The sequence below is a fragment of the Phyllobates terribilis genome, unplaced genomic scaffold (assembly GCF_046119375.1).
Source record: "Phyllobates terribilis strain yellow unplaced genomic scaffold, ASM4611937v1 Scaffold_3__8_contigs__length_932513732, whole genome shotgun sequence".
Classification (NCBI taxonomy): Eukaryota; Metazoa; Chordata; class Amphibia; order Anura; family Dendrobatidae; genus Phyllobates; species Phyllobates terribilis.
In genome coordinates, this window is record NW_027362763.1 from 447,167,017 (window position 1) to 447,239,105 (window position 72,089).

Genomic DNA, 72,089 nt, shown 5'->3' on the forward strand with positions numbered 1-72,089 from the left:
CCAGCCCGCCTATCGGCCGTTCCTGTCTACCCACATCACCTGCCTGTCTACCAGCCATGCTCATCTGCTGTGCCTGTCGGCCTCGGCCATCAGTCTCGAGGGAGTCACCTGCTCTCACACAAGGTCGGTCCCAGAGTGGCACCTGGTTCACCTTCCCGGTCCCGCCTTGGTTCACGGAGTCGAATAAGTCGCCATGTGGCCAGAGTCGGTCCGGGTGGGCACGTAGTTACGCCCATCTGGTCCCTCCTTGTATCACAGCACAGAGGTTCCACCACACGGATCGATAACAATAAGTAACTATATAAGCCAATTAAATTAGACATAATGGAATTACAAGTTGTAAAGTTCAAATTGTATGGTGCACAAACCCAGGAGGAGCAGGGAGATGTAGTAACAGTACTAGATGAAAAGTGCAAAAAAAGAAGTTGTGTAATTACCTTGTCTACTAGGACATCAAAGCTCCAAGTATAGTAGAAGGTATGGGTTGTAGAATTCTTCTGGAAAACATAGAAATATCTTGTTTGCAATTTAATTTTAAGATGTCTTGTTCAGCCAGTTTATTGGCATCAAACAGCAGGAGCAGTTGTGGACACTAAATGTTAAATTTCCATGTGCGGACTTGTGTCCGCAACCACCACTCTGATGAGGCTCCGCCAGTAGAGATGAGCAGTGTTCGACTCGAACTGTTCGCCAATCTCAAATTCGAGCTGCTTTGGGCGGTGTTCGAGCCGTTCGGCAAACACGAACGATTTGAAAAAAATTTGGCTGTTCGAGGTTATGTTCGATAACTGTTCGTGCACCAAAATCATAACTGGATTTTTTCTCAGTAATGCTGAAAATTAATGTTAATACGCAGTTTGAGTGTACAGTGGGGCGGGGGGAGGGATCTCTGCATAAATAATGAAGATCTCCATTTTTTTTTCTCTTTCCCTCATTTACAGTAGGGAGGTGCAATCTGTCAGCCTATCATCAGCACACACACGGAGCGAAGTGCTTTTTTTCACACAAGCAAGGGCATGTGTCATTGGCAGTGTATGTCACATGTCCTTGCCCTATAAGACCCAGCCATTTTCCACATAGCCACCATTTTCTCACTGCTGCAGCTGCGTGCTAGATGGCAGCGCTGTTGCTGTGTGCGCTATACTTTGAGTGTTAATTTCAAGCCAATTTTCGCACAAATCTACAGATAGCTTGGGAGTAGGGAATAGTTGTGATTGCAGTCCTTTTGAGGACTAGGTTACATCATTTCCTACGACTTTTATCAGGCAGGTCTGTGCTCTTGAATAGATAGGTTTGGAGTAGGGACTAATTGTAATTGCAGTCCTTTTGAGGGCTAGGTTACATCAGTTCCTATCAGTTTTTGCTAGGCAGGACTGTGCCAGTGCTGTGCAAGTTTTTTTTCACAGCATTTGGCCAAATCTAGCTAAGCAAATCCTTTTTGGCCTCTTGCAGTGTGTGTTAGTCAGTGGAGTAGCCTATCTGTGTTGCAAGCTACACCACCTGTGTAAAGAATACAAATTTTTTTAACTGCACCTAGCCAAGTAAAACCTTTTGGGCATAGCATTATTCTATTAGTCCATCTATACTATACAAATTCAAAATAATTTTTATTTGCATCTAGCTCTTAAAAAATATTTGGGCTTGTAGCAGTGTGTGGGACTTGTTCTATTAGTTCATCTATACTAACCTCCAACAGGTTGCAAATTAAAAATAATTTTTATCTGCATCTAGCTCTGAAAAAATATTTGGGCTTGTAGCAGTGTGTGGGACTGGTTCTATCAGTCCATCTATACTGACCTCCATCAGGTTGCAAATTAAAAATTATTTTTATCTGCATCTAGCTCTGAAAAAATATTTGGGCTTGTAGCAGTGTGTGGGACTTGTTCTATTAGTCCATCTATACCGACCTCCATCAGGTTGCAAATTGAATATAATTTTTTTCTGCATCTAGCTCTGAAAAAATACTTGGGCTTGTAGCAGTGTGTTTGACTTGTTCTATTAGTCCATCTATACTAACCTCCACCAGGTTGCAAATTGAATATAATTTTTTTCTGCATCTAACCCAGCCAATAGTTTTGGCCTAATACCTCCGTTTGGCCACTCAGCTCTGCTCGGTTACTATCCATTGTTTTTTGTGCAAACAACTCCAGAGTTGTGAATTAGTTAACCACCAAAATGAGTGGAAAAAGGCCTGTTGCTGGTGGAAAGGGGAATAGGCGTCATGGGAATGGGGAAAAGGTTGTGTCCGTGGGGTAGGTGTTAAAGCAACAGTAACATCTGCAGAAGAAAGACCATCTTCCAGCCAAACTAAAATGTCTACTTCTTTTAGCGGACAATGTGATAAGATCCCTTTCTTACGGCCACGCCAATCGCTACAAATTCCAGATGAGGCACAAAAACAGCAGGTGCTTCAATGGATATCAAGTGCTCCTTTAAGTGGGCTCTCCTCCACATCAACTTCAACATCACAAATACTCCAGTCCTAAGAGGTGTCACCCCAATCGCACTTGCTTCCTCACAGCTCCAAAATCTCCAGCTGCCCATCTGAGTATGAGGTAGAACAGATGATTGAGTCTGCAGAGCTGTTAACTCATACTATAGCCTGGGAATCAGAGGTCGGCTCCAGCGCTTCTGTGAATCCAGACGAGGAAATGATCTGCACTGATGCCCAGAATCTTTATGAGTCGGATCCAGGACCAGACGCAGAAGGTTCAGACCATAATGTAGACCCTCATTCCCAAACTGTAACTCCTGTTGGTGGAGACAATGAGGAAGACGATGATGAGACTCAAATACCTGATTGGAGCGACAACTTTAGTTTTTTGTCAGGGCAGGAACAGGTTGGCTCTGAGGACGACGGGTGTGATAACACACAGGGTGATGATGATGAGGTTGGAGATCCCACTTACTGTCAACCCACAGTCAGCCAAGAGATGAGGTCAGCAGAGGAGGTGGAGGAGAATGGTAGTGACGACGAGGTCAGGTTGCGCCTTCCTGGACAGAGACGTAGTACTGGAAGCACGTCAACAACTGCATCCTCAAACACAACTCTGCCTCTCACCACAAGTCGTGGTAGCTCTTCAGGTCGCATGGGTGCTAAGCCTTGCATAGCCTGGGCATTTTTTCAGATCGATAAAGATGACCCAACTCATGTTATCTGTAGTGTTGAGCCACCCCCGTAGTGTTCGAGTTCGGTTCGGTTCGTCGAACACCCGTGTGTTCGCCGAACTGTTCGTCGAACTGTTCGTCGAACACCTTCGAACACCGTTAAAACCAATGGCAGGCAAACAAAAACACATAGAAACACATAGAAAACACCTTCAAAGGTGTCCAAAAGCTGACAAACTGCTCAGAAGACACAACTAACACATGGAAAAGTGACAAGTACATATAGTCATGCGAAAAGAAAAGAGGTGGAGGAGTAAAAGGAGGGGGAGACACAGATATAGGCATGTCATGCCCTTCTAAAATCCAAAAAGTGAGAAGCCGAGACGGCCAGTCCGCTCCTGCCCGTGCCACCTCCGTGTCGCCGGGTTTGTGCCAGAGCCGCGGTGAACCCTGACGGCCAGCCCCCCTCTCCCAATACTGGTGCCTGTCCGCTGGTGGGTCGAGAGAGCCCCCTGTGGTGGAGGCAGCTCTAAGCTTTTTAATTTAAATTGTCCCTCTAATTTGAATGAATACACTTTAAATCCATTTACAAGGATCTATTGGAGGGCAAGTCTCATGCCAGCAGCCGCGTAATTCCAGCTCCAGTAGCGTCCACTAAAGCTGCTGCAGTTAAAAAGCTTTTATAAGGATCGAGCTCGGCTGTCCACCGCAAGGCATCCTAGTGCCAGTCCCAGCCCCTATGCCTTGGGGTGCCTCCTGATGCTCTTCACTAAGTATCCCGTGGTCCCGAAGCATTTCCTTTGAAAAAATTAAGTGTCCAAACTACAGGTGGTGTAGCTTGCTTAACAGCCGGGATAATCCGCTGACTAGCAGACACTGCTACTAGGCACAAAGTATTTCCTGGGCTAGATGCAGTTAAAAATTTGTAAGTAGATACTCTCGTTGGATGCTGAGAAAGCATTCCATAGAGTCTCCTGGCACGCCATATATGATTCTCTTAAAAAGCTTGGGGTAGGGGTCTAGGGGACCCTTTTATAGCCAAAATCACGGCCCTGTATCACAATACGTCACCTAGGCTGAAGATAAGTGGAACTGTAGCACCGAGGGCTCGGTTGCTACAGACGTATTGCACCTCACCCAGAGGTGTGATATCTCACTCTCAGATAAGGATGGAGTGTGGATCAGGACCCGACACCTGCATGCATTACACCACATTGCCGTGGGGCAGGGCGACCAATATGCCCCTGAGATGGGCACGACAGTCCCTGTCCCTGGCTGGAGTGGGGGGAGGGAACACTGAGGAAGGGGAACCCTGCAGTGCAGGAGCAGGGAGGAAGCAGTTCCTGGGTGCATTGAGAAGGGAGTATAAAAGGTGGGCACCATCTTAGTTCAGTGCAGAGAAGTCTGAGCAGAAGTGGCAGGGAGCAGGGGCTCTGCATGAGCTCTGCTCCGGAGGCGGGCCTAGTAACAGAGGCCCAGGCCTGCAAGAGGGAGAAGGAAGGAAGAGGAGCGGAGAAGGCTCCAGGAACGAGGAATGAAGGGATCCCAGGGGTGCGGACGGGCGAGTCGCCACCGCACGCCCGAATCCACCTGCGTGGAGGGGTCAGGCCAAAGGGGGAGACCGGTCCCCGAACTAGTGGAGGCAGGAAACGACCCTCAGCTAGAAACCGGAGGCTCTGACATTTTATGTGGCGCAGCCCCTTGCTCCACCCGCTAGGAAGGCACCACATAGGGTCAGGGAAACTGGCGCCAAGTTTACCAAGAGGAGGCCCGAGGCAGCCGGACAGAAGTGTTGGTAAGAAAGGCCAGACAAAGGACACACAAAGGGGGTCCTGTGAAGCGCTCCAAAGTTATCTGGGAGTTGTCTGAGCCCCTCACCTGGTGAGCACAGTACGACGTGGGCAGCCGTTACCTGCAGACGTGGTCTGGATAATAAGAACTGTGAGTAAAGGCCCTGAACTGCATCACTGACTCCGTGTCGTTACTGCTGCTGCCCTGCACCATCACCCCCATCCTCCGCATACACTGCCCTGAGGCTATACTCCTCCCGTGGGGAGTTATGCTACGCTCTGCTGCACCCACAACACCAGCCTTAGCGGTCTGCCCTGTAGCGGCGGTTCACTCTGACCGCAATCCACGGGTGGCATAGTCGGACATTTAAACATCAAAACCACATAAATAGTTCCGCCACTGGTTTGACCGCCCTGAGCCACGGAACCGAATCGCCGCCACGAAGACTACAATCACCAGCATCCACCAAAAAGGGTCCGGCTCCGGGTGTCCCAAGGCCCAGGGGGTGCGTCAGAACATTTTCATCACCTTTCACAATCACCAATGGGACAAGGCAGGGATGTCCTCTGTCCCCTCTCTTATACATCCTAGTGACGGAGCACCTGCTCTCATCAATTCGCCATAACCCCAATATTAGGTGGATTGAGGTGGGAGGCACCGAGTACAAGTGCTCTCTATTTGCTGATGATGTCCTAGTATATATCACTCAATCACATATATCCATCCCTGCTGTTATGGCTGAAATAGATCACTTTGTTACATGGTAAAATTTTAAAATCAATGCAGCGAAGTCTGAGGCCCTCGATGTCTCCCTCCCTAAATCCATATAGGATTCCATCCAGTCCAACTTTCCCTTTGCCTGGCCCTCACAGGGTATCAAATACTTAGGAATTCCTATTCATAGAGACCTCTCCCATCTATGTTATCTTAATTTTGGGCCCTTTATTGAACAATTCCATACAGACCACGGTTGGCAAGTTGGAACTGTGAGATTCACTACGTGCACCACTGGTATTTTGTGGAAAAGCACATGTAAGATTCTGCAACAGTCTCTGCTGATACTCCTGCATGCGTGCATCCCTTTCTATGGCAGGAATAATTTCTGCAAATTTACTTTTGTACCGGGGATCTAACAGTGTGGCAACCCAGTAGTCAGGATTATTTCTAATTCTCACAATTCGAGGGTCATGTTGCAGGTAGTGCAGCAAGAAGGCACTCATGTGTGTTGCGCATCCAGGAGCACCAAGTCCCTGTTGTGTTGGTGGCGAGGTAACAATCATGCTTCCTTCCTCTGTCCTCTCCCCCCAACCTCGCACAACAGAAATGTGATCAAGGTCTCCCTCATCTGATGAGTCTTCCATCAGTTCGTCCTCCACTTCTTCCTGGGCTCCTGCACCTTCCTCACTAGTTTGGCTGCTACCATGCGCCCTGGTAAAATCATCTCCCCCACCCTCACATGCCTGCCGCCCTGGTGCTGCCGACCGTCTGGACCTTGCAGATGTTAGCCCTTCCGCATACAACTCCTCCTCCTCTACTTCCTCCACCTCCTCTTGTGCCACCACCTGACTCCGAATTCTGTTTAACATGTGCTCCAGCATGTAAATCACCGGAATAGTCATGCTGATAATGGCATCGTCAGCACTAAACATCTTCGTCGCCATTTCAAAACTGTGCAGAAGGGTGCATAGGTCCCTGATCTGAGACCACTCCTCCAGCGTGATTTGCCCCACCTCTGAATCTCGTTGGCCCAGGCTATACGTCAGAACGTATTGCACCAGGGCTTGTCGGTGCTGCCACAGTCGCTGCAACATGTGCAGAGTTGAATTCCACCGGGTAGGCACATCGCATTTTAGCCGGTGAAGTGGCAGGCCCAACGACTTCTGTAGAGATGTAAGTCGCTGAGCTGCGGGATGCGAACGGCGTAAGTGAGCACACAGCGACCATGCCCTCTGCAGAAGGCCATCTAGTCTGGGATAGTGGGCTAAAAATTGCTGGACAACCAGGTTCAACACGTGAGCCATACAAGGCACGTGTGTGACATTGCCCCGGCGAAGGGCCGCACCCAGGTTTGCAGCATTGTCGCACACGGCCTTCCCTGGTTTCAGGTCCAGTGGAGACAACCATTCATGAAATTGGTTCTCCAGAGCTGACCACAACTCCTCAGCTGTGTGACTCACAATTCCCAGACATTTCAATGTAAAAACCGCCTGATGACGTTGAGCCCTACTGCCAGCATAGTAAGGAGGTGTGCAGGATCCCTTCTGCGCAGTTAGAAAGCTTGTGGCATGACCAGACAGGCTTTGGGTGCAGGTGGAAGACCGAGAGGAGGTTGAGGAGGCAGAAGCAGTGGAGGAAAAATGACATAAAGAGGATTGACGCACAACTCGTGGGGACGGCAAGACTTGGACAGCAGCCCCTTGTCCTGCTGTCACCATAGTTACCCAGTGCCCAGTCAGCGACATGTAACGCCCCTGTCCATGCCTACTCGTCCAAGTGTCTGTGGTGAAATGCACCCTGTCACACACAGAGTTTCTCAAAGAAGCGGTGATGTTGTGTGCGACATGCTGGTGGAGCGCAGGCACACCTTTCTTTGAGAAGTAGTGCCGACTGGGCATCTGGTACTGGGGCACTGCGACGGACATAAGGTCTCGAAAATCCTCTGTGTCCACCAGGCGGAAAGGCAGCATTTCTGTAGCCAAGAGCTTGCAGATGGTGAAATTCAACCTCTTAGCTTTCTCATGGCTAGGAGGAAATGGTCTTTTACTTGTCCACATCTGAGGGACCGAGGGCTGGCTATTGTGCTTAGACGGGGTTGATAAGGGTGTCCCCGGCAAACTGCCGGTCTGTGAGGAAGATGCAGGCGGACATGTTAGGTTGCCTTGATCCAAAGGTGGTGCTATCGATGTCGGACAGCGCTCAAGACCAGCTGGTGTTACCACCTCCAAAGAAAATGATGACCTGCCAATCACGCTGGCTGTTGCGGGTAAAGAGGTGGCAGGTCTGCGCCCCAAAACAGGTGTGACTGCTGTCCCCCCAGTCACAGAGGATGAAGAGGCCGCGGATGCACAAGATATGGCAGACGGTGGTTGGCCCGGCCGGCTAGACCGCATTGTAGCACACTGAGCTTCCCACTGCAACTTATGCTTCATGTCCATGTGCCGGTTCATGCATGAAGTACTCAAACTATGTATTTTTTGGCCTCTACTTAGCTTTTGCTGACAAATGTTACAGATAACACGAGTTGGGTCATCTTTATCGATCTGAAAAAATGCCCAGGCTATGCAAGGCTTAGCACCCATGCGACCTGAAGAGCCACCACGACTTGTGGTGAGAGGCAGAGTTGTGTTTGAGGATGCAGTTGTTGACGTGCTTCCAGTACTACGTCTCTGTCCAGGAAGGCGCAACCTGACCTCGTCGTCACTAGCATCTTCCTCCACCTCCTCTGCTGACCTCATCTCTTGGCTGACTGTGGGTTGACAGTAAGTGGGATCTCCGACCTCATCATCATCACCCTGTGCGTTATCACACCCGTCGTCCTCAGAGCCAACCTGTTCCTGCCCTGACAAAAAACTAAAGTTGTCGCTCCAATCAGGTATTTGAGTCTTATCATCGTCTTCCTCATTGTCTCCACCAACAGGAGTTACAGTTTGGGAATGAGGGTCTACATTATGGTCAGAACCTTCTGCGTCTGGTCCTGGATCCGACTCATAAAGATTCTGGGCATCAGTGCAGATCATTTCCTCGTCTGGATTCACAGAAGCGCTGGAGTCGACCTCTGATTCCCAGGCTATAGTATGAGTAAACAGCTCTGCAGACTCAACCATCTGTTCTACCTCATACTCAGACGGGCAGCTGGAGATTTGGGAGCTGTGAGGAAGCAAGTGCGATTTGGGTGACACCTTTGAGGACTGGAGTATTTGTGATGTTGAAGTTGATGTGGAGGAGAGCCCACTTAAAGGAGCACTTGATATCCGTTGAAGCACCTGCTGTTTTTGTGCCTCATCTGGAATTTGTAGCGATTGGCGTGGCCGTAAGAAAGGGATCTTATCCCATTGTCCGCTAAAAGAAGTAGACATTTTAGTTTGGCTGGAAGATGGTCTTTCTTCTGCACCTACCCCACGGACACAACCTTTTTTCCCCTTCCCAACACGCCTATTCCCCTTTCCACCAGCAGCAGGCCTTTTTCCACTCATTTTGGTGGTTAACTAATTCACAACTCTGGAGTTGTTTGCACAAAAAAACAATGGATGGTAACCGAGCAGAGCTGAGTGGCCAAACTGTGGTATTAGGCCAAAACTATTGGCTGGGTTAGATGCAGAAAAAAATTATTTTTAATTTGCAACCTGATGGAGGTCAGTATAGATGGACTAATAGACCAAGTCCCACACACCGCTAGAAGCCCAAATATTTTTTCAGAGCTAGATGCAGAAAATTTTTTTATTCAATTTGCAACCTGATGGAGGTCAGTATAGATGGACTAATAGACCAAGTCCCACACACTGCTAGAAGCCCAAATATTTTTTCAGAGCTAGATGCAGAAAAAAATTATTTTTAATTTGCAACCTGATGGAGGTCAGTATAGATGGACTAATAGACCAAGTCCCACACACTGCTAGAAGCCCAAATATTTTTTCAGAGCTAGATGCAGAAAAAAATTATTTTTAATTTGCAACCTGATGGAGGTCAGTATAGATGGACTAATAGAACAAGTCCCACACGCTGCTAGAAGCCCAAATATTTTTTCAGAGATAAATGAAGAAAAAATTATTTTTAATTTGCAACCTGATGGAGGTCAGTATAGATGGACTAATAGACCAAGTCCCACACACTGCTAGAAGCCCAAATATTTTTTCAGAGCTAGATGCAGAAAAAAATTATTTTTAATTTGCAACCTGATGGAGGTCAGTATAGATGGACTAATAGACCAAGTCCCACACACCGCTAGAAGCCCAAATATTTTTTCAGAGCTAGATGCAGAAAAAAATTATATTCAATTTGCAACCTGCTGGAGGTCAGTATAGAAGGACTAATAGAACAAGTCCCACACACTGCTAGAAGCCCAAATATTTTTCAGAGCTAAATGAAGAAAAAAATTATTTTTAATTTGCAACCTGATGGAGGTCAGTATAGATGGACTAATAGACCAAGTCCCACACACTGCTAGAAGCCCAAATATTTTTTCAGAGCTAGATGCAGAAAAAAATTATATTCAGTTTGCAACCTGATGGAGGTCAGTATAGATGGACTAATAGAATGATGCTATGCCCAAAAGATTTTACTTCACTAGGTGCAGTAAAAAAATTGGTATTCTATACACAGGTGGTATATCTTGCAACACAGATAGGCTACTCCACTGACTAACACACTCTGCAATAGGCCAAAAAGGATTAGCTTTGCTAGATTCAGCCAAATGCTGTGAAAAAAACTTGCACAGCACTGGCACAGACCTGCCTGGCAAAAACTGATAGGAACTGATGTAACCTAGTCCTGAAAAGGACTCCAATTACAATTAGTCTTTACTCCCACAATCTATCTATTTAAGAGCACAGACCTGCCTGATAAAAGTCGTAGGAAATGCTGTAACCTAGTCCTTAAAAGGACTGCAATCACAACTATTCCCTACTCCCAAGCTATCTGTATATTTGTGCGAAAATTGGCTTGAAATTAACAAGGTATAGCGCACACAGCAACAGCGGTGCCGTCTAACACGCAGCTGCAGCAGTGAGAAAATGGTGGCGACGGGGAAAATGGCTTTGTCTTATAGGTCAAGGACATGTGACATACAATGCCAATCACACATGCCCTTGCTTGTGTGAAAAAAAGCACTTCGCTCCGTGTGTGCGCTGCTGATAGGCTGACAGATTGCACCTCCCCACTGCAAATGCGGGAAAGAGAAAAAAAAATGGAGATCTTCATTGTTCCTGCAGAGATCCATCCCCTGCCCCTCCCCCCGCCCCGCTGTACACTCAAACTGCGTATTAACATTAATTTTCATCATTACTGAGAAAAAATCCAGTTATGATTTTGGTGCACGAACAGTTATCGAACATAACCTCGAACAGCCGAATTTTTCTCAAATTGTTCGTGTTCGCCGACCGGCTCGAACACCGCCCAAAACAGCTCGAATTTGAGATTGGCGAACAGTTCGAGTAGAACAACGCTCATCTCTAGTTATCTGTAACATTTGTCAGCAAAATCTAAGTAGAGGCCAAAAAATACATAGTTTGAGTACTTCATGCATGAACCGGCACATGGACATGAAGCATACGTTGCAGTGGGAAGCTCACTATGCTACAATGCGGCCTAGCCGGCCGGACCAACCACCGTCTGCCATATCTTGTGCATCCGCGGCCTCTTCATCCTCTGTGACAGCAGTCACACCTGTTTTGGGACGCAGACCTGCTACCTCTTTACCCGCAACAGCCAGCGTGATTGGCAGGTCATCATTTTCTTTGGAGCTGGTGTTGAGCGCTGTCCGACATCGATAGCACCACCTTTGGATCAACGCAACCTAACATGTCCGCCTGCATCTTCCTCACAGACCGGCAGTTTGCCGGGGACACCCTTATCAACCCCGTCTAAGCACAACAGCCAGCCCTCGGTCCCTCAGATGTGGACAAGTAAAAGACCATTTCCTCCTAGCCATGAGAAAGCTAAGAGGTTGAATTTCACCATCTGCAAGCTCTTGGCTACAGAAATGCTGCCTTTCCGCCTGGTGAACACAGAGGATTTTCAAGACCTTATGTCCGTCGCAGTGCCCCAGTACCAGATGCCCAGTCGGCAATACTTCTCAAAGAAAGGTGTGCCTGCGCTCCACCAGCATGTCGCACACAACATCACTGCTTCTTTGAAAAACTCTGTGTGTGACAGGGTGCATTTCACCACACACACTTGGACGAGTAGGCATGGACAGGGGCGTTACATGTCGCTGACTGGGCACTGGGTAACTATGGTGACAGGAGGACAAGGGGCTGCTGTCCAAGTCTTGCCATCCCCACGAGTTGTCCGTCAATCCTCTTTATCTCGAAGTTGCTCAACTGCTTCTGCCTCCTCAACCTCCTCTCGGTCCTCCACCTGCACCCAAAGCCTATCTGGTCATGCTACAAGCTTTCTAACTGCGCAGAAGGGATCCTGCACACCTCCTTACTATGCTGGCAGCAGGGCTCAACGTCATCAGGTGGTTTTTACTTTGAAATGTCTGGAAAATGTGAGTCACACAGCTGAGGAGTTGTGGTCAACTCTGAAGAACCAGTTTCATGAATGGTTGTCTCCACTGGACGTGAAACCAGGGAAGGCCGTGTGCGGCAATGCTGCAAACCTCAGTGCGGCCCTTCACCGGGGCAATGTCACACACTTGCCTTGTATGGCTCACGTGTTGAACCTGGTTGTCCAGCAATTTTTAGCCCACTATCCCGGACTAGATGGCCTTCTGCAGAGGGCACGGTCGCTGTGTGCTCACTTCCGCCGTTCGCATCCCGCAGCTCAGTGACTTACATCTCTACAAAAGTCATTGGGCCTGCCACTTCACCGGCTAAAATGCGATGTGCCTACCCGGTGGAATTCAGCTCTGCACATGTTGCAGCGACTGTGGCAGCACCGACAAGCCCTGGTGCAATATGTTCTGACGTATAGCCTGGGCCAACGAGATCCAGAGGTGGGGCAAATCACACTGGAGGAGTGGTCTCAGATCAGGGACCTATGCACCCTTCTGCACAGTTTTGAAATGGCGAAGAAGATGTTTAGTGCTGACGATGCCATTATCAGCATGACTATTCCGGTGATTTACATGCTGGAGCACATGTTAAACAGAATTCGGAGTCAGGTGGTGGCACAAGAGGAGGTGGAGGAAGTAGAGGAGGAGGAGTTGTATGCGGAAGGGCTAACATCTGCAAGGTCCAGATGGTCGGCAGGACCAAGGCGGCAGGCATGTGAGGGTGGGGGAGATGGTTTTACCAGGGCACATGGTAGCAGCCAAACTAGTGAGGAAGGTGCAGGAGCCCAGGATGAAGTGGAGGACGAACTGATGGAAGACTCATCAGATGAGGGAGACCTTGATCACATTTCTGTTGTGCGAGGTTGGGGGGAGAGGACAGAGGAAGGAAGCATGATTGTTACTTGGTGCTCCTGGATGCGCAAGACACATGAGTGCCTTCTTGCTGCACTACCTGCAACATGACCCTCGAATTGTGAGAATTAGAAATAATCCTGACTACTGGGTTGCCACACTGTTAGATCCCCGGTACAAAAGTAAATTTGCAGAAATTATTCCTGCCATAGAAAGGGATGCACGCATGCAGGAGTATCAGCAGAGACTGTTGCAGAATCTTACATGTGCTTTTCCACAAAACACCAGTGGTGCACGTAGTGAATCTCACAGTTCCAACTTGCCAACTGTGGGACCGTCGAGTGCTCAGCACTCAAAACATAACAGAAACACAGTATCTGCTGGTAACATCAATTTTGCGGATTCATTTCACCACTTTTTTAGCCCATCCTTTGCAAGGCCACAGGAGACAAGAAGTATGACACATAGTCAACGCCTAGAGACGATGGTACAGGAGTATCTCCAAGTAAACATTGAAGCCATGACTGTGTCACTGGACCCTTGCTCTTTTTGGGCTTCCAATCTGGATAAATGGCCAGAGCTCGCCACTTACGCCTTGGAAATCTTGTTATGCCCCGCAGCCAGCGTTCTGTCTGAACGTGTGTTCAGCGCTGCTGGTGGTGTGCTGACAGATAGGCGCACGCGGCTCTCCACTGATAATGTAGACAGACTCACGTTCATAAACATGAACAAATCATGGATCCGAAAGGACTTTTCTACCCCTTTGTCATCCTGGGGAGAGTAAAAGCTGGATGATTTGTTAAAATCACCTCACCAACCATATTAAGCTTTCAAATTACTAATCATGTTTATCTGTATCTTGGCTGGAAAATAATTTGGGCCTTGTAGCAGTGTGCAGTACTGATTCTATTAGGCCATCTATACTAAACTCCACCAGATTTAAAATTACTAATCATGTTTATCTGTATCTTGGCTGGAAAATAATTTGGGCCTTGTAGCAGTTTGCAGTACTGATTCTATTAGGCCATCTATACTAAACTCCACCAGATTTAAAATTACTAATCATGTTTATCTGTATCTTGGCTGGAAAATAATTTGGGCCTTGTAGCAGTTTGCAGTAGTGATTCTATTAGGCCATCTATACTAAAATCCACCAGATTTAAAATGACTAATCATATTTATCTGTATCTTGGCTGGAAAATAATTTGGGCCTTGAAGCAGTTTGCAGTACTGATTCTATTAGGCCATCTATACTAAGCTCCACCAGCTTTCAAATTAATAATAATTTTTAGCTGCATCTAGCCCGGAAAATAATTTTGGGGCTCCTAGATGCGCAAGACACATGAGTGCCTTCTTGCTGCACTACCTGCAACATGACCCTCAGATTGTCAGAATTCGAAATAATCCTGACTACTGGGTTGCCACACTCTTAGATCCCCCATACTCTTCAATAAACCTTTTCATTTTAATAAAGAACAAAATAATGGTCATTTTTGAAATTATAAGCATTAGCAGGTTATTAGAAACTGAAATCAAACAGTTTTCAACTCAAAACTTTATTCTAGGTGATGTTACATTTGCACATAGGACCGCTTGTTTGAAAGGAGCTTCTGAACTCTCTCGTCCATTGAATTTGTCAGGTTTTGGATGGTTTCTGCTTCAATTGTTTTGCATGAGGACAGAATACCCTCCCAAAGCTGTTGCTTAGATGTGAACTGCCTCCCGCCATCATAGACACTCCTTTTGATGATGCTCCAGAGGTTCTCAATGGGGTTGAGGTCAGGGGAGCATGGGGGTCACACCATAAGTTTGTCCCCTTTTATGCCCATATCAGCCAAAGATGCAAATGTGTTATGTGCAGCATGAGACGGTGCATTATCATGCATGAAAATGATCTTGCTGCGGAATACACGGTTCTTCTTCTTGAACCATGGCAGGAAGTGCTGTTTGAGAAACTCCACATACATTATGGAGTTCATCTTTACCCCTTCAGGGATCCTAAAGGGGCCGACAATCTCTCTCCCCATGATTCCAGTCCAAAACATTACTCCACCTCGTCCTTGTTGGCGCCGTAGCCGTGTTTGCATGGGGTGTCCATCAACCAGCCATCCTCCACTCCATCCATCTGGACCATCGAGCGTTGCACAGCACTCATCGGTGAACAAAACAGTTTTGAAGTCAGTCTTCATGTATTGTTTGGCCCACTGGAGCCGTTTCTGCTTGTGTACAGTAGATAGAGGAGGTCGACAGGATGGCTTACGCACAGCTGCAAACCTCTGAAGGACCCTGCATCTTGTTGTTCGGGGGATGTTGGAGGCACCAGCAGCTTCAAAAACTTGTCTGCTGCTATGACAAGGCTTTTTTGACGCTACTCTTTTAACCTGACGTAATTGCCTGTAGGAAAGAGTGCTCAATTTTCCCTTATCAGCACGCACACGTGAGTACTGTGAATCAGCTACATACTTCTTGATTGTGCGATGATCAGGATGAAGCGTCTTGGCAATGTTGATTGTAGTCATGCCTTGACCTAAACACTCCACAATTTGTTGCTTCTCAGCAGCTGACACATCCTTTTTCTTTCCCATTTTGGCAGAAAATGTAGGCTGCTTAATAATGTGGGACAGCCTTCTTAAGTAGTCTTGCCTTTCATTGGACACACCTGCCAAACTAATTAGCACAGGTGTCTGCAATTGCTTACAGTGATATAAAGAGTCCTGACACACATCACCATTAATGAGTTTAACTGACAATCAAAAGAATTCTTACCTTATCACTCCTAAACACTTTTTGCATAATCATTTGGAGCACAGTGTACATGTGCTTTTCCACAAAACACCAGTGGTTCACGTAGTGAATCTTACAGTTCTAACTTACCATCCGTGGTCTGTATGGAGTTGTTCAATAAAGGGCCCAAAATTAAGATAACATAGACGGGAGAGGTCTCTATGAATACGAATTCCTAAGTATTTGATACCCTGTGAGGGCCAGGCAAAGGGAAAGCTGGACTGGATGGAATCCTGTATGGATTTGGGGAGGGAGACATCGAGGGCCTCAGACTTCGCTGCATTGATTTTAAAATTTGACCATGTAACAAAGTGATCTATTTCAGCCATAACAGCAGGGATGGATATATGTGATTGAGTGATATATACTAGGACATCATCAGCAAATGCAGAGCACTTGTACTCGGTGCCTCCCACCTCAATCCACCTAATATTGGGGTTATGGCGAATTGATGAGAACAGATGCTCCGTCACTAGGATGTATAAGAGAGGGGACAGAGGACATCCCTGCCTTTTCCCATTGGTGATTATGAAAGGTGATGAAAATGTTCCATTTATCTTCAGCCTAGGTGACGTATTGCGATACAGGGCCGTGATTTTGGCTATAAAAGGGTCCCCTAGACCACTGCCCCAAGCTTTTTAAGAGAATAATATATGGCGTTCCAGGAGACTCTATGGAATGCTTTCTCAGCATCCAACGAGAGTATCTAATTACAAATTTTTAACTGCATCTAGCCCAGGAAATACTTTGTACCTAGTAGCAGTGTCTGCTAGTCAGCGGATTATCCCAGCTGTTAAGCAAGCTACACCACCTGTAGTTTGGACACTTAATTTTTTCAAAGGAAATGCTTCGGGCCCCCGGGACACTCAGTGAAGAGCATCGGGAGGCACCCCAAGGCACAGGGGCTGGGACTGGCGGTAGGATGCCTTGCAGTGGACTGCCAAGCTCGATCCTTATAAAAGCTTTTTAACTGCAGCAGCTTTAGTGGACACTACTGGAGCTGGAATTCCCGCAGCTGCTAGCATCAGACTTGCCCTCCAATAGATCCTTGTAAAAGGATTTAAAGTGTACTCATTCAAATTAGAGAGACAATTTAAATTAAAAAGCTTAGACCTGCCTCCTCCGCAGGGGGGCTCGCTCGACCCACCAGCGGACAGGCACCAGTATTGGGAGAGGGGGGCTGGCCGTCAGGGTCCACCGCAGCTCTGGCACAAACCCAGCGACACGGAGGTTGCACGGGCAGGAACGGACTGGCCGTGTCAGCTTCGCACTTTTTTGGTTTTAGAAGGGCATGACATGCCTATATCTGTGTCTCCCGCTCCTTTTACTCCTCCACCTCTTTTCTTTTCATATGACTATATGTACTTGTCACTTTTCCATGTGGTAGTTGTGTCTTCTGAGCAGTTTGTCAGCTTTTGGACACCTTTGAAGTGTTTTCTGTGTTTTCTATGTGTTCCTATGTGTTTTTGTTTGCCTGCCATTAGTTTTAACGGTGTTCGAAGGTGTTCGACGAACAGTTCGACGAACAGTTCGGCGAACATACGGGTGTTCGACGAACCGAACTCGAACACTACGGGGGTGGCTCAACACTATCCGCCAGTCTAAACACATGGGCATTTAGATAGGCCACTGTGCAAGTGAAGCGGGTGCACATGTGGTATGTCACCCCTGATGAAGCATTTGTGAAACGCTCGTTGGGTATGGTAGGCAAGCCCATTTTATCTTGCTGTGCTTAAATGTATACTATTAATTCCTTACATTGATTGACTTTTTAATTCAATACATTTCCCCCTGGTATGCCACTCTTATTTCAATTGTGCATATGTCATTAAGAATTGATTACCTTTTATCTTTTCTACTTGGAGTATTACTTACAGGGGTTTTCCTTCCCTTTGGTTCACCCACCAAAATGTGTTATTTGTTGTCCTCTGTGTTGGGACAATTACAATTTTGAACTTTTTTTTATTATTAATGCTTTTTGCAATAAAAGTTATTTATTATTTTTATTGTTTTCCTTATCCTGCACTTTATTATTATTGACTTTGTTTTTTGCTCGTGCTATTTGGGACTCACCACCCCTCTCTGGGTTATAGTTTCATTTTATATATATTTTAGAACCTGACTAATTCAAATTTCAAGTTTCACTCATCTCCAGATACTGATACAAAACAGGTACAATAACTTTCAGTCCAACAGCTGCTTTGTAAAAACATTTAGAGGGAAATTGCCATAAGAATTTAAATCTAGAGGGTATTAGAGAACCCTAATACCCTTTTTAATGATGCATGTATTAGCCCTAAATTCTAAATAAAAATGTTTAAATATAAATTTCTATTGTCCGTTATATCCCTGTCTACAGTCACCGGACTAGTTCAAAACTGCTGTCAACCAATGCTACTGCGTACTCCACACAGCAGTATGCTGACATTTTGAAACATGTGTGGAGATCAGAGAGGAAGATCCTCCCTCTTCTCCTCTCTGCTCTGCCCGCACACACAAGGATTTCAGTCACATTGTTGTTAGCGTACACCCTACTGTGTAGTTACAGTGACCACTGTACTGGACTAGTCCGGTGACCACAGGTAGGGAGAGCAGGGACAATCAAACCTAGTTTTTAAACACTTAACTGTATTTGCCCTAAACAATAAATGTATTATTAACCCCTTCCTGCATAAGAACATTAATCAACATTCTTGAAAGGGGCCAACAGGTGTAGAGGGGACTTGGGAGCCGAGCTACCTCCATACGTAGCAAATACCAGCTTTATTACATAGCTGACATTTATCTCTAATAGCCGTGGCTGGAGCCGAGTTCTGGCTGGAGCTGTCAACGAGCTCGTGCACAAGCTCCCTTCAGCCCTCCACGATGTAATCTCTGGGGACCGATTGATTACTATGACAGTCGAGGTCTAAGACTTTTGTCACTTCACTTTGCTTTTTTGGCAAAACTCAGCCATATGCTGAGCTCCATTACAGACCAAGACTTTAACTACAGTTATATGAAAACATTTGGGCACCCCTATTAATCTTAAGCTTATTGTTTTATAAAAATTGGTGTTTTTGCAACAGCTATTTCAGTTTGATATATGTAATAACTGTTGGACATAGTAATGTTTCTGCCTTGAAATGAGGTTTATTGTATTAACAGAAAATGTGCAATCTGCATTCAAACAAAATTTGACAGGAGCATAAGTATGGGCACCTCACCAGAAAAGTGACATTAATATTTAGTAGATCCTCTCTTTGCAAAAATAACAGCCTCTAGTCGCTTCCTGTAGCTTTTAATGAGTTCCTGGATCCTGGATGAAGGTATTTTTGACCATTCCTCTTTACAAAACAATTCCAGTTCAGTTAAGTTCGATGGTCGCCGAGCATGGACAGCCCTCTTCAAATGATCCCACAGATGTTCAATGATATTCAGGTCTGGGGACTGGGATGGCCATTCCAGAACATTGTAATTGTTCCTCTGCATGAATGCCTGAGTAGATTTGGAGCGGTGTTTTGGATTATTGTCTTGCTGAAAGATCCATCCCCTGCGTAACTTCAACTTTATCACTGATTCTTGAACATTATTGTCAAGAATCTGCTGATACTGAGTGGAATCCATGCGTCCTTCAACTTTAACAAGATTCACGGTGCCGGCATTGGCCACACAGCCCCAAAGCATGATGGAACCTCCACCAAATTTTACTGTGGGTAGCAAGTGTTTTTCTTGGAATGCTGTGTTTTTTTGCCGCCATGCATAACGCCTTTTTGTATGACCAAACAACTCAATCTTGGTTTCATCAGTCCACAGGACTTTCTTCCAAAAAGAAATTGGCTTCTCCAAATGTGCTTTTGCATACCTCAGCCGACTCTGTTTGTGGCGTGCTTGCAGAAACGGCTTCTTTCGCATCACTCTCCCATACAGTTTCTCCTTGTGCAAAGTGCATTGTATAGTTGACCGATGCACAGTGACACCATCTGCAGCAAGTTGATGCTGCAGCTCTCTGGAGGTGGTCTGAGGATTGTCCTTGACTGATCTCACCATTCTTCTTCTCTGCCTTTCTGATGTTTTTCTTGGCCTGCCACTTCTGGCCTTAACAAGAACAGTCCCTGTGTTCTTCAATTTCCTTTCTATGTTCCTCACAGTGGAAACTGACAGGTTAAATCTCTGAGACAGCTTTTGTATCCTTCCCCTGAACAACTATGTTGAATAATCTTTGTTTTCAGATTATTTGACAGTTGTTTTGAGGCGCCCATGATGCCACTCTTCAGAGGAGATTCAAACAGGAGAACAACTTGCAAGTGGCCACTTTAAGTAGCTTTTCTCATGATTGCATACACCTGGCTATGAAGTTCAAAGCTCAATGAGGTTACAAAACCAAAAAAAGTGCTTTAGTAATTCAGTAAAAAGTAGGTAGGAGTATTTAAAACAAGAAAATGATAAGGGTGCCCATACTTATGCACCTGTCAAATTTTGTTTGAATGCAGATTGCACATTTTCTGTTAGTACAATAAACCTCATTTCAAGGCAGAAACATTACTGTGTACAACAGTTATTACATATATCAAACTGAAATAGCTGTTGCAAAAACACCAATTTTTATAAAACATTAAGCTTAAGATTAATAGGGGTGCCCAAACTTTTTCATATAACTGTATATACTGCAATAGTATGGTATTGCAGTATATAGTATAAGTGAGCAATAGATTACAGGTGCAAGTCTCCTATGAAGATTAAAAAATAAAAGTTTTTAAAACTGTTTTAAAAAGTATATAAATATATATATAATATGTAAATAAATATATATTCTAATCAACCCCATTTTCCACCATTAAAAATAAAAAAATAATTAACATGTTTGGTATTGCCGCATTCGTAAAAGTCTGATCTATGAAACTATGGAAATAATTAACATGTTTAGTAAATGCCAAATGAGAAATAAAATGAAAACACTAGAATTGTGTTCTCTAGGTCATCTCATTTGCTTAAAAAAATGTAATAAAAATATCTTATGTACACAAAATTGGCATCAAGAAAAATGTCAGCTCACCTCCCAAGATACCTCTTATTCAGTCCCATCAATGGAAAAATAAACATTTTATGGGTCTCTTTTCATTTCTCTTCATCACTGAAACATAAAAAATTGATGCATGTTTGGTATTGCTTTAATAGAAGCGACCTGGAGAATCATGTGCCTAGGTCATTTTGACTGTGCAATGAATGAACGATGTAAAAAAAAACACAGAAAACATTGGCAGAATTACATTTCTTCACCATTTCATCCTAATTGTCTTTTTTCAAAATTTTCATTACATTATATGGTAAAATGAATGGTGTCCCACAAAAAGCAAATTCTTATTTATCTACTGTATGCAGAGAAAAAAACGTTAAAGGGTAAGGGCAGGGTTATCGAAGAAGGGAGAAAAAATTGAAAGTGCAAAAATGAAAAAGTCCCTGGTCCTTTAAGGGTTAAAAAAAGGTATCAGGTGGCTAATTTAATCCTCCTATTAACTGCTAAGGGTAAATTTTCATGATAGGTTCTCTATAAAGAACACCAAAACGACAGCTGTTCCATTCCATAAATCATAAGCTAGGAAAAAAACATACATGAAAGAAAAGGTAGAGTTCACCATGAAATGTTTACAAGAAAAGGAAGAAAAAGCAAAGCTATAAAGTGAAGAATAGAAAAGGGATGTATTGGGAAAGTCTGTTATGTGAAATAAGCTTGCATACCCACCTAAGTCATCCTTGTTTGGAAATGGTTAGCACTGTACAATGTCCGCATATGGGTGCTTTATGTGTAAAATCAACTTTACTCATATTAAATGGTCATAACAGGATCCTTTTGTTTATTAGCATCTTAACAGCCAAAGTTCAATAGTTGTATTGCTTCCTGATGTGAATTACTAATCAAGTCTGGAATAACAAAAGTACGTGAAATATTTTCTAGCAATACAGCATACAATACATTAGGCTAAGATAATAAGTGTTGAATTATGTGAAATTTCCAGATAGCATAAATCCTTATTTCTGAATGGAAGAAATGAGAAACACTAGAAGATGAATGAATGTAATTGGTATATTTCCTCCCTGACAAAACGCATATAGAAAAATGTAGAAATTGTGAGTGTGTAAAAATCTGTCCGTTTACAGTGATAAATAGTTCCTATTAGCTGGACTTCAGGTTCATACTGAGGTTTATTGAACTACGCAGTTTTTCAATAAAATTGTTAATATATTTCTGGTGGACACAGATCATTTGCAGAAGAGGTTTAGAGCTAAGAGTTTTTATGCTAATAAAAGGGGAAATATGCAGACATGCAAAATGTGGTGGCATTCATTATAAAACGCATTGATATATTAATGCTAACTTGCTTATAATCAAACGGCTGTTTTTTACATTTATTCTCTTCTAGGATCATTTTGATGTATAGAGCTTGATGAGTTAGCAATAAATTAAATAGCTTTTTTTGCTGTCCAAAGAACTAAACAAGTCAGCATTGGCTGATATTATGTTTATCTGCAATGTTTCCATTTTACATATTAAAACTATGTTTTGTTTCCCTTTTTGGTAATAACACAGGTAATTCTTTGTTTGTATAAGCAATAATTCAAATGTGTGCAGTCCAGTTAAAGTATTATATATACTATTTTTAAATACAAGTAAAAATAATTTATTAGATTTTTAGTATAGTAATTCCTGCCATCTGAAGTAAAATAACCTCTAACCATTTAAAGGGGCTGACTGCTTTCTAAAGAAATTTAAAAGAATGTTTAAAATGATGTGTAATAGCATAAAAAGGTTTTATTCTAAATACATATAGTAGAACAAGGTACTCCAGAAGGTGCAAAAGTAGGGGCCCAATCCGTAATCCAATATATGAAGGCGCCATACCTGCAGTGGGATTGCACTATCACCTCGCACTGCATTTCATACAAGTTCTCAGCATCTTTTTGTGTCATTTACTCTATGGGCAATCTGCTTGTCTGAAATAAATCTATAATATATAATTTACTGTGGATTGAAATTAAAATTACTTCTTCACATTATATCTGAGTGCCAAGTTCTTCATATAGTATTTCTTAATACAGCAGTCACAAAGAGGTTTTCTTGTTGCTTATGGTACCCTGTAGCTCTCAAAATGGTTTTAGCCATATTATATATTCAAGCTCCTGTTGCCAAGTTGAGAGTCTCGCGCCCCCTGGGGCCATGGGGTGCTCAATAATCAAGACAGTCCTTTTTGGGGTAGTCACGGTGGCAGTGACCCGATCAGTGGCCCCAGGCGGTCAAATAATTAAAGAAAAATAAAGTTTTTGTGGATAATGTTTGTGACGCCACTCGTGGTATGCGGCTATATGGGGCCTCCTCCCCTTAGTTCCACCCTCTAAACAGGGACCAGGGACTGTGCTCTCCCTCGGGAGCAATCTCACCCTTCCCTCAGGAGTGGTGTGTGTTGGATGTGAGTGTGTGGGTCCCGGGTAGTGTTCCCTCCTTACCTGAGAATGGGGTACCACACCTGTGGCTGAGATGCAGTACCTCTGTGGCAACTGGACGTGCAGGGCGCAACAAGAGTAATAAATGCAGCAGCTGTTGTATCCAGAGTTTGTACATAGTACTCATGACTAGTGATGAGCGAGCATGCTCGCTACTGCTCCGTGCTCGCCTGAGCATCTCACTGCTCAAGATGCTCAGCGCTCATCGAGTTTTTCCGGGGTTGCTCGGTGGGAGCTCAGGTCCCCTCCCTGCATGATTGGTGCTCTTTAGAGCACCAAGGAACATGCAGGGATGTAGGGATTGTCTGCCACACACTGTAACGCTTCAGCCATGTTGGTTGTGGCATTACAGTGATTGGCTGGCTTCACAGCGTCATCAGGTCTATATCAGACCTGGCGCCGTCACAGTCTACTCCGGAATCAGGCAGTGTAGGGAGAGGTGCTGCTGAGCTAGGGAGATATTTGCTTGTTTCTTAGTTAGTGTAGGTATACCACCATATATTATTCACATATCCATCTCAACTAACAGTCCTTCTGAGGACTAATCCAGCTGCATAGATATCAGTGCTAGGCAGGCAGTGTATGTGACAGACTGCAGTGTGTATAGGAAGAGGGTCCATTCCAGTTCTGTCTACTGCAGCTCCAGACAGGAAGAGGAAGGGCAGGAGTCTGGTGCTATGCTCAGCTTGTGCTGCGTGTGGAGGAGCTCCTGGGAAGGGAGGTAAATTTTTTAATCCAGTACTTTTTGTCTGCCCCCTTCCCTGGTAAGAAGGCTCATCTTGGAACTGGCTTCCAGGGCTGGGCCTCCAGATCCCACCCCCTGGGCCGGCGGGGGCTGGGAGGACTTCCAAACCGGCTAGGGTCGTTACAACGTTACAAGATTGGGTCAAGGATCCATCGTGAGGACCCGTAGGACCCCCGGGGCCATGGCCGTGGTAGCTCCTCCCCCCGGAGGTAGGCGAAGTATGAGCAGGGGTGCTGCAGCGGTGCACCTTGACTGGGGCACCAAGGTGGCGAAGGAGTCCACTGTCAGCTATGGCTCCCGCATCCATGCGCACCTCTACGAGTACGAGGACGCCTCAAAACAACTAAAAACCCTCTGGGGGGAGTTGAGGGTAGCTAAGGAGAGGTCGGACAGAGCCTCCAGCAATAAGAAAGCTGAGCTATCCACCGCAGTCAGGTGGATTAAAAAGTCCATACAAGATCTGGAAAGCCGGAGGTGTGAGATTCTGGCTGGCAGCGGGCCCTTCTGTGAGAAGCTGGAGAACAATGACCGGTTCAGAGCCATGACCAGTGGGGCTCTGGAGGGGTCATGGAGCTCTGGCCAGGTGGTGGAGGAGGATGAAGAGGAATGCGAGGAGGAGGCTGCGCCCTACCCTCCGCCTGGTGGCCTGGTAAGAGATCTCCAGGCGTCGCACAGACGGATAGCCCCTGAACAGATGGCTCTCCCGTCAGATTCTGCCCTTCATAGGGTAGCAAAAGTGAAGGGGAGGATGAGGATGGTGGCAGCAGTAGCAGTGAGGGGGGCTGCCTCATCGTGCAACAGTTCCAGCAGGTCGAGTGCCCGGCATGTCTTAACCAATTGATGTTCGGGGATGAGATCTGCGAGGACGAGACAACCGGGAGGGGGACGTAGAGGAAAGCTAAGAAGAAAACAAAGGCAAGAAATAAATCATTTGTTGCGCACAAGTTTGTGTATGTCCCCCTCTCTGGGGCCCCCCGATCCCACTGTGCGGCACCCTCTACCCACCCTGGCTCGGGCTCTGCTGTGAGTATGCAGCAAAGGAGAGGGGAGACTGTAGTTCTTGACATGCAGAGTGCCGCCTCTGTTTGTGGTAACGGAGGGGGTATTGCGGCTGAGGTGTCAAATATGGAGCATGACGCGGAGGGCGGCCCGGCGGCGGGCAAGAACTGTGGTGGTGCTCAGGCTGGGTCCCCTGTGAGAGAGAGGGCAGGCCTGGCACCTGGTGCGCCCACTGGCTTGCAGGGGATGGCGAGCATAACTGCCGCTGCCTATTGCACTGCCGGTGGCGTACTGACAACCGAGGCCGCATCTCCGGCGGTGTGCGCTGGGGTGTCTGGGTCACCTACTCACGGATCCGCTTCTTGATCGCTTTTAAGGACCCAGGCACCTGGTAAAATGAAGGGGGCAGAGCTGGCCCCAAAAAGAAAGTGGCGGGGCCCGTTCCCCTGGCGGGGTCCGTGGTGCGGTCGGGGGCAACTGCGCAAGGATCCAGCAATGGGTCGGCGCTGGGGGCCCCGCCGCTGGAGTTGCTGTTGCTGGCTTGTTTTTGGCTAAGGGTGTGGTGGTGGAGGGTGCTGTGCCCCTGGGAGCTGTTACCGTGGGACAGGGGGCCCCTGTGAGTAGACACGGCTACGGGTCGGCTTCAGCGGTCCCGGCGCAGCTGGTTTCAGGGGGCGTGGCCTCTCAAATAGAGATGAGCGGTGTTCGACTAGAACTGTTCACCAATCTCAAATTCGAGTTGTTTTGGGCGGTGTTCGAGTTGTTCGACGAACCCGAACGATTTGCAAAAAATTCGGCTGTTCGAGGTTATGTTCGATAACTGTTCGTGCACCAAAAGTGTGTCCTGCATGTCTGGCGCTATTTAGAGCACCAATCATGCAGGGATTGTCTGCCACTCACTGTAATGCCACAGCCATGGTGGTTGTGGCATTACAGTGATTGCCCAAATCGATGGGAACAGTGCTCACAGTGAAACATGAAAAGCCGGCAATTCATCAGCGGCATACACCGGTACCCGACAATTTAGAATCGAAAGAATAGAGTATCACACATAGATTAGATAGATAGAAACATGTCAGTCACATATATAAGAAGTACAGTGACAGTGTTGGTTACTGTACTTCTCATTTAGTGTAAAGGATTTATTAAAAAAAATATTAGTGTTTTCATGCACGGTCTCTTTAAAAAAGCCGGCCGGCAATTCAGCAGCGGTACCCGACAATTTAGAATAGAAGGAATAGAGCATCACACATAGATTAGATAGAAAGAAACATGTCAGTCACATATATATGAAGTACAGTGACAGTGTTGATTACTGTACTTGTCATTTAGTGTTAAAATAAAGGATTTATTTAAAAAAAAATTGGTGTGCAGTTCCCCGTAATTTTAGGCTCTAGCGGAGGTTAAGCAGACGGCTGGGGCAGATGTTTGAAGCCTGGGAAGGGGGTAATACCCACGGAGCTTCCCAGGCTACTAATATCAGCCCCCAGCTGAATACATAGCCTTTACTAGCTATTAAAATGGGGGACCCAAAAAAAAAAATGACGTGGGGTCCCCCCTATTTTAATAGCTAGCAAAGGCTAGGCAGTAGTGTTGAGCCACCCCCGTAGTGTTCGAGTTCGGTTCGGTTCGTTGAACACCCGTGTGTTCGTCGAACTGTTCGTCGAACACCTTCGAACACCGTTAAAACCAATGGCAGGCAAACAAAAACACATAGAAGCACATAGAAAACACCTTCAAAGGTGTCCAAAAGCTGACAAACTGCTCAGAAGACACAACTAACACATGGAAAAGTGACAAGTACATATAGTCATGCGAAAAGAAAAGAGGTGGAGGAGTAAAAGGAGAGGGAGACACAGATATAGGCATGTCATGCCCTTCTAAAATCCAAAAAGTGAGAAGCCGACACATTCAGTCCGCTCCTGCCCGTGCCACCTCCGTGTCGCCGGGTTTGTGCCAGAGCCGCGGTGAACCCTGACGGCCAGCCCCCCTCTCCCAATACTGGTGCCTGTCCGCTGGTGGGTCGAACGAGCCCCCCTGTGGTGGAGGCAGCTCTAAGCTTTTTAATTTAAATTGTCTCTCTAATTTGAATAAATACACTTTAAATCCATTTACAAGGATCTATTGGAGGGCAAGTCTCATGCCAGCAGCCGCGTAATTCCAGCTCCAGTAGCGTCCACTAAAGCTGCTGCAGTTAAAAAGCTTTTTTAAGGATCGAGCTCGGCTGTCCACCGCAAGGCATCCTACTGCCAGTCCGAGCCCCTATGCCTTGGGGTGCCTCCTGATGCTCTTCACTGAGTATCCCGTGGTCCCGAAGCATTTCCTTTGAAAAAATGAAGTGTCCAAACAACAGGTGGTGTAGCTTGCTTAACAGCCGGGATAATCCGCTGACTAGCAGACCCTGCTACTAGGCACAAAGTATTTCCTGGGCTAGATGCAGTTAAAAATTTGTAATTAGATAACTCTCGTTGGATGCTGAGAAAGCATTCCATAGAGTCTCCTGGCACGCCATATATGATTCTCTTAAAAAGCTTGGGGTAGGGGTCTAGGGGACCCTTTTATAGCCAAAATCACGGCCCTGTATCGCAATACGTTACCTAGGCTGAAGATAAATGGAACTGTAGCACCCTGAGGGCTCGGTTGCTACAGAGGTATTGCACCTCACCCAGAGGTGTGATATCTCACTCTCAGGTAAGGATGTAGTGTGGATCAGGACCCGACACCTGCATGCATTACACCACATTGCCGTGGGGCAGGGCGACCAATATGCCCCTGAGATGGGCACGACAGTCCCTGTCCCTGGCTGGAGTGGGGGGAGAGAACACTGAGGAAGGGGAACCCTGTAGTGCAGGAGCAGGGAGGAAGCAGTTCCTGGGTGCATTGAGAAGGGAGTATAAAAGGTGGGCACCATCTTAGTTCAGTGCAGAGAAGTCTGAGCAGAAGTGGCAGGGAGCAGGGGCTCTGCATGAGCTCTGCTCCGGAGGCGGGCCTAGTAACAGAGGCCCAGGCCTGGAAGAGGGAGAAGGAAGGAAGAGGAGCGAAGAAGGCTCCAGGAACGAGGAACGAAGGGATCTCAGGGGTGCGGACGGGCGAGTCGCCACCGCACGCCCGAATCCACCTGCGTGGAGGGGTCAGGCCAAAGGGGGAGACCGGTCCCCGAAACTAGTGGAGGCAGGAAACGACCCTCAGCTAGAAACAGGAGGCTGTGACATTTTATGTGACGCAGCCCCTCGCTACACCCGCTAGGAAGGCACCACATAGGGTCAGGGAAACTGGCGCCAAGTTTACCAAGAGGAGGCCCAAGGCAGCCGGACAGAAGGGTTGGTAAGAAAGGCCAGACAAAGGACACACAAAGGGGGTCCTGTGAAGCACTCCAAAGTTATCTGGGAGTTGTCTGAGCCCCTCACCTGGTGAGCACAGTACGACGTGGGCAGCCGTTACCTGCAGACGTGGTCTGGATAATAAGAACTGTGAGTAAAGGCCCTGGACTGCATCACTGACCCCGTGTCATTACTGCTGCTGCCCTGCACCATCACCCCCATCCTCCGCATACACTGCCCTGAGGCTATACTCCTCCCGTGGGGAGTTATGCTACGCTCTGCTGCACCCACAACACCAGCCTCAGCGGTCTGCCCTGGAGCGGCGGTTCACTCTGACCGCAATCCACGGGTGGCGTAGTCGGACATTTAAACATCAAAACCACATAAATAGTTCCGCCACTGGTTTGACCGCCCTGAGCCATGGAACCGGGTTGCCGCCACGGAGACTACAACCACCAGCATCCACCAAAAAGGGTCCAGCTCCGGGTGTCCCAAGGCCCAGGGGGCGCGTCAGAACATTTTCATCACCTTTCACAATCACCAATGGGACAAGGCAGGGATGTTCTCTGTCCCCTCTCTTATACATCCTAGTGACGGAGCACCTGCTCTCATCAATTCGCCATAACCCCAATATTAGGTGGATTAAGGTGGGAGGCACCGAGTACAAGTGCTCTCTATTTGCTGATGATGTCCTAGTATATATCACTCAATCACATATATCCATCCATGCTGTTATGGCTGAAATAGATCACTTTGTTACATGGTCAAATTTTAAAATCAATGCAGCGAAGTCTGAGGCCCTCGATGTCTCCCTCCCCAAATCCATATAGGATTCCATCCAGTCCAACTTTCCCTTTGCCTGGCCCTCACAGGGTATCAAATACTTAGGAATTTCTATTCATAGAGACCTCTCCCATCTATGTTATCTTAATTTTGGGCCCTTTATTGAACAACTCCATACACACCACGGTTGGCAAGTTAGAACTGTAAGATTCACTACGTGAACCACTGGTGTTTTGTGGAAAAGCACATGTACACTGTGTTCCAAATTATTAGGCAAAAAGTGTTTAGGAGTGATAAGGGAAGAATTTGTTTGTTTTTCAGTTAAACTCATTGATGGTGATGTGTGTCAGGGCTCTTTATATCACTGTAAGCAATTGCAGACACCTGTGCTAATTAGTTTGGCAGGTGTGTCCAATGAAAGGCAAGACTACTTAAGAAGGCTGTCTCACATTATTAAGCAGCCTACATTTTCTGCCAAAATGGGAAAGAAAAAGGATGTGTCGGCTGCTGAGAAGCAACAAATTGTGGAGTGTTTAGGTCAAGGCATGACTACAATCAACATTGTGCGATGATCAGGATGAAGTGTCTTGGCAATCAAGAAGTATGTAGCTGATTCACAGTACACACGTGTGCGTGCTGATAAGGGCAAATTGAGGACTCTTTCCTACAGGCAATTACGTCAGGTTGAAAGAGCAGCGGCAAAAAAGCCTTGTCATAGCAGCAGACAAGTTTTTGAAGCTGCTTGTGCCTCCAACGTCCCCCGAACAACAAGATGCAGGGTCCTTCAGAGGTTTGCAGCTGTGCATACGCCATCCTGTCGACCTCCTCTATCCACTTCACACAAGCAGAAACGGCTCCAGTGGGCCAAACATTACATGAAGACTGATTTCAAAACTGTTTTGTTCACGGATGAGTGCCGTGCAGCGCTCGATGGTCCAGATGGATGGAGTGGAGGATGGCTGGTTGATGGACACCCCACGCAAACACGGCTACAGCGCCAACAAGGAGGAGGTGGAGTAATGTTTTGGGCTGGAATCATGGGGAGAGAAATTGTCGGCCCCTTTAGGATCCCTGAAGGCGCTAAAGATGAACTCCATAATGTATGTGGATTTTCTCAAACAGCACTTCCTGCCATGGTTCAAGAAGAAGAACCGTGTATTTCACAGCAAGATCATTTTTCTGCATGATAATGCACCATCTCATGCTGCACATAAAACATCTGCATCTCTGGCTGATATGGGCATAAAAGGGGACAAACTTATGGTGTGACCCCCATGCTCCCCTGACCTCTACCCCATTCAGAACCTTTGGAGCATCATTAAAAGGAGTGTCTATGATGGCGGGAGGCAGTTCACATCTAAGCAACAGCTCTGGGAGGGTATTCTGTCCTCATGCAAAACAATTGAAGCAGAAACCATCCAAAACCTGACAAATTCAATGGACGAGAGAGTTCAGAAGCTCCTTTCGAACAAGGGGTCCTATGTGAAAATGTAACATCACCTAGAATAAAGTTTTGAGTTGAAAACTGTTTGATTTCAGTTTCTAACAACCTGCTAATGCTTATAATTTCAAAAATGACCATTTTTTTGGTCTTTATTAAAATGAAAAGGTTGATCGAAAAGTTTGGGGGATCTAAGAGTGTGGCAACCCAGTAGTCATGATTACTTCGAATTCTGACAATATGAGGGTCATGCTGCAGGTAGTGCAGCAAGAAGGCACTTATGTGTCTTGCGCATCTCGGAGCCCCAAAATAATTTTCCGGGCTAGATGCAGCTAAAAATTATTATTAATTTTAAATCTGGTGAAGCTTTAGTATAGATGGCCTAATAGGATCAGTGCTGCACACTGCTACAAAGCCCAAATTATTTTCCAGTCAAGATACAGATAAACATGATTAGTAATTTTAAATCTGGTGGAGCTTATTATAGATGGCCTAATGGAATCAGTGCTGCACACTGCTACAAAGCCCAAATTATTTTCCAGCCAAGATACAGATAAACATGATTAGTAATTTGAAAGCTTAAAACGGTTGGTAGGGTGATTTTAACCAATCATCAAGCTTTTACTCTCCCCAGGATGACACAGGGGTAGAAAAGTCGTTTCGGATCCATGATTTGTTCATCTTTATGAACGTGAGTCTGTCTACATTATCAGTGGAGAGCCGCGTGCGCTTATCTGTCAGCACACCACCAGCAGCGCTAAACACACGTTCAGACAGAACGCTGGCTGCGGGGCATGACAAGATCTCCAAGGCGTAAGTGGCTAGCTCCGGCCATTTATCCAGATTGGAAGCCCAAAAAGAGCAAGGGTCCAGTGACACAGTCGTGGCTTCAATGTTTACTTGGAGATACTCCTGTACCATCGTCTCTAGGCGTTGACTATGTGTCAGACTTCTTGTCTCCTGTGGCCTTGCAAAGGATGGGCTAAAAAAGTGGTGAAATGATTCCGCAAAATTGATGTTACCAGAAGATACTGTGGTTCTGTTACGGTTTGAGTGCTGAACACTTGACGGTCCCACGGTTGGCAAGTTGGAACTGTGAGGTTCACTATGTGCACCACTGGTATTTTGTGGAAAAGCACATGTAAGATTCTGCAACAGTCTCTGCTGATACTCCTGCATGCGTGCATCCCTTTCTATGGCAGGAATAATTTCTGCAAATTTACTTTTGTACCGGGGATCTAACAGTGTGGCAACCCAGTAGTCAGGATTATTTCTAATTCTCACAATTCGAGGGTCATGTTGCAGGTAGTGCAGCAAGAAGGCACTCATGTGTGTTGCGCATCCAGGAGCACCAAGTCCCTGTTGTGTTGGTGGCGAGGTAACAATCATGCTTCCTTCCTCTGTCCTCTCCCCCCAACCTCGCACAACAGAAATGTGATCAAGGTCTCCCTCATCTGATGAGTCTTCCATCAGTTCGTCCTCCACTTCTTCCTGGGCTCCTGCACCTTCCTCACTAGTTTGGCTGCTACCATGCGCCCTGGTGAAACCATCTCCCCCACCCTCACATGCCTGCCGCCTTGGTGCTGCCGACCGTCTGGACCTTGCAGATGTTAGCCCTTCCGCATACAACTCCTCCTCCTCTACTTCCTCCACCTCCTCTTGTGCCACCACCTGACTCCGAATTCTGTTTAACATGTAAATCACCGGAATAGTCATGCTGATAATGGCATCGTCAGCACTAAACATCTTCGTCGCCATTTCAAAACTGTGCAGAAGGGTGCATAGGTCCCTGATCTGAGACCACTCCTCCAGCGTGATTTGCCCCACCTCTGGATCTCGTTGGCCCAGGCTATACGTCAGAACGTATTGCACCAGGGCTTGTCGGTGCTGCCACAGTCGCTGCAACATGTGCAGAGTTGAATTCCACCGGGTAGGCACATCGCATTTTAGCCGGTGAAGTGGCAGGCCCAACGACTTCTGTAGAGATGTAAGTCGCTGAGCTGCGGGATGCGAACGGCGAAAGTGAGCACACAGCGACCGTGCCCTCTGCAGAAGGCCATCTAGTCTGGGATAGTGGGCTAAAAATTGCTGGACAACCAGGTTCAACACGTGAGCCATACAAGGCACGTGTGTGACATTGCCCCGGCGAAGGGCCGCACCCAGGTTTGCAGCATTGTCGCACACGGCCTTCCCTGGTTTCAGGTCCAGTGGAGACAACCATTCATGAAATTGGTTCTCCAGAGCTGACCACAACTCCTCAGCTGTGTGACTCACATTTCCCAGACATTTCAATGTAAAAACCGTCTGATGACGTTGAGCCCTACTGCCAGCATAGTAAGGAGGTGTGCAGGATCCCTTCTGCGCAGTTAGAAAGCTTGTGGCATGACCAGACAGGCTTTGGGTGCAGGTGGAAGACCGAGAGGAGGTTGAGGAGGCAGAAGCAGTGGAGGAACTTTGACATAAAGAGGATTGACGCACAACTCGTGGGGACGGCAAGACTTGGACAGCAGCCCCTTGTCCTTCTGTCACCATAGTTACCCAGTGCCCAGTCAGCGACATGTAACGCCCCTGTCCATACCTACTCGTCCAAGTGTCTGTGGTGAAATGCACCCTGTCACACACAGAGTTTCTCAAAGAAGCGATGATGTTGTGTGCGACATGCTGGTGGAGCGCAGGCACACCTTTCTTTGAGAAGTAGTGCCGACTGGGCATCTGGTACTGGGGCACTGCGACGGACATAAGGTCTCGAAAATCCTCTGTGTCCACCAGGCGGAAAGGAAGCATTTCTGTAGCCAAGAACTTGCAGATTGTGAAATTCAACCTCTTAGCTTTCTCATGGCTAGGAGGAAATGGTCTTTTACTTGTCCACATCTGAGGGACCGAGGGCTGGCTATTGTGCTTAGACGGGGTTGATAAGGGTGGCCCCGGCAAACTGCCGGTCTGTGAGGAAGATGCAGGCGGACATGTTAGGTTGCCTTGATCCAAAGGTGGTGCTATCGATGTTGGACAGCGCTCAACACCAGCTGGTGTTACCACCTCCAAAGAAAATGATGACCTGCCAATCACGCTGGCTGTTGCGGGTAAAGAGGTGGCAGGTCTGCGCCCCAAAACAGGTGTGACTGCTGTCCCCCCAGTCACAGAGGATGAAGAGGCCGCGGATGCACAAGATATGGCAGACGGTGGTTGGCCCGGCCGGCTAGGCCGCATTGTAGCACACTGAGCTTCCCACTGCAACTTATGCTTCATGTCCATGTGCCGGTTCATGCATGAAGTACTCAAACTATGTATTTTTTGGCCTCTACTTAGCTTTTGCTGACAAATGTTACAGATAACACGAGTTGGGTCATCTTTATCGATCTGAAAAAATGCCCAGGCTATGCAAGGCTTAGCACCCATGCGACCTGAAGAGCCACCACGACTTGTGGTGAGAGGCAGAGTTGTGTTTGAGGATGCAGTTGTTGATGTGCTTCCAGTACTACGTCTCTGTCCAGGAAGGCGCAACCTGACCTCGTCGTCACTAGCATCTTCCTCCACCTCCTCTGCTGACCTCATCTCTTGGCTGACTGTGGGTTGACAGTAAGTGGGATCTCCAACCTCATCATCATCACCCTGTGCGTTATCACACCCGTCGTCCTCAGAGCCAACCTGTTCCTGCCCTGACAAAAAACTAAAGTTGTCGCTCCAATCAGGTATTTGAGTCTTATCATCGTCTTCCTCATTGTCTCCACCAACAGGAGTTACAGTTTGGGAATGAGGGTCTACATTATGGTCAGAACCTTCTGCGTCTGGTCCTGGATCCGACTCATAAAGATTCTGGGCATCAGTGCAGATCATTTCCTCGTCTGGATTCACAGAAGCGCTGGAGTCGACCTCTGATTCCCAGGCTATAGTATGAGTAAACAGCTCTGCAGACTCAACCATCTGTTCTACCTCATACTCAGACGGGCAGCTGGAGATTTGGGAGCTGTGAGGAAGCAAGTGCGATTGGGGTGACACCTTTGAGGACTGGAGTATTTGTGATGTTGAAGTTGATGTGGAGGAGAGCCCACTTAAAGGAGCACTTGATATCCGTTGAAGCACCTGCTGTTTTTGTGCCTCATCTGGAATTTGTAGCGATTGGCGTGGCCGTAAGAAAGGGATCTTATCACATTGTCCGCTAAAAGAAGTAGACATTTTAGTTTGGCTGGAAGATGGTCTTTCTTCTGCAGATGTTACTGTTGCTTTAACACCTACCCCACAGACACAACCTTTTTTCCCCTTCCCAACACGCCTATTCCCCTTTCCACCAGCAGCAGGCCTTTTTCCACTCATTTTGGTGGTTAACTAATTAACAACTCTGGAGTTGTTTGCACAAAAAAACAATGGATGGGAACCGAGCAGAGCTGAGTGGCCAAACTGTGGTATTAGGCCAAAACTATTGGCTGGGTTAGATGCAGAAAAAGATTATATTCAATTTGCAACCTGATGGAGGTCAGTATAGATGGACTAATAGAGAAAGTCCCACACACTGCTAGAAGGCCAAATATTTTTCAGAGCTAGATAGATGCAGATAAAAATTATTTTTAATTTGCAACCTGATGGAGGTCAGTATAGATGGACTAATAGAGAAAGTCCCACACACTGCTAGAAGGCCAAATATTTTTTCAGAGGTAGATGCAGAAAAAAATATATTCAGTTTGCAACCTGATGGAGGTCTGTATAGATGGATTAATAGAACAAGTCCCACACACAGCTAGAAGCCCAATATTTTTTCAGAGGTAGATGCAGAAAAAAATATATTCAGTTTGCAACCTGATGGAGGTCAGTATAGATGGACTAATAGAACAAGTTCCACACACAGCTAGAAGCCCAATATTTTTTCAGAGGTAGATGCAGAAAAAAATATATTCAGTTTGCAACCTGATGGAGGTCAGTATAGATGGACTAATACAACAAGTCCCACACACAGCTAGAAGCCCAATATTTTTTCAGAGGTAGATGCAGAAAAAAATATATTCACTTTGCAACCTGATGGAGGTCTGTATAGATGGATTAATAGAACAAGTCCCACACACAGCTAGAAGCCCAATATTTTTTGAGAGGTAGATGCAGAAAAAAATATATTCAGTTTGCAACCTGATGGAGGTCAGTATAGATGGACTAATACAACAAGTCCCACACACAGCTAGAAGCCCAATATTTTTTCAGAGGTAGATGCAGAAAAAAATATATTCAGTTTGCAACCTGATGGAGGTCTGTATAGATGGATTAATAGAACAAGTCCCACACACAGCTAGAAGCCCAATATTTTTTCAGAGGTAGATGCAGAAAAAAATATATTCAGTTTGCAACCTGATGGAGGTCTGCATAGATGGATTAATAGAACAAGTCCCACACACAGCTAGAAGCCCAATATTTTTTCAGAGGTAGATGCAGAAAAAAATATATTCAGTTTGCAACCTGATGGAGGTCTGTATAGATGGATTAATTGAACAAGTCCCACACACAGGTAGAAGCCCAATATTTTTTCAGAGGTAGATGCAGAAAAAAATATATTCAGTTTGCAACCTGATGGAGGTCAGTATAGATGGACTAATACAACAAGTCCCACACACAGCTAGAAGCCCAATATTTTTTCAGTGGTAGATGCAGAAAAAAATATATTTAGTTTGCAACCTGATGGAGGTCTGTATAGATGGATTAATAGAACAAGTCCCACACACAGCTAGAAGCCCAATATTTTTTCAGAGGTAGATGCAGAAAAAAATATATTCAGTTTGCAACCTGATGGAGGTCAGTATAGATGGACTAATACAACAAGTCCCACACACAGCTAGAAGCCCAATATTTTTTCAGAGCTAGATGCAGAAAAAAATTAAATTCAATTTGCAACCTGATGGAGGTCAGTATAGATGGACTAATAGAATGATGCTATGCCCAAAAGATTTTACTTCACTAGGTGCAGTAAAAAAATTGGTATTCTATACACAGGTGGTATATCTTGCAACACAGATAGGCTACTCCACTGACTAACACACTCTGCAATAGGCCAAAAAGGATTAGCTTTGCTAGATTCAGCCAAATGCTGTGAAAAAAACTCGCACAGCACTGGCACAGACCTGCCTGGCAAAAACTGATAGGAACTGATGTAACCTAGTTCTGAAAAGGACTCCAATTACAATTAGTCTTTACTCCCACAATCTATCTATTTAAGAGCACAGACCTGCCTGATAAAAGTCGTAGGAAATGCTGTAACCTAGTCCTTAAAAGGACTGCAATCACAACTATTCCCTACTCCCAAGCTATCTGTAGATTTGTGCGAAAATTGGCTTGAAATTAACAAGGTATAGCGCACACAGCAACAGCGGTGCCGTCTAACACGCAGCTGCAGCAGTGAGAAAATGGTGGCGACGGGGAAAATGGCTTGGTCTTATAGGGTAAGGACATGTGATATACACTGCCAATGACACATGCCCTTGCTTGTGTGAAAAAAAGCACTTCGCTCCGTGTGTGCGCTGCTGATAGGCTGACAGATTGCACCTCCCCACTGTAAATGCGGGAAAGAGAAAAAAAAATGGAGATCTTCATTGTTCCTGCAGATCCATCCCCTGCCCCTCCCCCCACCCCGCTGTACACTCAAACTGCGTATTAACATTAATTTTCATCATTACTGAGAAAAAATCCAGTTATGATTTTGGTGCACGAACAGTTATCGAACATAACCTCGAACGGCCGAATTTTTCTCAAATTGTTCGTGTTCGCCGAAAGGCTCGAACACCACCCAAAACAGCTCGAATTTGAGATTGGCGAACAGTTCGAGTAGAACAACGCTCATCTCTACTAGGCAGACAGCTGGGGGCTGATATTAATAGCCCAGGAAGGGTGCCATGAATATTGGCCCCCTCCCAGGCTAGAAACACCAGCCGTCAGCCGCCCCAGAAATGGCGCATCCATAGGATGCGCCAATTCTGGCACTTAGCCTCGCTCTTCCCACTGCCCTGTAGCGGTGGCAGTGCGGTAATAGGGCTGGGGTTGATGTCAGCTTATAATGCCAGCTGACATCAAGCCCAGGTTAGTAATGGAGAGGCGTCTATAAGACACCCCCATTACTAACCCCATAGTCAAAGTTTAAAAGAAAACACAAACACCCAGAATAAAGTCCTTTAATTGAAATAAAGACACAATTCTTTATTGTTCTAAATTAAACCATACTTACCATCACGCCCATTCCAGCTGAAGCCAATGTCTTCTGCAATAAAAATAAAATAATAAAGCAACATCATCCTTACCTTTCCATGGTTCCCACGACGGCTTCAGCTCTGCTACATTCACATAACAGGCTGGATCGCAGCAGAACGCTGCCATCCAGCTTGCCATGCCGCACACACTGAGAAGCGCAGGCATGCTTGCGCTCATCAGTGTCTGCCTGTGACGGCATCCCGATGAGCCGAGTTCATGTCCAATGATCTCGGCTCACCTCATGCACGTCACTGACAGCGTGGGAAAATTCTCCTGCACTCAGCGCTTCAGCGTGAGAATTTTCCCACGCTGTCAGTGACGTGCATGAGGTGAGCTGAGATCATTGGACATGAACTCACCTCATGCACGTCACTGACAGCGTGGGAAAATTCTCACGCTGAATCGCTGAGTGCAGGAGAATTTTCCCACGCTGTCAGTGACGTGCATGAAGTGAGCTGAGTTCATTGGACATGAGCTCACCTCATGCACGTCACTGACAGCGTGGGAGAATTCTCACGCTGAAGCGCTGAGTGCAGGAGAATTTTCCCACGCTGTCAGTGACGTGCATGAGGTGAGCCGAGTTCATTGGACATGAACTCGGCTCATCTGGATGCAGTCACAGCGAGACACTGAGGAGCGCAAGCATGCCTGCGCTTCTCAGTGTCTGCGGCATGGCAAGCTGGATGACAGCGTTCTGCTGCGGTCCAGCCTGTCATCTCGATGTAGCAGAGCTGAAGCTGTCGTGGGAACCATGGAAAGGTAAGGATGATGTTGCTTTACTATTTTTCTTTTATTGCAGGAGATCGTTGGCTTCAGCTGGAATGGGCGTGATGGTAAGTATGGTTTAATTTAGAACAATATAGAATTGTGTGTTTATTTCAATTAAAGGACTTTATTCTGGGTGTTGTGTTTTTTTTAAATACTTTACTAGAAATTCATGGTGGTCATGTCTAATATTGGCGTGACCCCATGAATTTCGGGCTTAGGGACAGCTGATAATGCCAAGCTGGCCCTAACCCCTATATTACCCAGTGAGCCACCGCACCCCTGGATGAGTTGGGTACAGCGCCAGAGGATGGCGCTTCTATGAACGCGCCATTTTCCGGGGTGACTGCTGACTGCAATTTGCAGCGGGGGGGGGGGCAGAAAGCTTGGGCCTCCCTGCGCTGCGGATTCCAGCCCCCAGCTGCCTAGTTGTACCGGGCTGGACACAAAAATAGGGCGAAGCCCCACGTATTTTTTTTTTTCAATTATTTCATGAAATTCATGAAATAATTAAGAAAAAAAGGGCTTCCCTATATTGTTGTGTCCGGCCAGGTACAAATAGGCAGCTGGTGGTTGGGGACAGCCCATTCCTGCCTGCTGTACCTGGCTGGACACAAATATAGTGCGAAGCCCCACGTCAATTTTTTTTAAATTATTTCATGAAATAATTAAAAAAAATAGGGCTTCCCTATATTGCTGTGTCCGGCCAGGTACATCCTATGGATGCGCCATTTCTGGGGCGGCTGACGGCTGGTGTTTCTAGCCTGGGAGGGGGCCAATATTTATGGCACCCTTCCTGGGCTATTAATATCAGCCCCCAGCTGTCTTCCTAGCCTTTGCTAGCTATTAAAATAGGGGGGACCCCACGTCATTTTTTTTTTGGGTCCCCCATTTTAATAGCTAGTAAAGGCTAGGTATTCAGCTGGGGGCTGATATTAGTAGCCTGGGAAGCTCCATGGGTTTTACCCCCTTCCCAGGCTTCAAACATCTGCCCCAGCCGTCTGCTTAACCTCCGCTAGAGACTAAAATTACGGGGAACCACACGCCAATTTTTTTTTTAATAAATCCTTTATTTTAACACTAAATGACAAGTACAGTAACCAACACTGTCACTGTACTTCTTATATATGTGACTGACATGTTTCTATCTATCTAATCTATGTGTGAAGCTCTATCTTTCTGTTCTAAATTGTCGGGTACCGCTGCTGAATTGCCGGCCGGCTTTTTTAAAGAGACGGTGGATGAAAACACTAATATTTTTTTTAATAAATCCTTTACACTAAATGACAAGTACAGTAACCAACACTGTCACTGTACTTCTTATATATGTGACTGACATGTTTCTATCTATCTAATCTATGTGTGATGCTCTATTCCTTCTTGTCTAAATTGTCGGGTACCGGTGTATGCCGCTGCTGAATTGCCGGCCGGCTTTTTTAAAGAGAGCGTCTTCTGAGCAGTTTGTCAGCTTTTGGACACCTTTGAAGGTGTTTTCTATGTGTTTCTATGTGTTTTTGCTTGCCTGCCATTGGTTTTAACGGTGTTCGACGGTGTTCTAAGGTGTTCGACGAACAGTTCGACGAACAGTTCCTCTAACATCCCGGTGTTCGACGAACCGAACCCGAACACTACGGGGGTGGCTCAACACTACTCTCAAACACCCGCCCACATGGTCACGGCATGAGCCAAGGGGCAGAGCCTAGCAACAGCAGCGGCGGTCACAGCCGCATTGAATGGAGTGGCGGCTGTAGCTGTGGCAGGTGAAGGATCTGTGGCCGCGGCTGCAGTAGAGAGCAGTGGGGGAGCTGGCCTGCCGGGGTCCCCTGTGAATGTAAGCTTAACTGCAGCAGGGGCCCCAGCGGCGGAGGCTTCTCTGGACTCAGGAGCAGTGATGCAGGACGGAGCTAGAGGAGTGGTTCCTCCTGGCTCTGTCCCTGCCTCTTTAAGCAGTGTGAGTGCCGTGCCCCTAATGAACAAGACCACTCTGCTTAAGCCCTGCAGCGTGGTTCTTAAAGGGGCCGCGGCACTCAATGTACCCAACCCCCCAGCAGGGAAGGTGCCACCAGAAGTTGGCAGTAACAATAATAATAACAACAATAAAGTTGGTAATAAAGCTGGTAATAATAAAGAGGGTGGTAAGAAATGTGCTCAGAAACAAAATAATACTGACCCCAGCATGCGTGAGAGTGGGAGCGGGGTGAGTGGGGTGAATGATGACATGGATGGGGATGGAGTGGGTATGGATGTGTCTGTGGTTGAGGATGCGAGTGGCGGTGTGTCTGTAATGGAAAGTGCAGGTGGTGGAGCCTCTGGTGGTAGTGTGGGCGGGGGGCATGGGGAGGGGACTGGTCTATCTGCCCCCCCGGCTGCAAATCCCCGGAGTTTTTCAGGGTTAGTGGCCGGGGTCTCAGGGTCTCCTCAGGGGGCTTCCTCGCCTCTGGACCTCAGGGACGGTGTCTTATGGCGCCGTTTCCTGGAGTCCCTCAAAAATGGAGAAAGGACAATCGAGGTAGAGGGAAGAGAGGTGGATCTGGCCTTTTGGCTGGATAGATATGGCCTGGCCACCTTCCAAGATAAAACGGAGGGGGAAACATTATGGTCCCTCCCGACAGCCGGGCAGGGGGTGGCCAGGAGGAATGTGGTCCGTCTTCGGTGGAGGGGCAGTGAAGCGTGCCCACCAAGAGCTAGGGTCATGGAGTTCCTCCTGAAGATGGACTTCAGGGCGACGGACATCTTTGCCCTGATCCATCCTTTGTACCTCCATCTTCGACATTAGTTTTGTTTGGCCAGAGGGCTTAGAGCTCTTCTGGTTGAATTTTGAACTGGTGAAGGGGGAGCCCGGCTGGCGAGCTTTTGCCGTGCAGGCAGTGTCTCGCCAAAACGACATAAAGAGGGTGACCGTGCTGACAAGTAACGAGTCACTCTCTGGCGTTGACATTATGATGTGGCTTTCCAGCTATGGGAAAGTCACTGAGGTCCCGAAAAAGAACAGGGACGATTTTGGTATCTGGTCAGTTGGCTGGACCTTCATGATGAAGTTGAAGTGTTCAGGTAGTACAGACACCCACATCCCCTCCTCAGAATTTCTGGGGATGGACAGAATCCTGCAATGTGCAGAAATGTGCCCTGTGTGGTGTGGTAGGTCATCTTGCCGCGGCCTGTGGTGACATTAGGTGTCTCCTGTGTGGTGATCGCGGACACCCGTACAGCCACTGCCCCGTTCCTTTTCCAACACTATCTCTGTTCAGGCAGGGGAGAGCCATCGGGGGGGATCCCCAGTGGTGCAACCTCTGCTGAAGCTGGAGGTGGGGGCAGGAGGGGAGCTGAGGGGTCAGTGAGGAATGGCGAGGCTGGTACATCTGCCCACAAGTAGCAACAGGTGAGGCGCCGTAGGGACAGAGGGCAGGATAAGCCTCAGACGACTGGGGTGATGACTGTCCCCTCCCAGGAGGTGGCAGCCGGTGCCTCTGAGGCCCTGGGGGAGAAGTCGGTGTGCGAGGAGATCAGGAGGATGGAGAGGGAGGAGTTGGCTGCTTCCAATGATTCCTCCCAGTATGAAAGTCTGGATGAGGAGGTTGTGGAACAGCCTAAAAAAATGGGTAGCAATAGTACCGGTGTAACAGGCCAGATTAACCCCCCGCCCACAATATACTCGGGGTTAAAGTGGCCTAGGCCAGATTATACTCCTCCAGGCCAGAATATACCCCTGCTGCTGTAGATCAGATTTTTCATGCTTATGAGAACCATTGAGTGATATATTCAAGAACGGGGCCCCAGATGTTGCACATGGGCCACAGATGTCACACAGGGGCCACAGACATCGCACAGGGGCCCCAGACATTGCACAGAGGCCCCAGACATTGCACAGGATTGAGTTATATACTCAAGAACAGGGCCCCAGACATCGCACAGGGGGTCCCAGACAGCGCACAGGGCGTCTCAGATGGCACACAGGGGGGCAGAGACAGCGCACAGGGGGGCAGAGACAGCGCACAGGGGGGCAGAGAAAGCTCACAGGGGCCCTGTGCACTGTCACTTACCCCTCATGCACACTGTCTCTTCCCTCCTTGCGCGCTGTCTCTGCCTGGGGCCCCTGTGCACTGACTGGGGCCCTGCTATTAAGTATATCACTCAATGGTTCTCAAAAGCGTAAAAAATCTGATCTACAGCAGTTGGTGTATATTCTGACCCAGAGGGGTATAATCTGGCCTAGGCCAATTTTTACCCCGGGGTATAGTTTGGCCGAGGCCATAATATAACCGGGGTTTATTCTGGCCCAGAGGGGTATAATCTGGCCTAGGCCAATTTATACCCCGGGGTATAGTTTGGCCTAGGCCAGAATATACCCGGGGTATTATCTGGCCTAGGTCACTTTAACCCTGTGTATATTCTGGGCGGGGGGTTAATACACCGGTAAGAGTCAGAGGAGGAGGAAGAACAGGGCTAAAAAATCTAAAGCCCCCCCCCTGGCCACTAAGGTGCCTACGGAAGGGCTCACTGGCTCCCCTCTGATCCCCCTCTCAGACCGGTTCCAAGCCCTTGATGACTCTGTGCTGTGTTGGAGATCGGGGGTGAGGGGCCGGGGGTAACATCTGGGGTGCCTTCAGGGGGTGACGAGGTCCGTCCTCCGGGGGATGTACTTTCCTCTGGGGGGGGATACCTTGAGGTCCAGAGGCGAGGAACCCAGTGCTGGGAATGAAGGTATAGATACCTCAGTATCTCTAAAGAGGAGGGGTGAGTCTGGCTCTTCCTCAGAGGGAGAAATGTAATGGGGGGTGCGGTTAAAGAGAAGGCCATCTAACTTAATCACCCATGATGGCGGAACCTACCTTGTTGACTCTGGCGTAGATTAATGTCGCCAGCATAAAGTCAGATGCGGCCAGATTTACGGCCTTTGATTTTTTCACTCGAGTTGAGGCTGATATTTTATTTTTGCAGGAGACCAGACTATCGGACATGGGGTCCATTTATCGTCATCCTCTCTGTTCTCCCACTCCTTGCTCAGAGAGTCATCCTCCTCCTTTCCCAGCCCTGACAGCACAGTACAGTATGCAAGCGCCTCAGGTATCTGAGTCTCATCAAGGTCACCTCCACCACCGGGGGTTAACATCTGGTGACGAGGGTCTGGATTCTGCTCGGACCCTACTTTGTCCCGCCCAAGATACAACTGAAAACAATTTTGGACATCGGTGCAGATTCTTTCCATTTCTTAAGTCTGTGATTCCTTAGAGCAGACCTATGATGCCCATGGAATACAATGTATGAACAGCTCTGCAGATTCGCCCATCTGTGACTCCCCACAATCAGTTGGGCGGTTGGAGAGTTGTGAAATGGGGGGAAGCAGGGGGTAATTGGGGTTCCACTTCTGAGGACTGTACTGTATGAGATGTTAAGGTGAAGGAAGAGGAGGAGAGGCCACTTTATGCAACGATTGCCATCCACTGGAGCACATGCTCTTTTTGTCCCTCATCTACAAGGCGTACCACTGTGTGGCTGCCAAAGAAAGGGAGTGGAGTAGCCTATCCAGTAACAGAAGTTGTCAGTTGTCTTTGGATAGGACGAGACCGTGTTTGTTCAGTCGAGCTTTCAGTCCCTAGGCCCAGACCTGTCAGTCACCTGCCACTAAATTAACAATCATTATTTATTTGCTGAGATAGTGTGGCTGGAACACTCTATTAGCACAAAGAATTTAGATTATGAAATGTGGACTCCTGGCTGTAGCACAATATTAGCAGCACAAAATATTTATATGCCAAAATGTGGCCTGGTTTCTGGAGCATGCTATTAGAACAAAGAATTAAGCTTCTGAAATCTGAACTCCTGGCTGGAGCAAAAAATGAGCATAAAAGAATAATATGCCGAAATGTGGCCTGGTTTCTGGAGCATGCTATCAGCACAAACAATTTAGATTCTGAAATGTGGACTCCTGGCTGGAGCAAAAATATGAGCACAAAAGAATTATATGCTGAAATGTGGCCTGGTTTGTGGAGCACACTATTAGCACAAACAATTTAGATTCTGAAATTTGGACTCCTGGCTGGAGCACAATATTAGTGGCACAAAATATTTATATGCTGAAATGTGGCCTGGTTTCTGGAGCACGCTATTAGCACAATCAATTTAGATTCTGAAATGTGGATTCCTGGCTGGAGCACACTATGAGCACAAAATAATTATATGCTGAAATATGGCCTGGTTTCTGGAGCACACTATTAGCACAAAGAATTTAGATTCTGAAATGTGGATTCCTGGCTGGAGAAAACTATGAGCACAAAATAATTATATGCTGAAAAATGGCCTGGTTTCTGGAGCACACTATTAGCACAAAGAATTTAGATTCTGAAATGTGGATTCCTGGCTGGAGAAAACGGTGAGCACAAAATAATTATATGCTGAAATTTGACCTGGTTTCTGGAGCACACTATTAGCACAAAGAATTTAGATTCTGAAATGTGGGCTCCTGGCTGGAGCACAAATTTAGCAGTACAGAATATTTACCGTATTTTTCTGACTATAAGGCGCACCTTTTTTCCCCAAAATATTTTGGGGAAAATTTGGATGTGTCTTATAGACTAAATGTAGCTTACCGGGGGGATGGCGGCAGGATTCGGGCGATACTGCGAGTCCAATATTTGGAGAAGGGGGAAGTCTGGGTGTCCCACGGTGGTAAGAGGGGGTGTTGGATGGTCCACGGCAGTGCTGGGGGCTCCGCTGACATTTTGTGAAAGTCCGGAGCCCCCACACTTCCATGTTCTCTATGGTGTGGACTCCGGGAAAATAGCTGCCGGAGGCGGCGCCTGCTCAAATTGAGATCTCAGGAGACGATCTGGGCAGGCGCCGCCTCTGATGGCCATTTTCCCACAGTCCACAACACAGAGAAAATGGAAGTGCGGGGGCTCTGGACTTTCACAAAATGTCGGTGGAGCCCCCTGCACCGCCGTGGTCCATTCAACACCCCCTCTTACCACTCTGGGACTGGCACCTCCAGACATCCCCTTCCTCCAAGCACAGGACCTGCAGCATCGCCCTCAGTATCGCCCGACTCCTGCTGCTGAGCACCACTGAGCAGCCCCTTCTTCCAGCCTGGCATGGGACTCCCAACATCACCCCGCAGTGTCACAGTTCCGAACACCTCCTGTGTCCCAGCTCCTCCGCCGTCCCTCGTCGGTAAGCTGAATTCGGACTGTAAGACAGCCCCCATTTGACGCATTACATTTTTTTTCCCTATTTTCCAACTGAAAATTTGGGGGGCATCTTATGGTCCGGTGCGACTAATAGTCTGAAAAATACGGTATACACTGAAATGTGGCCTGGTTTCTGAAGCACGCTATTAGCACAAACAATTTAGATTCTGAAATGTGGACTCCTGGCTGGAGCAAAAATATGAGCACAAAAGAATTATAGGATGAAATATGGCCTAGGTTCTGGAGCATGCTATTAGCACAAACAATTTAGATTCTGAAATGTGGACTCCTGGCTGGAGCACAATATTAGCAGCTCAAAAGAGTTATATGCTGAAATGTGTCTCTGGACCACACAATTAGCAAAAAGGATTGATCTGCTGGATGGTCAATTCCACAGCCACACTTTGAGATTGGTGAACATTTTCCGAACAAGTTCGCTCATCTGTAAATAAAACTCACTTTTTTCCTCCAAAATTTTAGAGGAAAGTGGGGGGTGCGTCTTATAGTCCGGATGTACCTTATGGCTGTAGCTATAAAGAGATGGGCATGGGGAGCAGTGACGTCATGCACTGCTTACAAGCTGAGATCAGCTGCTGGCAGCAGAACGTGACTCAGCCCTGGAGCAGAGGGAAGGAAGGTGCGTAGAATTGTTTATTTTTTTATGTATGCAACGTGATGGTGGACATGCATAACAGAATGGGAATGAGGGGGTCATGCATTCCAGGATGAAGATGAGGGAGCCATGTATATCTGGATGGGAATGAAGGGGCCATGCATACCAGAATGGAGATGAGGGGGCCATGCATACCAGGATGTAAATGAGGGGGCCATGCATACCAGAATGGGGATGAGGGGGCCATGCATACTAGGATGGGGATGAGGGAGTCATGAATACCAGGATGGAGCTGAGGGGGCTATGCATACCAGAATGGAGATGAGGAGACAATCATACCAGGATGGGGATTAGGGGGCCATGCATAGTACGATGGGGATGAGGGGGTATGTATACCAGGAAGGCGTGCCATATATACCTGGATGGTGTGCCATGTGTACCTGGATGGGGAGCCATGTATACCTGGATTGGGGGCCATGTATACCTGGATTGGGGGACATATACAGTACAGACCAAAAGTTTGGACACACCTTCTCATTTAAAGATTTTTGTGCATTTTCATGACTATGAAAATTGTACATTCGCACTGAGGGCATCAAAATTATGAGTTAACACATGTGGAATTATATACTTAACAAAAAAGTGTGAAGCAACTGAAAATATGTCTTATATTCTAGGTTCTTCAAAGTAGCCACCTTTTGCTTTGATGACTGCTTTGTACACTCTTGGCATTCTCTTGATGAGCTTCAAGAGGTAGCCACTGTAAATGGTCTTCCAAAAATCTTGAAGGAGTTCCCAGAGATGCTTAGCACTTGTTGGCCATTTTGCCTTCACTCTGCGGTCCAGCTCACCCCAAACCATCTCGATTGGGTTCAGGTCTGGTGACTGTGGAGGCCAGGTCATCTGGCGTAGTACCCCATCACTCTCCTTCTTGGTCAAATAGCCCTTACACAGCCTGGAGGTGTTTTTGGAGTTATTGTTCTGTTGAAAAATAAATGATGGTCCAACTAAACGCAAACCGGATGGAATAGCATGCCGCTGCAAGATGCTGTGGTAGCCATGCTGGTTCAGTATGCCTTCAATTTTGAATAAATCCCCAAGAGTGTCACCAGCAAACCACCCCCACACCATCACACCTCCTCCTCCATGCTTCACTGTGGGACCCAGGCATGTAGAGTCCATCCGTTCACCTTTTCTGCGTCACACAAAGACACAGATCTCAAATTTGGACTCAAAGCACAGATTTCCACTGGTCTAATGTCCATTCCTTGTGTTCTTTAGCCCAAACAAGTCTCTTCTGCTTGTAGCCTGTCCTTAGCAGTGGTTTCCTAGCAGCTATTTTACCATGAAGGCCTGCTGCACAAAGTCTCCTCTTAACAGTTGTTGAAGAGATGTGTCTGCTGCTAGAACTCTGTGTGGCATTGACCTGGTCTCTAATCTGAGCTGCTGTTAACCTGCGAAGGCTGGTGACTTCGATAAACTTATCCTCAGAAGCAGAGGGGACTCTTGGTCTTCCTTTCCTGGGGTGGTCCTCATGTGAGCCAGTTTCTTTGTAGCGCTTGATGGTTTTTGCAACTGCACTTGGGGACACTCTCAAAGTTTTACCAATTTTTCGGGCTGACTGACCTTCATTTCTTAAAGTAATGCTGGCCACACGTTTTTCTTTACTTAGCTGCTTTTTTCTTGCCATAACACAAATTCTAACAGTCTATTCAGCAGGACTATCAGCTGTGTATCCGCCAGACTTCTGCACAACACAACTGATGGTCCCAACCCCATTTATAAGGCAAGAAATCCCACTTATTAAACCTGACAGGGCACGCCTGTGAAGTGAAAACCATTTCCGGTGACTACCTCTTGAAGCTCATCAAGAGAATGCCAAGAGTGTGCAAAGCAGTCATCAAAGCAAAAGGTGGCTACTTTGAAGAGCCTAGAATATAAGACATATTTTCAGTTGCTTCACACTTTTTTGTTAAGTATATAATTCCACATGTGTTAATTCATAGTTTTGATGCCTTCAGTGTGAATGTACAATTTTCATAGTCAAGAAAATACAGAAAAATCTTTAAATGAGAAGGTGTGTCCAAACTTTTGATCTGTACTGTATACCAAGATGGGGGATCATATATACCTGGATGGGGAGATATATATATATATATATATATATATATATATAGATATATATATATATATATATATACAGTTATATGAAAAAGTTTGGGCACCCCTATTAATCTTAAGCTTAATGTTTTATAAAAATTGGTGTTTTTGCAACAGCTATTTCAGTTTGATATATGTAATAACTGTTGGACACAGTAATGTTTCTTCCTTGAAATGAGGTTTATTGTACTAACAGAAAATGTGCAATCTGCATTCAAACAAAATTTGACAGGTGCATAAGTATGGGCACCCTTATCATTTTCTTGTTTTAAATACTCCTAACTACTTTTTACTGACTTACTAAAGCACTTTTTTTGGTTTTGTAACCTCATTGAGCTTTGAACTTCATAGCCAGGTGTATGCAATCATGAGAAAAGCTACTTCAAGTGGCCACTTGCAAGTTGTTCTCCTGTTTGAGTCTCCTCTGCAGAGTGGCATCATGGGCTCCTCAAAACAACTGTCAAATGATCTGAAAACAAAGATTATTCAACATAGTTGTTCAGGGGAACGATACAAAAAGCTGTCTCAGAGATTTAACCTGTCAGTTTCCACTGAGAGGAACATAGTAAGGAAATGGAAGAACACAGGGACAGTTCTTGTTAAGGCCAGAAGTGGCAGGCCAAGAAAAACATCAGAAAGGCAGAGAAGAAGAATGGTGAGATCAGTCAAGGACAATCCTCAGACCACCTCCAGAGAGCTGCAGCATCAACTTGCTGCAGATGGTGTCACTGTGCATCGGTCAACTATACAACGCACTTTGCACAAGGAGAAGCTGTATGGGAGAGTGATGCGAAAGAAGCCGTTTCTGCAAGCACGCCACAAACAGAGTCGGCTGAGGTATGCAAAAGCACATTTGGGGAAGCCAATTTCTTTTTGGAAGAAGGTCCTGTGGACTGATGAATAGTGTTGAGCGATACCTTCCGATATCAGGAAATATCGTATCGGATTGGATCGGGCCGATACCCAAAAAGTATCGGATATCGCCGATTCCGATACCGGAAACCAATGCAAGTCAATGGGACAGAAATATCGGAATGAAAATAAACCCTTTCTTTCCTTGTAGGTTAATTCTACATGAAGGAAAACAACTAAGAATAATGTAGAATGACATGAAAAGCCGGCAATTCATCAGCGGCATACACCGGTACCCGACAATTTACAACAGAAAGAATAGAGCATCACACATAGATTAGATAGATAGAAACATGTCAGTCACATATATATGAAGTACAGTGACAGTGTTGCTTACTGTACTTGTCATTTAGTGTAAAGGATTTATTTAAAAAAATATTAGTGTTTTTGTGCACCGTCTCTTTAAAAAAGCCGGCCGGCAATTCAGCATCTGTACCCGACAATTTATAACAGAAAGATAGAGCATCACACATAGATTAGATAGATAGAAACATGTCAGTCACATATATATGAAGTACAGTGACAGTGTTGCTTACTGTACTTGTCATTTAGTGTAAAGGATTTATTTAAAAAAATATTAGTGTTTTCCTGCACCGTCTCTTTATAAAAGCCGGCCGGCAATTCAGCAGCGGTACCCGACAATTTATAACAGACAGAATAGAGCTTCACACATAGATTAGATAGATAGAAACATGTCAGTCACATATATAATAAGTACAGTGACAGTGTTGATTACTGTACTTGTCATTTAGTGTAAAGGATTTATTTAAAAAAATATTAGTGTTTTCATGCACCGTCTCTTTAAAAAAGCCGGCCGGCAATTCAGCAGCGGTACCCGACAATTTAGAATAGAAAGAATAGAGAATCACACATAGATTAGAGAGATAGAAACATGTCAGTCACATATATATGAAGTACAGCGACAGTGTTGATTACTGTACTTGTCATTTAGTGTTAAAATAAAGGATTTATTTAAAAAAAAATTGGCGTGGGGTTCCCCTTAATTTTAGGCTCTAGCGGAGGTTAAGCAGACAGCTGGGGCAAATGTTTGAAGCCTGGGAAGGGGGTAATACCCACAGAGCTTCCCAGGCTACTAATATCAGCCCCCAGCTGAATACCTAGCCTTTACTAGCTATTAAAATGGGGGAACCACCCCCCAAAAAATAACGTGGGGTCCCCCCTAATTTAATAGCTAGCAAAGGCTAGGCAGACAGCTGGGGGCTGATTTTAATAGCCCAGGAAGGGTGCCATGAATATTGGCCCCCTCCCAGGCTAGAAACACCAGCCGTCAGCCGCCCCAGAAATGGCGCATCCATAGGATGCGCCAATTCTGGCACTTAGCCTCGCTCTTCCCACTGCCCTGTAGCGGTGGCAGTGGGGTAATAGGACTGGGGTTGATGTCAGCTTATAATGCCAGCTGACATCAAGCCCAGGTTAGTAATGGAGAGGCGTCTATAAGACACCCCCATTACTAACCCCATAGTCAAAGTTAAAGAAAAACACAAACACCCAGAATAAAGTCCTTTAATTGAAATAAACACACAATTCTTTATTGTTCTAAATTAAACCATACTTACCATCACGCCCATTCCAGCTGAAGCCAACGATCTCCTGCAATAAAAGAAAAATAATAAAGCAACCTCATCCTTACCTTTCCATGGTTCCCACGACAGCTTCAGCTCTGCTACATCGAGATGACAGGCTGGACCGCAGCAGAACGCTGCCATCCAGCCTGTCATCCCGCAGACACTGAGAAGCGCAGGCATGCTTGCGCTCCTCAGTGTCTCTCTGTGACGTCATCCAGATGAGCCGAGTTCATGTCCAATGAACTCAGCTCACCTCATGCACGTCACTGACAGCGTGGGAAAATTCTCACGCTGAAGCGCTGAGTGCTGGAGAATTTTCCCACGCTGTCAGTGACGTGCATGAGGTGAGCTCATGTCCAATGAACTCAGCTCACCTCATGCACGTCACTGACAGCGTGGGAAAATTCTCCTGCACTCAGCGCTTCAGCGTGAGAATTTTCCCACGCTGTCAGTGACGTGCATGAGGTGAGCTGAGTTCATTGGACATGACCTCGGCTCATCTTTATGCCGTCACAGCCAGACACTGAGGAGCGCAAGCAAGCCTGCGCTTCTCAGTGTCTGCGGGATGACAGGCTGGATGGCAGCGTTCTGCTGCGGTCCAGCCTGTCATCTCGATGTAGCAGAGCTGAAGCTGTCGTGGCAACCATGAAAAGGTAAGGATGAGGTTGCTTTATTATTTTTCTTTTATTGCAGGAGATCGTTGGCTTCAGCTGGAATGGGCGTGACTGTAAGTATGGTTTAATTTAGAACAATAAAGAATTGTGTCTTTATTTCAATTAAAGGACTTTTTTCTGGGTGTTTATGTTTTTTTTAAATACTTTACTAGAAATTCATGGCGGTCATGTCTAATATTGGCGTGACCCCATGAATTTCGGGCTTAGGGCCAGCTGATAATGCCAAGCTGGCCTTAACCCCTTTATTACCCAGTGAGCCACCGCACCAGGGCCCTGGATGAGTTGGGTACAGCGCCAGAAGAGGGCGCTTCTATGAACGCGCCATTTTCCGGGGCGGCTGCGGACTGCAATTTGCAGCGGGTGGGGCCCAGAAAGCTTGGGCCTCCCTGCGCTGCGGATTCCAGCCCCCAGCTGCCTTGTTGTACCTGGCTGGACACAAAAATAGGGTGAAGCCCCACGTATTTTTTTTTTTAATTATTTCATGAAATTCATGGAATAATTAAGAAAAAAAGGGCTTCCCTATATTGTTGTGTCCGGCTAGGTACAAATAGGCAGCTGGTGGTTGGGGGCAGCCCGTTCCTGCCTGCTGTACCTGACTGGACACAAATATAGGGCGAAGCCCCACATAATTTTTTTTTAATTATTTCATGAATTTCCTGAAATAATTAAAAAAAAATTGACGTGGGGCTTTGCACTATATTTGTGTCCAGCCAGGTACAGCAGGCAGGAACGGGCTGTCCCCAACCACCAGCTGCCTATTTATACCTGGCCGGACACAACAATATAGGGAAGCCCTTTTTTTCTTAATTATTCCATGAATTTCATGAAATAATTAAAAAAAAAAAAACGTGGAGCTTCTCCCTATTTTTGTGTCCAGCCAGGTACAATTAGGCAGCTGGGGGCTGGAATCTGCAGCGCAGGGAGGCCCAAGCTTTCTGCCCCCCCCCCGCTGAAAATTGCAGTCCGCAGCCGCCCCGGAAAATGGCGCGTTCATAGAAGCTGGATGCTGTACCTGGCTGGCATACAAAAATATGGCGAAGCCCACGTCAAAAGTTTTGGGAAAAATTAATTAAAAAATAAATAATAATTTAGGGACTGCATCTTTATTAACTCCTCAAATGTCATTTAGTGTTAAAATAAAGGATTTATTTAAAAAAAAAATGGCGTGGGATCCCCCATAATTTTAGTCTCTAGCGGAGGTTAAGCAGACGGCTGGGGCAGATGTTTGAAGCCTGGGAAGGGGGTAAAACCCACGGAGCTTCCCAGGCTACTAATATCAGCCCCCAGCTGAATACCTAGCCTTTACTAGCTATTAAAATGGGGGACCCCCCCCAAAAAAATGACGTGGGGTCCCACCTATTTTAATAGCTAGCAAAGGCTAGGCAGACAGCTGGGGGCTGATATTAATAGCCCAGGAAGGGTGCCATGAATAATGGCCCCCTCCCAGGCTAGAAACACCAGCCGTCAGCCGCCCCAGAAATGGCGCATCCATAGGATGCGCCAATTCTGGCACTTAGCCTCGCTCTTCCACGCTGCCCTGGTGCGGTGGCAGGGGGTAATAGTGGTGGGGTTCATGTCAGCGCCAGCTGCCATGAAGCCCAGGTTAGTAATGATGGGCGTCTATAAGACACCCCCATTACTAACCTACAAAGTGTTAAAAAGAAAAAACACTACACCCAGAAAAAAATAATTTAATTGAAATAAAACACACCATTTTATTTAATACTTAGTTTACTAAAAATAATAGTTACCTGTCCACGTTCCTGCGCTGATCTCCCATGCACAGCTGTCACATCTGGAGATGGTGACAGCTGTGCATGGCTGCTGTAAGCTCACGCTGCCGGGAACACGTCCGCTCCCGGCAGCGGGAGCCACTGACTGAGGTCACCGGAGTGCATTCAGTCAGCGCAGCTCCGGAGACCTCCTTTACGGCACTGCTGTACCGTGGGAATTTCTCACGATACAGCAGGGCCGTAAAGCAGCTAACCGGAGCAGAGCTGCCTGAACTCCGGTGAACCCTTACGGCCCCGTCATTCTGGCGGTGGCAGCGGTTCAGAGCGGTCACATTCTATGTGGCTGCTCTGAACTGGAGATCATCGTGGGACACTCGTGGACTACTACGGAGGGGTAAGGATAAGGTTGTGGTTTATTATTTTACATTTTATTACAGGAGATCGATGGCTTCGGGGAATTAGGTGTCTAGGTGAGTATAGGTGTAGTTTTTTATTTTTTACTTTATTTTAGGTGGCGATCGGCGGGGACAGGTAATGTATGAACTAATTTATTGTAGGTAACCACTGGCCACCAATGACATGTATTTAAAATTTATTGGGGCACAGTAGGGCAATTTAAATAGCAGGATCAGGCTGATGGGAACTACTGCTCCCATCGAGCTGATCCTGCTGGCACGAGTGGACGGGGGACAGACATAGGCCGATGGGAGTAGTAGTGTCACATCGGCCTATGTCTGCCTGCACGCACACACCCCGCACACAGACACCCCGCACACACACACCCCGCACACACACACCCCGCACACACACCCCGCACACACACACCCCGCACACACACACCCCGCACACACACACCCCGCACACACACACCCCGCACACACACACCCCGCACACAGATACCCCGCACACACACACCCCGCACACACACACCCCGCACACACACACCCCGCACACACACACCCCGCCCGCACACAGACACCCCGCACACAGACACCGCGCACACACCGCGCGCACACTAATCATGACGGGCTGATCGTCTGGGAGGTGAGGCTGACCTGTGCGGCCGTGGGAAAGTTCATGTGAGTTCATGCAATGCAGTCAAGCATGAACTCACATGAACCCTCTGAGGGCACCGCGGCTACTTCAAATGAACAGCTGATCGGCATCACCTGATACCTCAGCTGTTCATTTGAAATAACCGGCGGGAAAGCGCAGCACAGAACGGGAAAGCCAGCGGTGAAGTCTTTTCACTGCCGGCTTCCCCGCCCGGGTCCTTCGCTCCCCGCTCCTTGGTGCTGCGCTCCCTGCCCGGTCCTAATTTACGATTAGGATGGGAGGTGGCGAGGGGAGCGCAGGATCGGGGTCGGAGGCTGCGGGGAAGCAGTATGGGGCTGTGCGATTGTTTAAAAGCCGGCGGCTTTTTACCGCGCGCCGGCTTTTAAACAATCAGGAGAATTCTCCCCCGCTGGGATGGCATTCTGATGACAGGCTGGATCGCGCTGCCATCCAACTTGTCATCCTTCACAGACACTGCAGAGCACAGGCATTATGGGAACTTCCGATTCCGGTATTCGATATTGTAAAAGTATCGGAATTAAGTATCGGAATTCCGATACCGCGAATATCGGCCGATACCCGATATTTCAGTATCGGAATGCTCAACACTACTGATGAAACCAATATTGAGTTGTTTGGTCATACAAAAAGGTGTTATGCATGGCGGCAATTAAACACAGCATTCCAAGAAAAACACTTGCTACCCACAGTAAAATTTGGTGGAGGTTCCATCATGCTTTGGGGCTGTGTGGCCAATGCCGGCACCGGGAATCTTGTTAAAGTTGAGGGACGCATGGATTCCACTCAGTATCAGCAGATTCTTGACAATAATGTTCAAGAATCAGTGATAAAGTTGAAGTTACGCAGGGGATGGATCTTTCAGCAAGGCAATGATCCAAAACACCGCTCCAAATCTACTCAGGCATTCATGCAGAGGAACAATTACAATGTTCTGGAATGGCCATCCCAGTCCCCAGACCTGAATATCATTGAACATCTGTGGGATCATTTGAAGAAGGCTGTCCATGCTCGGCAACCATCAAACTTAACTGAACTGGAATTGTTTTGTAAAGAGTAATGGTCAAAAATACCTTCATCCAGGATCCAGGAACTCATTAAAAGCTACAGGAAGCGACTAGAGGCTGTTATTTTTGCAAAAGGAGGATCTACTAAATATTAATGTCACTTTTCTGGTGAGGTGCCCATACTTATGCACCTGTCAAATTTTGTTTGAATGCAGATTGCACATTTTCTGTTAGTACAATAAACCTCATTTCAAGGCAGAAACATTACTGTGTCCAACAGTTATTACATATATCAAACTGAAATAGCTGTTGCAAAAACACCAATTTTTATAAAACATTAAGCTTAAGATTAATAGGGGTGCCCAAACTTTTTCATATAACTGTATATATATATATCAGGATGAGGGGGCATATATATACCAAGATAGGGGATATTTGTACAGAATTGGGGGACAATACCCCTATAACAGTGTCAGCAGCAGACCTCGCCCCCAAAATAGTGCATCATGACCACATTTTTTGCTTCAATTTTTTTTCCATTTTCTTCCTGTGCATCTCATGGTTTGGTGCGTCTTATAGTGTGAAACATATGGCATGTTAAAGGGTTATTCTCAAGTTGTCTATTGAGCAGCACACAGATTTCTAGACTCTTTTATTTCCTGCTTTCTGGCAGGGTGAGCAATCCTCCTTAAGTGAGTAGCAGAATTGTAGTATTAGAAGAGCTAGACATTTCAGCACAATTTCTGCTGTAATGCACTCGGCTATCAGTGGTTTGTTCAGAGTGCACACTGCTATCACTATATTTACATATGAAGATGACAGTGCATTTAAATAAGCACATGACTCGGGACAGTGAGAGTCAGGATGCTGAGTGCCAAATGAAATTATGATCACATTGGACTGATAAAAGCCCTCTCAGGTGCCGAGGGGTATGGACAAGCGCCGAGCAGCTAATTGCTGTATTGAAATCAATGGGCTGAAGAAGGGTGGCTAGTATGTTAGGAGGTAACCTCTTTCTTGGAATTTAACTGCAGTCAGGTGCTAGTGGCTGAGCTCTATGGAAACCAGCTATACACTGTTTAAGATAAAAGCTCTCACAACAGAAGCAGGAGAATGACAACAGATAGAAAAAGCAAGACAATTGCAAACTTGCTTATTTGTATACTGTTTAATTAATTAAAGCAATTTAACAAATTGAGAATAACCATTTATGTTCAACTGTGCATTAGTTTGTCTCTGGGGTGTGTATTTCTTCCTCTATATGAGGTTGACCAATCATAAGCAGGCAGCAACACACAGGGGAAAAGAACATGTGCTCTCCTCTCCTCACGGATCTTTGCCCACCACTGTATTGAGATGATTAGTCAATCTCATAAAGGGGAAGATGTATACACCCCCAGAGACATATCTCTGACAACACTCAGTTGAACTCAACATAAATTATAGCCTAAACTTTATAACCTAATAACTTCACATTGTAGAGGAGTAATTAATAAACTTTTTTACTCACCTCTGCATCCCCACTTCATGAAAAAAAAACTTGCAGCAGCCATTTGTTATCATGATACAGATATTTGAACTTTGCAAAAAACTGATAGTCATAGTATTGTAATTTATTACTATGATAGATCAGTCTACTATGATTTGATCTTAATCAACCTCTTAACTTAAATTCTGTCTTCTCCTAATTTTTTTCTGTTTTCTCCTAAATGTGTCTTCACACCCAAAACAATATTCACATCTGTTAAAGCCACTTGATGTTCCTGCAGAACTGGTATTATTTTTAACATAAGGTGCTTTTACACTTGGGATTGCCAATATAAATAGATTTAGGTTATTTACTATTTAAAGTCATCTGATGTTTTTCACAGATTTTATGAAGTTCTTATGTATATCAATAGCAGCAGCATTTTTATTTTCTCACTCTGATACTGCTTATCTTTATTCATGCTGAATTATATTGTGTTCTCTTTACTGCTGTTCTACAATTTCTATATACATTTTCAACATACATTTGGTAAGGAGCTTTTGAGATATTTTTAACATTCAGACTTTACCAGGCATTTTAATATACATTCAAGTACATCTTTAAAAGAACATGTGTACAAAAAAAACCTAGTTAAAAAACTTAAAATGTCAGTAAAATTGCCATAAAACATTTTACTAGAGTTAGATTAATCCACTGCAAATGGACTTTGAGTCTAATTTCCTGAAATTATATGGTCTTGATGAATTTGAGCAATATACATTTCGATTCACAAGGACCACAAAAAAAAATGCCCAATGCCTTCCGTTTGTGTGCTGTCTGATAAGTGTGAACAGAGTCATATTCTCTAGCAACATTTTTCCATGGTATTTAATTCCTTGGTCCTGTGTATTTTTGTCTTTTTTGTTTTTGTTGTCTTGTTTCTATTTTAAAAATTCAAAGCCTTCTAATTCACTGTTTTATGGCCTCTGTGTTTATCTTACATAGCATTGCCTGCTCTAGCCCTGTGCTAATTGGCTAATTACTCAGTATGACCAACTGGTGCTGGACTCAAGCAGACATTTCATTTCATATATATTCAGCTCTGGCTCGGGATAGCACGCGTGCTGGGTCACGCGTGCAATAGATTTTAAGTGCAATAGTTAAAAGTGCAGTTATACATGGCAGTTGGACAGGGCAGGAGACAGGTAAGGTGCATAAGATATTCATACAAACATGCTTCTCGGTCACTCATACTGCATTATGCATTAGTCTTATCAATCTGCTTTTTATTTGTTTTCACTTCTGCTTTCTCACAACTCGCCCGCCCTTTAACACATTCTGTGCACTCACTCTATATCAGCCCCTCCCTTCTCCCCTCTCCCATGTATAACTCCGAGGCTCTACTGACATTCCTTACCAACTGCAAACCATCCTCTACCTCCATACAGCACTCAAAACGTTCATACAAATCATTAGACCACCTGCTCTTTCTCTTCTTTCTCCTTTTACTAGTCGCAGGCGACATCTCCCCCAACCCTGGGCCCCACTCCACTAGAATACATTACTCTCCTCCAGCTGCATATAGAAACCCTGCTAATCTTATTATCGTTCAGTGCATGTGTGTCACCCCAGGCCTGGATGTCACAAATATTAAATGCTGTTTCTGAGAGCAGGAGGGAGGTTCCCTGGTCAGGGACCATTAGCGTGCAGCACCTCCTGTCCCAGGCCAGTAGGGGGAGCAGGCTGCCCCTATAAAAGCTGGAACTGAGGGCAGGGTTAGGAGACCAGGACCGACTTCTGAAGCATCCAGAAGGGTTCCCAGACAAAAGGGACAGGTCAGCAGCACCTGAGGAGTCCGGGAGACAGAAGAGGAACAGCAAGCCAGGGACAGAGGCGACGAGAGCCGGTCCTGGCTGAGAGGGAACTACACAACCGGACCCTGGGGTCCGAGGCTGTCAGGGTTGCAAGCCCGGCAGCAGATAGCCAACCCGCGAGGGATTTCAGGTCCCTTGGCCTGAGAAGCCTGGAGCCTCCGTCACACAGAGGGACCGGTACAGCACGGAGAAGCAACAGGTACCTAAGGCCCGAGTCGCAAGCCATACAGGCGTAGTACACGGCCAGCCCAGGGATGTGGGCTATCACACCACGAAAAGGGGGATAGTCAGCAAGGGCAGAGAGAGAACAGGTAGGCCTACCCACTCACCCTGACCAGTGGGGCTTGCCCGAATGCTCTCAGACACCCAGGCCCATTCCTACCTTGTACTCCTGTCGGGTCATTAGTACTAACTACAATAAAGACCCTGGACTGTTTGAAGCAGACTCTGAACCCTTATTATTGCGGCCTGCACCATCACCCCCAGCATCCTATTACACTGCCCTGAGGCTACACTCTTCCCGTAGGGAGTTATCCTATCCTTGTGCTGCATACCAACATCAGCCTCAGCGGTCTGCCTTGCAGCGGCGGTCATCCCTGACCGCAATCCACGGGTGGCGTAGTCGGACATTCAAAATCCTACAAATAGACTGCCACAGCATTTGGTCTGACCACCCTGAGCCACGGGATCGGGTTGCCACTACTACCCCCAACATTGCACTGAAGCCCGGTTCCGGGTACCCCACGGCCCAGGGGGCGAGTCAGCTTTTGGCTTAGTCAGCAGGATTGTGACCAACCCGCCACAAACGGGTATTGCGTGCCTGAAAAAGACTTCATACTTACCTGAAAAAGAGGTTTCCCACCATCCGGAGCCATTTCCCGTCATCTTCAGCCGTTTTCCGCCATCCTCAGCCGTGTTCCCGCCATCGTACGCCATCTTCAGGACGCCGCGCGGGAAGAAGAGGGGCGTGGATGTCCAAACCGTGTGAGACCTGAAGCCCCGCCCTACGCACCGACACTGCACAAGGTCCTGGAAGGAGTGAGAGCGACGCTGACGTCACAAGGACGCGACGCAAGGTCCTCGCCCGGAGCAGCACCAGCGGAGCCGCGGCCTACGGAAAAGGATCAATGGAAGGTAGGCCACACTTAACTAGGGGGGAGGAAGATGACGGACGCAGAGGGACCTTCTACCACCAGCCTGGCTGCAGCAGTGGTGATGCCGTTCTCCATGCCCTACATCCCCGGAGCAGCCTGGCTGCCCCAATACTCAGGGGAATCCCATACGTTAACTGACTTTAAGGAAAGACCGCACAGTTTATTTAAAGTTTATCCCCTGACAGAAGAACAAAAAGTGAGCATTCTGACTGGGCAGCTAACCGGTGCAGCCCAGCGGGAAGTGAAATCATGGTCAGATGAGGAGAAAAGGACTGTAAAAGGACATTCTGACCCGGCTGCGGGGTAACTTTGACACCCGTACCTCAGCAGAGATCAAAATGCGGTTCTATGGCTGTAAGCAGCGAGCCCAAGATAGTATCAGAGACTATGCCTTGAACCTGCAAGAAGTTCTGGGAGCAATAAAGCAAGCTGACCCTGGCAGCGTGCAGGACACTGATAAACTGTTGACTGACCAGTTCATTGAAGGTCTGCTGTCCAGCGCCCACAGATCCCAGCTGCGCTTTATGGCCCTACAGAACCCCGATCTGACTTTTGCGCAGTTCAAGGATAGGGCCATCCGGGTGCTTCGAGAACCCGCACCAGGTGGCGCTGTAGCTTCCCGGTGCCCTGCCATCACTTACCACCAGGGGGCGGTGCCCTACCCCGCAGACCTTGTGGGGGCTGATGAACAGGCCCTAAATCCATCCCAGCCTGCAAACCTGCACCATCAGGTCCAGGAGCTAACAAAGAGTGTGGCTGTGCTGACCAGGACCGTACAGTCGTTGCAGGTGGAACCGTCAAGACCAATAAAGCTGGCTTGCAGTCCGGAGGATGTCCCGTGGCGTCAACAGAGGAGGATCCAGTCATTCAGAGGGAGGCCCGCCGACCGTTACACTGAGGATGGACAGCTGATTTGCCGCCGTTGCAGTCAACCAGGACACATAGCAAGGTACTGTACTTTAAATGGGTCCGACCTGGGGCAGAGGGCCAACCCCCAGGCATAAGGTCATCAGGCCCATCTAATTGGCGTGATAAGTACATGGGGGGATGCCCGGTCTTACCCGTAGTGCTGGACGGCATCCCCATGAGTGCACTGCTGGACACCGGGTCCCAAATGACTACCATCCCCTACATACTTTTCAAGCGGTACTGGAGTGACGCAAATATAACCCCTTATCCAGACGATGACTTAAGCATCATCGCCAGCAATGGCCAACCCGTGCCACAGGTGGTGTTCAGAGAGATGACCATCAAGATTGGTAAGGTGGAACTGCCGGCACAGGGAGTGATCATTGTGGACATTGACCGTCGTGAAAGTCACCCTAAAATAACCTTGGGTACTAATGTGATTGAAAACTGTCTTTCAGAAGTAATTGTGATTTTGCAGCAGGTGGCGATGAATGCGAGCTCCAGCCAACAGAGGGTCCTCTAGAAAGAGATAAGAGTCCTGATGAGACGGAAACAGGTAGAACTGTCTGGTGGTGAGATCGGTAGCGTGAGGATGAGCGACCCGTTCCCTATTGCCATGCTCCCAAAAGTGAAATGATGATCTGTTGTCGGACTGCAATCGGGTTAAGAGGGAGAGACTACCAAGCCATGGTAGAACCTGTGTACTCAGACAGCAGGCCCACCATTTTGACAGCCAGGGGGGTGGTTGATGTCCGCCATGGGAGGGTGCCCGTCCGGATCTTAAACATCGGGGAAAGGGAAGTACACTTGCCCCGGTACGCTACACTAGCCAAATTGATTGCCGTCGAACACAATGCTATCAGGGTCGTGGAACCCTTGCCTCCATCTCGCCCGGTGGAGGGTAATGGGTCTCAGAAACACAAGGAGGACTGGTGCCAGAAACTCCATGAGGGTGCTGACTCCACTCCCTCGCACCAAAAACAAGGAGTCTACCGGGTGGTTCAGGAGTACAAGAGAATTTTTAGTAAGCACCCGCTAGACTTCGGCCGAGTAAAGGGAGTAGAACACCACATCCCCACGGGGAGCCACCCACCAATATAAGAGAGACACAGACCTGTACCCCCTGCACATTATCAGAACGCAAAGGGCATGCTGAGAGAAATAAAAGAAGCGGGGGTCATTAGAGATAGCTGTAGCCCCTGGGCAGCCCCGTTGGTTCTGGCAAAAAAGAAAGATGGTACCATGAGAATGTGCGTGGACTATAGACAAATCAATCGTATCACCCATAAAGACGCGTACCCATTACATAGGATAGAGGAGTCTTTAGCAGCCCTAAAATCAGCTAACTTCTTCATTACTTTGGACCTTACTAGCGGGTACTGGCAGGTTCCTGTGGCAGAGGCTGACAAGGAGAAGACCGCCTTCACCACCCCGATGGGATTGAGCGAATTCAACTGTATGCCCTTCGGGCTTTGCAATGCACTAGGAACCTTCCAGAGGCTGATGGAATGCTGTCTAGGGCACCGAAACTTCGAGACGGTCCTACTTTACCTGGACGACGTAATCGTCTATTCGAAGACCTACGAGGACCATCTTAAACACCTGGCAGAGGTGTTCGAAGCCCTGGCAGGCTATGGCCTGAAGGTGAAACCATCAAAGTGTCACCTGTTGAAGCCGAAGGTCCAGTACCTAGGGCATGTGATGAGTGCAGAAGGAGTAGCCCCCGACCCTGACAAGGTCACAGTAATCAAGAGCTGGCCAAGCCCCTCAAACATCAAAGAAGTGAGGCAGTTCCTCGGTTTGGTAGGCTACTACCGAAGGTTCATCCCCGGGTTCACTAAGATGGCAGCTCCAATGCAGGACCTCCTGATAGGTCAATCCAAATCCAGAAGTCAAAAGCCACCCTTCAAGTGGAACAAGCCGGAAGAGGAGTCCTTCCGCCAGTTGAAGATGGCCCTCACAGGGGATGAGATCCTGGCCTACCCTGATTATGGCCAGCCTCTTATCCTCCACACAGATGCCAGTAATGTGGGTCTGGGAGCCGTACTGTCACAAAACCAACAGGTCAGAGAAAGGGTGATCGCATATGCCAGCCGGAAGCTGAGGCCCACTGAAAGAAAACCGGAGAATTACAGCTCCTTCAAGCTAGAATTCTTGGCAGTGGTGTGGGCCGTCACAGAACGGTTTAAGCATTACCTGGCCTTCGCAAAGTTCACTGTGTACACAGACAACAACCCGCTGACACACCTGGACAATGCAAGACTAGGTGCCTTAGAACAGAGGTGGATGGCCCGGCTATCCAATTATGACTTCACCATCAAATACCGGGCAGGCAGAACCAACGCCAAAGCAGACGCCCTATAAAGAATGCCCCACCTACCTGAAGGAGTAGAAGACTCGGAAGAGCTGGAGGAAGTAGAGCTCCCGGCGTTCCACTGGTGTGGGGCCACTCAGTATTCTCACCGGGTAAGAGACAAAGACCTAACCACCGTCATGTTCAACCCCTTACCCCACCACGGCTGGGCTGAAATGCAAGATAGTGAGCCTGCAGTTCGCCTGTTGAAAGACCTGTTAACCCAGGCAGACGCTAGCCCTGGCCCGGACGCTCCAGAGGAAGCCAAGCAGTTATGGAAGGAGAAAAGCAGGCTATTCCTCTATGAGGGCAAGCTGTGCAGAAGGCTTGTCAACCACCGGATGCACGAGCTGACCACTCAGATAGTGGTCCCAAGGCGAGATGCAGCAATGGTTCTGGAGGCCTACCATGACAGAGCGGGACAGTTTGGGTGGAAGAAACTGGAGTTCCTACTGAGAGAGTGGTTCTACTGGGTCGGTATGAGAGGGGCCATAGAGAAGTGGAGCGGGACTGCGGCCCATGCCACCTCAGAAGGAAGGACCATGCCAGCCAGAAGACACCCTTGAGGCCCATCGTCACCAGGCAGCCTCTTGAGCTAGAATCTCTGGACCATGTGAAGTTGGCTCCAAGCCGGTCTGGCTATGTCTATGCCCTCATGATTGTGGACCATTACTCCCGTTCCTGCTGGTGGTTCCTGTTAAAGACCTGACAGCCCAAACAGCGGCCAGAGCCTTCCAGCAACACTTCTGCCGTCCACACGGGTATCCGGAACAGGTCTTGACAGATCAAGGTCCAGTGTTTGAGGTGGAAGTCTTCCAGGAGTTCTGCAACCTCTACGGCTGTAGGAAGATTCGGACAACGCCTTACAACCCTTAAACCAACGGGCTGTGTGAGAAAATGAACAATATCGTCATTGATCTCCTCAAGACATTGCCCCTGGAAGAACGCAGCCTGTGGCCGGAGAAGCTGCCAGACCTGATTGACTTGTACAACCATATCCCGGTGAATGCTACAAATTGCACCCCGGCTTACCTGATGCGCGCAAGACCAGGTAAGCTGCCGATAGACCTGGAGATGGGAGTCCTGACACCCGAGGACACCTCCCCAGATGCGGACTGGGATACAGAACGGCAGCTACAGTACAAGAAGGTACAGGAGAGTGTGGAGGGGAGTCTGGCTCAAGCGAGAGAAAAGCAAGAGAGGCTCTACAACCAACATGCCCCTGCTGGTCCCCTGGAACCTGGTGAGCAGGTCCTGAAGCGGAAGAGAAGGCTTCACAAGCTGGACGACCAGTGGGAGAGAGACCCATACACAGTACTGCAGTCCGACCACAACAACCCGAAGGTAAGTGTGATTACCAAGGGTGGAGAAGAAACCACTAGCACCATCTCCAGAGACCACCTAAAACGGTGCCCCGAGCAGCTACAGAGTCCAAGTGAAGATCAAGATGACCTTGAACCCTCAGAGGACAAGGAAGAAATGATTAGCACAGTTCTCAGAGAGTTTCCCCGGACCTGGACTCGGATAAATGACGCGATAGTGGTACCCGTCCTACACTTCCTTCAACCTACCCAGCAGGAGCCTACAGGAGAGCAGGAAGAACAAGAAGAACAAGCAGCTCCAGAGGCAGAAGAACCCATGCCAGCAGCCCAGGAGAGTCAACCCTCTGCTGACAGTGAGCCTGCCATGCCTGCGGTAAGCCAAAAGACCCGCAGACAGCTGCCTGCCCTGCTTGTAAACCCAGCTAGTAGCTGTACCCTAAATGATAGTGGGGAAAACCAGGTTAGACCACCACCAGACAGTGGGTTACGCAGGTCAACCCGGAGCACTAGGGGTCAAATACCAGCTCGCTGGAAGATCTAAATGCACAATGTATATATTTAATGTTTTATGTTTGTACCCTGGTTATTAATACTGTTTTCCCAGTTTTTCTAGATACATGGACTAACAGGTTATGAACTTTGAGTAACCGGGACTTCCTTGTAAATATGTTCGGAGCCTAACCAAAGGAATGAATAAAGACTGTCAAGGACTCAGGGCAAGGACAGACCCCAACCTGGTTAAGGCTCCTGTTGTGTTGGTGAAATGGACACCCGGTCACAGACCACACTGTGACCTAAAGAACTCAATATGTGGTGTTGTTTGCTATTTCTGTTATGATCTGCTACAAGCACTAAGGAAAGAAAGGAGATCTTTCCCTACAATAGAACTAAGCTAGATCTCTACGATGTAACGGGGAACCTGATCCTGTGATCAGACCCGCTAAAGTCCTCGGCTAGTCTGTACGAAGACCTATAGATGCAAGGGAGGGATCCCTACAAGAACTAGGGACTGGGATAAAGTTGGGCACCTCCTAGCAGAAATTGTAGCAGTAAAAGACAAACACACAACATAGAACATAAAGGTCCGAAGACCAAGCTAAACTGACTGAGAAAGGTAGCTAAGCACCAGGCTAACTTAAGAGTAGAAATTACAATGAAGTCCAGCAAGGCCAGGAGGGCGGAGCAGGATTAAATAGGCAAACAAGGTCATGTGACCAGCAAGATAGAAAAAACCTAACAGGAGAGTTCTAACAGTACCCCCTCTTCTATGAGTATCCTCCGGATCCCCTAGGCCCAGGCTTATCAGGAAACCTCTTGTGAAACGCTCTGACAAGTCTGGAAGCAGAAACATCATCCGCCCTCACCCATGAGTTATCCTCGGGTCCGAAACCTTTCCAAGCGACGAGATACTGCAAACTCCCTCTATACCGTCTAGAATTTAGGATGCGGGAAATTTCGTATTCCCCGTCCTCCACCACCGGAGGGACTGTGGCAGAGATGTTTCCATCCGACACATAAGCTCTTTTCAACAGAGAAACATGAAACACCAGATTAATCTTCCAGGAGGTAGGAACCTCCAACCTAACAGCAGATTGGTTAACTACCTGAAGCACCTTAAAGGGCCCTACAAACTTGGGACCCAATTTTTTAGAAGGAATCCTCAACCGCAGATTCTTAGAGGACAACCAAACCATGTCACCAATAGCAAACAAAACCTCTTGCCATTTCCTATCAAAGTACCTCTTAGATTTTTTGTTAGCCTCCTGAAGATTACCACGCACATCCGTCCAAACTCTCTCCAAGTCACCGGAAAAACTCTCCTCCTCAGGCACAGCCGATACCAATTTGGAGAATCACCCAAAAGACGGATGTCTCCCAGAACAACAAAAAAAGGCGAACAACCAGCAGAAGAGGATGTATGGTTGTTAAGAGCAAACTCAGCAAGTGACAGAAACTCAGACCACCCCTCCTGATTGTCTGCCACAAAACAATGCAAGAACTGCTCAACATCCTGATTCTTCCTTTCTGTCTGGCCATTAGACTCAGGATGATATCCAGATGAAAACGACAAATGAACTCCCAACCTGTCACAAAAAGCACGCCAAAAACGAGCCACGAACTGAGGTCCCCTATCCGAAACAATGTCAGTAGGAACGCCATGTAGTCTGACAATTTCCTTGACAAAGGCCTTAGCGAGTGTCTTAGCGCAGGGCAGTTTGATGAAAGGAACCAAGTGACACATCTTGCTAAAACGGTCCACGACCACCCAGATGACTGTGAAACCCTCAGAGGGGGGAAGGTCAGTAATAAAGTCCATAGCCAGATGTGTCCAAGGTGCACTAGGAACCTCCAGAGGGCAAAGCAACCCCGCTGCAGGAGTATGTGAAGACTTAGATCTAGCACACACCGTACATTGACGCACCCACTTAATGACTTCCTTCTGCCATTCAGGCCACCAAAAACTGAGACCCACAAGTCTCTTGGTCTCAGAAATTCCTGGATGACCTGCCAACCGAGATTCCTGACACTCAACAAACAAATCTCTCCTAAAGGTCCTAGGCACAAACAACCTCCCATGGGGAGTGTTAGATGGGGCATTCTCCTGTGCTTTAAGAATCTCATCTTCCAAAACGGAGTCCAATGCAGCAATCACAACACCTTCTTGTAAAATGCTCCCCTCCTCCTCAGCACCGACCATGGGAGAAAAGCTGCGAGACATAGCATCAGCTTTAACATTCTTGGTACCCGGGATGTAAGTAACGGAAAAATTAAACCGCGAGAAAAAAAGTGCCCACCTAGCCTGATGTGCATTCAAGCGCTTGGCAGCATCAAGATAGATCAGATTTTTATGATCAGTGAAAACCTGAATGGGAAATTCAGCACCTTCCAACAAATGACGCCAGTGTTCAAATGCGAGTTTAATAGCCAGCAATTCCCGATTACCAATATCGTAATTAAGTTCAGTCTCAGAAAATTTTTTTGAAAAAAAAGTACAGGGATGTACTCCATCCTTGTTTTTCTGAGACAACACCGCACCGACCCCCACCGAAGAAGCATCAACCTCAGCCAAAAACGGCTTAGTCACATCAGGCTGCATAAGGATGGGAGCAGAGCTGAACCTCTCCTTTAGAAACACAAAAGCTTCAATGGCCTCAGTAGTTCACTGAACCGCATTAGCACCTTTCCTGGTGAGATCGGTCAGTGGTTTGACAATAATAGAAAAATTTTTAATGAATTTTCTGTAATAATTGGCGAAACCCAAAAACCTCTGTATCGATTTCAAACCAATAGGCCTAGGCCATTCCTGAACCGCCTGAACCTTCACAGGGTCCATCTCAAAGCCCTCGCTGGAGATAATGTAGCCCAAAAAAACTAATTCTCTGTACAGCAAACTCACATTTCTCCAGCTTAGCAAAAAGTGAATTGTCAATTAATAACTGTAATACCTCACGTACGCTCCGCCAATGAGACTCCAGATCAGGTGAATAAATCAAAATGTCATCCAAATACACAACCACATTTTTGCCGATCAAAGGTCTAAGGATGTCATTAATAAGATTCTGAAAAAATGCTGGTGCATTGGTAAGACCAAAAGGCATAACCAGGTTCTCAAAATGACCCACAGGAGTGTTAAAAGCAGTCTTCCATTCATCACCCTCCTTCATGCGCAACAAATTGTATGCCCCCCGGAGATCAATTTTAGAGAACCACTTGGCCCCCACTAGCTGGTTAAACAAATCAGGAATAGTGTTGAGCCACCCCCGTAGTGTTCGGGTTCGGTTCGGTTCGTCGAACACCGGGATGTTCGAGGAACTGTTCGTCGAACTGTTCGTCGAACACCTTAGAACTAGAGATGAGCGGTGTTCGACTAGAACTGTTCGCCAATCTCAAATTCGAGCTGTTTTGGGCGGTGTTCGAGTTGTTCGACGAACCCGAACGATTTGCAAAAAATTCGGCTGTTCGAGGTTCTGTTCGATAACTGTTCGTGCACCAAAAGCGTGTCCTGCATGTCTGGCGCTATTTAGAGCACCAATCATGCAGGGATTGTCTGCCACTCACTGTAATGCCACAGCCATGGTGGTTGTGGCATTACAGTGATTGCCCAAATCGATGGGAACAGTGCTCACAGTGAAACATGAAAAGCCGGCAATTCAGCAGCGGCATACACCGGTACCCGACAATTTAGAACAGAAAGAATAGAGAATCACACATAGATTAGATAGATAGAAACATGTCAGTCACACATATAAGAAGCACAGTGACAGTGTTGCTTACTGTACTTGTCATTTAGTGTAAAGGATTTATCAAAAAAAATAATAGTGTTTTCATGCACCGTCTCTTTAAAAAAGCCGGCCGGCAATTCAGCATCTGTACCCGACAATTTAGAATAGAAGGAATAGAGAATCACACATAGATTAGATAGATAGAAACATGTCAGCCACATATATACGAAGTACAGTGACAGTGTTGCTTACTGTACTTGTCATTTAGTGTAAAGGATTTATTAAAAAATATAATAGTGTTTTCGTGCACCGTCTCTTTAAAAAAGCCGGCCGGCAATTCAGCAGCGGTACCCGACAATTTATAACAGACAGAATAGAGCTTCACACATAGATTAGATAGATAGAAACATGTCAGTCACATATATATGAAGTACTGTGACAGTGTTGCTTACTGTACTTGTCATTTACTGCAAAGGATTTATTAAAAAAATAATAGTGTTTTCATGCACCGTCTCTTTAGAAAAGCCGGCCGGCAATTCAGCATCTGTACCCGACAATTTATAACAGACAGAATAGAGCTTCACACATAGATTAGATAGATAGAAACATGTCAGTCACATATATAATAAGTACAGTGACAGTGTTGGTTACTGTACTTGTCATTTAGTATTAAAATAAAGGATTTATTATTAAAAAAAATTGGCGTGGGGTTCCCCGTAATTTTAGTCTCTAGCGGAGGTTAAGCAGACAGCTGGGGCAGATGTTTGAAGCCTGGGAAGGGGGTAATACCCACGGAGCTTCCGAGACTACTAATATCAGCCCCCAGCTGAATACCTAGCCTTTACTAGCTATTAAAATGGGGGACCCCCCAAAAAAATGATGTGGGGTCCCCCCTAATTTAATAGCTAGCAAAGGCTAGGCAGACAGCTGGGGGCTGATATTAATAGCCCAGGAAGGGAACCATGAATATTGGCCCCCTCCCAGGCTAGAAACACCAGCCGTCAGCCGCCCCAGAAATGGCGCATCCATAGGATGCGCCAATTCTGGCACTTAGCCTCGCTCTTCCACGCTGCCCTGGTGCGGTGGCAGGGGGTAATAGGGTTGGGGTTGATGTCAGCTTATAATGCCAGCTGACATCAAGCCCAGGTTAGTAATGGAGAGGCGTCTATAAGACACCCCCATTACTAACCCCATAGTCAAAGTTAAAAGAAAACACAAACACCCAGAATAAAGTCCTTTAATTGAAATAAAGACACATTCCTTTATTGTTCTAAATTAAACCATACTTACCGTCACGCATATTCCAGCTGAAGCCAACGATCTCCTGCAATAAAAGAAAAATAATAAAGCAACCTCATCCTTACCTTTCCATGGTTCCCACGACAGCTTCAGCTCTGCTACATCGAGATAACAGGCTGGACCGCAGCAGAACGCTGCCATCCAGCCTGTCATCCCGCAGACACTGAGAAGCGCAGGCATGCTTGCGCTCTGCAGTGTCTGGCTGTGACGGCATAAAGATGAGACGAGTTCATGTCCAATGAACTCGACGCACCTCATGCACGTCACTGACAGCGTGGGAGAATTCTCCTGCACTCAGCACTTCAGCGTGAGAATTCTCCCACGCTGTCAGTGACGTGCATGAGGTCAGCTGAGTTCATTGGACATGAATGAGCTCACCTCATGCACGTCACTGACAGCGTGGGAGAATTCTCACGCTGTAGCGCTGAGTGCAGGAGAATTTTCCCACGCTGTCAGTGACGTGCATGAGGTGAGCTGAGATCATTGGACATGAATGAGCTCACCTCATGCACGTCACTGACAGCGTGGGAAAATTCTCCTGCACTCAGCGCTTCAGCGTGAGAATTTTCCCACGCTGTCAGTGACGTGCATGAGGTGAGCTCATTCATGTCCAATGAACTCAGCTGACCTCATGTACGTCACTGACAGCGTGGGAGAATTTTCACGCTGAAGTGCTGAGTGCAGGAGAATTCTCCCACGCTGTCAGTGACGTGCATGAGGTGCGCCGAGTTCATTGGACATGAGCTTGTCTCATCTTTATGCCGTCACAGCGAGACACTGAGGAGCGCAAGCATGCCTGCGCTTCTGAGTGTCCGCGGGATGACAGGCTGGATGGCAGCGTTCTGCTGCGGTCCAGCCTGTCATCTCGATGTAGCAGAGCTGAAGCTGTCGTGGGAACCATGGAAAGGTAAGGATGAGGTTGCTTTATTATTTTACTTTTATTGCAGAAGACATAGGCTTCAGCTGGAATGGGCGTGACGGTAAGTATGGTTTAATTTAGAACAATAAAGAATTGTGTGTTTATTTCAATTAAAGGACTTTATTCTGGGTGTTGTGTTTTTTTAAATACTTTACTAGAAATTCAAGGTGGTCATGTCTAATATTGGCGTGACCCCATGAATTTCGGGCTTAGGGCCAGCTGATAATGCCAAGCTGGCCTTAAACCCTTTATTACCCAGTGAGCCACCGCACCAGGGCCCTGGATGAGTTGGGTACAGCGCCAGAAGATGGCGCTTCTATGAACGCGCCATTTTCCGGGGCGGCTGCGGACTGCAATATGCAGCGGGTGGGGTCCAGAAAGCTTGGGCCTCCCTGCGCTGCAGATTCCAGCCCCCAGCTGCCTAGTTGTACCTGGCTGGGCACAAAAATAGGGCGAAGCCCCACGCATTTTTTTTTTTAATTATTTCATGAAATTCATGGAATAATTAAGAAAAAAAGGGCTTCCCTATATTGTTGTGTCCAACCAGGTACAAATAGGCAGCTGGTGGTTGGGGGCAGCCCGTCCCTGCCTGCTGTACCTGGCTGGACACAAATATAGTGCGAAGCCCCACGTCAATTTTTTTTTAATTATTTCATGAAATAATTTTTTTAAAAAAGGGCTTCCCTATATTGTTGTGTCTGGCCAGGTACAAATAGGCAGCTGGTGGTTGGGGGCAGCCCGTTCCTGCCTGCTGTACCTGACTGGACACAAATATAGGGCGAAGCCCCACATCAATTTTTTTTAAATTATTTCAGGAAATTCATGAAATAATGAAAAAAAAATTGATGTGGGGCTTCGCCCTATATTTGTGTCCAGTCAGGTACAGCAGTCAGGTACAGCAGGCAGGAACGGGCTGCTCCCAACCACCAGCTGCCTATTTGTACCTAGCCGGACACAACAATATAGGGAAGCCCTTTTTTTCTTAATTATTCCATGAATTTCATGAATTTAAAAAAAAAATACGTGGAGCTTCGCCCTATTTTTGTGTCCAGCCAGGTACAACTAGGCAGCTGGGGGCTGGAATCTGCAGCGCAGGGAGGCCCAAGCTTTCTGGGCCCCACCCGCTG